This window comes from Eucalyptus grandis, chromosome 5 (genome assembly GCF_016545825.1).
Source record: "Eucalyptus grandis isolate ANBG69807.140 chromosome 5, ASM1654582v1, whole genome shotgun sequence".
Taxonomy (NCBI): Eukaryota; Viridiplantae; Streptophyta; class Magnoliopsida; order Myrtales; family Myrtaceae; genus Eucalyptus; species Eucalyptus grandis.
Genome location: NC_052616.1, coordinates 5,266,629 through 5,336,188, shown reverse-complemented (window position 1 = coordinate 5,336,188; position 69,560 = coordinate 5,266,629). Strand labels below are relative to the sequence as shown.

Genomic DNA, 69,560 nt, shown 5'->3' with positions numbered 1-69,560 from the left:
AATCGCATCTTCAATTCAAACGGAAAAATGCCTTCTTGGACTTTGAAAGGTTATATGTCGTCAACCAGCTCACGACATCTCAAATGTCATATTAAGCTAGAATTATACCTAGATGTTTCTACCTCATAATTGGTCATATTCCCATATGATAATCTATGTGCTATTTTCCGCAAGCAAATGTGAATACATTATTAAGACAAAAATGCTACAGATTTATTGGAACTCAAAATATTTTTTTGATAATGTTTATTTCTATGTTATCAGTAATCTCGAGTTATTTAGGAAAAGTTTTAAAAAGGTCTAATTGAGTTACACCTATTTGATTCTATCAAGGAGATTTTTGTTTTGATTCAGATTCCAATAGACACAAAATACACTAAAGTCATGATCAGGCGTATTATTACAAGATCAACCACATGACCAATAATTGAATTTATTCCGTTTTCTTAATCTGGACCTACATGAGTAATATATGTTTAATTCTAACTAAATTTGTGATTAGTAATCGATAATAAATTACCAATTACTCAATCAGATGATACAGAACATGAAATCAGTTTGGTTTGGTTAGGTTAGATCTGGATTGGATTTGAATTGATCATGCCAACTCTAATCAATCTAAAGTTATTTTATTTTCCTTTTTAAATCGAAATAATTCGATTAAAATTCCAAGCGCACGCGGAATCGAATTGACCCGAACTCGCGAAAGCGACCGGTCGAGCCGGTCGACCCCGGAGGACGGTCAAAGAAAAGCAGCGCCCAAAGCTTCGTCCCTCGTTCATTCTCGCCTCCCGTCGGCCATCCGCTCGCGCCGTCGCAGCCGGAGCGAAGGAGAAGCCCGAGCAGAATCTCCGGCCCGGCGGCGATCGCCGGCGCGTTCCGGTCGAGGAAGGAGGATCATGCGGCGGTCGTCGAGCGCTCCGCGAGTCTCCGACGAGGCTCCTTCGCCGCCGCCGACGCTGCCGACGACGACTTCGCAGTCGCGATGCTCGAGGACCGGGGAGCCAGACGACGACCGGCGGGAGCAGCAGCTGCCGACGTGCGATCCGCTATCGCACGCGGCGAGGAAGGAGCGGTCGCGCCTCAGGTCGGCGGAGAACGCCGTCCACGGGATCCCTGTGTTGCTGGTCCTCTGCGCGTTCGTCCTCTGGTTCTTCTCCAGTCCAGGTATTTCCTCATCTCTCTCTCTCTGTGGCTCTGTGACCTTACGTGCATCCTGCTGAAGTCGTGATTTGATGCTTTTGTCGATTGTGTCCATCTTAAATTCTCGATTGGCCTTACGTTGATTGATTAGTTGCTCTTGTACTCTCTGTCTTTTTCAATCAATCCGATAGTAAGTTGAATCTCGATCGATTGACCAAGTATTGGAGGATGAACATCCGAGGCTTGTTCACTTAGAATCTGGATTGAGCTCGGCAAAACGGAAAAGCAAATCGGTATCATCGGATGCAGATTTTTCCAATTTGAACACTTCTAGAACCAAATGAAGTGGTTGTGCTTGTGCATTCGACCGACGTATTAAAAAAAACTGCATCTCTTCAATTGTAAGCGCGTCTTAGGAAATCCGCTCGATTGCGAATTCGTCTCTAATAGCTTCTCTCGACTAACGCAGGATCCGAGTTCTGAGAATCACCGGATCTTCGCCGGAGTTCTTCTGAATTCGTCTTAGTTTCTTGCTGAGGATGGAAATCTGGCTTTCGAATTCTTTTGGCCCATGTCGATACGTGACATTCAATTACTTGTTCTGGATTGACAATGTAATGCCATCTCTGATCAACAGAGGTAAAGAGCTGTTCTTCGTTTCTTAGCGCGCCAGCGTGTTCTCGGTGCATCTTCCTTGTGACCCTCGTGTTGTAAGTTCCCGATTTTCGATCTCGCTCGCTGCAAATGGCAAATCAGCCGAAATCAGGTGAACATCGATTCGAATGATGATGAGGCAAAGACCGCACAATAAAACAGAGCACCACACAGAAAAAAGTACAGATTCCGATCAGATAAACAGTGACCGAAACGAATGGAGAGGGTGAGGAAAACATCTACCTCTGCTATCATTACCTAACCTACTTGGTCGTGCATGGCGAGTTCAGCTAAGATGAGCAGGTCTATAGTTAGTTCGAGTTGCAAAAATTATGCCCAAGTATTAGAGACCCAAAAACCTTTCGGGAAGGTTAACCAAGATGCCAATGACATTGCTCAAAGCCGATTCGAGATCTCGAGGTGCTATATATCTGGCTTTGCACCTCTGCCGGCCGAGCTATGGACGGGGCAATACATGGTGGATGACCTATTTCTTCAGGACCGAAGACTCGATACTTGCATTGAACTGACGGCATTCCATGAGAACCGGTACCGAGCAAATGGTATGGACTAAGCATGATCACTAAATAGATATAGAGTCTATCAGATGACAGGAAGTAAAGCATTGACGTATGAGTGGGAATCGTTCACATTTCATTTCCCTTTATACTAGCCAAAAAATCTATCTATGGCACATCATCTTACACTTATTACAGACAGAATTGCTATGAAGCTGGCTAGTGCGAGCCACATCCAAAGTTAACCAGACCTCTAGACGCACAATGCATCGTACTTGTAGTGACCGATCAGCATTTTCTCAGCTTCGCGTCGAGCTTGCCTATAGATTTCCCTGGTCTCGTGTACTGTCATGTGCAGCCATGTTGGCATTCATTTTTTGTTGATGAGGAGAGGCTGAGTTGCTGGGTCTGATAAAGACAACATTAGGAGATGAGTACATAGCCATGAACTATAAATCGAGATCTTGAATGAGGAGAGAAAAAGAGAAGTACACATTACCTCCACGACCTTGCTGTGCGTCGGACAATGGGATTCGTTTCGCCGCCTTCTCTGAAATCTCATCGACGACCAACCTTGACAAGAGCAATCCGGCGATAAGAGCACCAGCCATTAGCATCAAGAAAACCATGTCCCACCCCTTTGTCGAAATGAACCCAGTAAGAAGAGGGCCAAGAGCTGCACCAGCAGATCCGGTTCCATCAATAATGGCAGTTACAGTGGCAAGTGCCCTTGAATCCCCTTTGAGAGAACTGTGCGTGCCAAGGTCTGCCGAAACCGCTGTGGTGATCAGCGCATATGGCCCGTTTACGAACAATCCCGCTAACATCATGAGTACAATGTTGACGGTGCGTGACATGCCCCCATATGAGCGGTATGCCAGCATGGATGGTATTGCAGCATACATGAAACTGGCTGCTGTGATAGCCCGAGCATTGAGCTTGTCCGATATATAACCAGCGAGAATTCCCCCAACAATTCCGCCCACGTCAAAAAGGGTTGACAGGTTTCCAGCTGATTTCACAGAGACATACTCACCTCCGATTTCTGCCACATTTGAGAAACGAAGTGAGTCAGAAACCACAAATGTTGGATCTTCAAAACTGGTTGAATTCAGAGTAAAAGGAAAATTTCCCTACCATGCTTTTGGACAGGCCAGGGGAAAACCATGTCCTATTCCAGACAACAATAAGCATCTTATGGCAAGTATGTCATTAACTAGTCTCTGTCCTAGAAATTAGAACAGTTTCTTTGCCAGCGAAAACATGTAATGCTAACACTGAAACAACACCATAAAGAAGACATTGCTCATTAGCCATTTCTCAGTGCTTTGTCCCACAGACGTTCCAAAGTTTCGAGGAACTTCAGAAAAGCGAAGAAAGATCTGATTCGAAGATAAGATGACAACCACTCAACACAGAACCTGAAGAAAGATTCGATATGGAGACACATTTTTCCCGACACACTCTCTTTCAGGACAAGTAATTGAATGGAGCAGGAGCTAAGAAGATACCTGTTTGACTTAAATAAAATGGTAACCAATAGAGGAAGGTATAAGCCACCAGCTTTGAGAAGAATAAGCACAATGCGAATGGAATCACTCCTGGGATCAAACAGGCTTGAACAAGCCCAACACTCCTCTTAGTCCCCGAACCAACTGAGGAACTTCGTGATTGGGATTCTACGTCACTGGGAGGAACCGTCTCTATGGCCCTCGATGGATCATCCGGAAAAGGAAATCCAACATCCTCTGGATATGCAGGCAAGAACAGGAAAACCAGTACCCCTCCAAGAAAGATCAAGCCGCCAGGAACGATGAACGACCAGCCCCACCCATAATCCAAGACACTAGCCGCGAGAAGGGAACCGCTAATATTCCCCACCGAAGTATGGGCATTCCACACGCCCATTATCAAGCCCCTCTTCCTCTTCCCGAACCAATTGCCAATAACAGCCACCACCGACGGCCACCCGGTCGCTTGGAACAACCCGGCAACCATTTGCATGGCCAAATAGAATCCGAAAACGTGCACATTCCAGAAATATCCCATCCCAAAGAGCCCCACAAAAATGCCACTGCCGATCATTCCAGTCGTCAAGAACAACCGCAAGTCCAATGTATCTCCCAGATGCCCCGCGACGTACATCCCCATTGAATAACAGGCCAAAAATGCGACGTCGATTTCGCCCAATTTCGACGTCCCATCGGGTCCATTGAAGGGAGCCCAACCCCCGTACTTGAATCTACCAGTCACATTACCTCCATTCCCTAGCTCTTCCCTCACAAAGACTTCGTCCAACGGCCACGACCGCTGCGCATGGACGGTCGCGGTCTCGGGATAAAGGACACTCTTTACAATGCTACTGGGCTTCCGCGAAGCATGATAACAAGCGTACGCAATGAAGGTAATGAGCAAGACGACGTATCTGTAAGTCTTGAAGCTCCAATTCCTGCCCCTAATTCTCCTCACGAGCAAAATCCCAGGTGGGGTTCCTCTCGTAGCATCAAGACCGCGAGACATTTCCTTTCGAACCGACCAAAAAGTTCGAAACTTACGACCCCCTTTGGAAAGAAAAAAACTGCCCACGAAAAAAAGCCTGGTCGAGGTTCCCTCTAATCGCTCCTGCAGATAAATTCAAGCGAAACGATCGTCAAGAATATTCGCACCCGACATTCCATATTCCCCGGACCCAAGAACACCCAAGAATCAACAAGAGTGATGTCGTTACCGATTACGAGACGTCGAGCAGATTTAGAAACGGATCGAGGTAGAGACCCATGATTGGATTCGTGCGACGAACACTCCGTCGAGAGGAGGAAGAAGAGAGAGAAAGTATGGAAGGGAGTCCGAGGTTGGCGGAGAGAGAGAGAAGGGGGGGGAGGTGTTTGCGCGGAGGCGAAGCTCGCAAGCGGAGGGCGGACACGTGGCAACCTCCGCGGAAGAGAGGAATTGCTCGAGTGCCACGCAGGACCCGACGACGATCCTCGTGTGCGCGCTCCTGGTCGGCCGCTGGGAAGCTTCGGAGGCGGGCCGGGCCGGGCCGGGACTGAGTTGGGCTTGGTATTGGGCCTGCTGATCCGGGCCGGGCCCACTGAGTGCGAGGGCCCGGACCACTGGTGGATTGACACTGGGAAGAGAGCCCGGGTCCAAGCGCGTCCAGCGGGATTTAAAAAAAATGCATTACATTAGTCTTGCTAAATGCTTGCTTAAGAGAGGTAAACGCTTCTGTTTTGTCGTGATTAGAACGGAACGACTCTACCGATGGATGCGCAGTATTGGTAGCGTACGGGCAACCATAGTGATGATTAGAATTTAATTAATGATTTAGTGCTGGATTAGCGATAATTTCCTAGGTTGCTAATGTGTCGGTTGTACTACTAAGCAAGACACTGAATGCAACTAGACGTATGGAAATACCCATTTTCATGAGATCGCGAGGGGCTGTTTTCATGATAATGTTACCGTCCTTGTAAGCTAACCATGTATAAATTGATTTAGGAGGACAGGTATAGAAGTGTTTCGAAAGTAAAGATTGACTTCTTCTTCTTTTTTTGTGTTTTTGATGTAGGACAACAAGTACATAAGTGTTTGGAAAGTAAAGATTCATTCTTTTTTTTTTTGTAAGAATGCCATTTTATAATATTTAACTATCAAATTACGCTTTTATCTAAAAGTTTTGAGATTAAGAAGACGGATAATGACTTGAAAGATTCGAATTCAAAACCCTCTAATTCTAATATCATATGCGATTGTGTGAGATTATCACTAACTATTTTAAAAATTAAAATTATTAAATGAAAGAGTAGCTTGATATTTAAATAGTCTAACAGCTCAATACAATTTTTCAGCTAATTTAGAAAAATTAGCTTGCAATTTAATCTGAATCACGCAATAAAGCTATCATTATCACATACATATTCATGCACACGACATCCACAAGAAGTCATCCACCTCTCGAGGGGATTCCGTTTTGCGTCTAAGCAACCTCGTAAGATTATAGTCAACTTCGGCAATCATTCCACACCTCCTCTCGAATTTCTCTACCCACCATTAGAACTTGGCTTCCACGAGAACCAAGAAGGGGCCGATCCGATACGCTCGTGCCTCGTTTGATCTTAACTTACCAACCCCTTTTGGGGGGTTTTCCGTTGCCGCTTTTCCAACCGCCGATGCTGTCTGGTCGGAGTCGATTCTTGGTCCGCTGACGTCGATCACCCCGCGACGTTTGCAGATCACGCTTGCTGCATGACGCCTTGCGCAAGCTCTTGCCGTGTTTGACTAAAACTTAAGTCGAGTTCTGCTGTGCGGAATTGGCGGTGCTTTATCTTATTTGGGCCTATAAAGATTCAAGATTACGGCTAGCGGACAACGAGGTAACAGTCTCTCTGTCTCTCTCTGTGACGGAGGTTTTGGAGTTCGTGGGTTCTTTTGTCTATGGCGGTGAATGAATGAGGTGTGGCTGATCAATCACTAAAAAGGGGTTCGCGGGGTCGCTGGAGGAAAAGGGTTGATCTCTCCGGCGTCAGTGGGGGGACCGAAATGGCCGGCGCCGGTCGTCCTCTGATCTCTGTTCATCCCGACGAGCTCAAATTCACTTGTACCTCTCTCTCTCTCTCTCTCTCTCTGTGGGTTATCAGTTTCATCTCTAATTAGCAGATTTCTGGGTAGATGACATGCGAGTGAATTCATCTTCTCCTGGGTTTTTGCTCGGTTTAGAGAATAGAGTGGCACTGAAGTTGCGAAAGGAATCGTTGGTAAAGATGAAAAGGGTCATCGCGTTTTCTGCCGATAATTAGTTCTCTGCTATTGGAATTCTCTGTAGACCAGCTAAAGTTTGGATTTTGTCCGGAGAAAGCCCTTCGCGGCCATTCTGGATCCTGTCGCCTTACTCCTGGGACAATCTTGGACGGATGGAGAAAAGGTCTCATTAGGTCGGTTGTCTTCTTTCAGGCTAGATATGTATGCAAAATCGGCTTTAATATGCTAAAGCTGGTGGGTTTTGACAGGGTTGAATCAGTGAGAAGATCTTCTCGAGTGCTTTTTTTAGGCCTGACCTCCTTTGAGGAGATTAGAAGATGACAATGTGTAGAAACTTGAGAAAAGGCTGCGTGGATGATTATAATATGCGAAAATCATTCCCATGAGATTGTAATGTTGTTCTGGCTACTGCAGCAAGGGGGGCTGTGAAAGAATGTAGACATTAATAAAGAAGTCAGGGCAATGTGTGAAAAAGGATATGGGAGAGGGGGGAGTATTTATCTGAAGCTAGCTGGTGCTTATTTTTAATTTATTTCAACCATTGGCATACAGTTTTGAAAATCTCAGGAGAGAGTTGGCTTATTAATTTGGAAAAAAAAAAAAAATGTATCATAAGGTAAAATGTTTCTTGTGAAGGAATAAAATGAATGCACAATGGAGCAGTTGCCAGGTGAATTGTGCTACCAGTATTTGCTATTCAGTAGAATTGTAGGCTTCTCCAAACTGTAAGTTTCAAATCTTTAAAATCATGGGAGGGTGGTGATCTCAAACAGTTAATGATCATTTTATCAGCAACAAATGAGAGTAAGTCCTCTTCGGTTGCAGTTAGCTCAATGGGTTTTTGGGTGCTCTTTGAAATGTTCTTAACTCAACCCTGACTACTGGAAACAGAGTTTAGCATTCTTGTGATGAATGGCACGCTCAATTTCTAATTGAGCAAGATCTTCCAGCCTTAATATCACTTCAGGGTAGTAAGGGTATCTCTTGTTCCGAATGGACATGATTCTGGGCCTGTTGTTAAGGAGGCCAAGGACTGTGAGGTTTTTATTTGATTGAGAGGCAAATACTTGTTTAACATTCCTTTTGCTAGTTGAAAGTGAACTTGGACTCTTTATTTGCAGGGGAAGGCATGCTGTCATGTCATTTCTGCATTTAGTAATGCTCATGTACTTGTGTTGCACCCTTGTCTTCCTTTCATAATTTGTTTATTCGTGCTTATGGACATAAACTGCATAATGGTGTCTCTTTCGTTCTTAATAATGGAATAAATTGTTCATTCTTCTCCGTGATAAGGGGAAGATTCAAATTTGATCCTGTTTGCATTTTGACTCGTAAAATCAGGTTAGACATCCAGAAGCATGATTTTTTAATGTCTGCTTGCAAACAATTGTGTCAAAGAATTGCTATTTTTATAGAGGAAGAGACTGGAAAGCGGGATATACTGCATTGCATGATTATACAGAGACTTTGATATATGAAAAATGTCTGTTTATGTCAGCTTTTTCTTACTTTGTGACCTAGGAGAGCCTTCCTTTCTAGCTCTCTCACGTTAATGGATGGACTTCTGATGTTCAAATTTATGTAAACAGTTGAGCTGGAAAAGCATAGTCATTGCGATCTCGAAGTTGTGAACAACACAGAAGGCCATGTCGCATTTAAGGTACACTTTGGTCGATGTGTAGGCTTGTGCACATCTGTGCATAAATATATCCCTTTTTTGAGTTCTACATCTACCTTCCTAAATTAAACTTCTAAAGCCTCATTTAGATTTAAATTCTTCCTATTATGCTTTTCTTGGTACACTGCAGTCTTAATCTGTTCTCAAGTCTTTCCTTCTGCTAGGTTAAAACAACTTCACCTAAAAAGTACTTTGTACGACCAAACTCTTGTACGATACCACCTCAAGGTTCCTGTCAAGTAAGAGGTACTGCTTATTATGTCAACCTGACTATCTTCTCAAGATGGCTTCTGTTCACTCAGATAGATGTGTTTTTTTCACAAATGCTTCTTTCAGCACTTTGCCTATTGATATTTCTCTGGGACTTCCTCGCTGTTTTTATTTTTGATGTGCCTTTTTTATGTTGATGTGAAGTTACTCTCCAAGCCCAACAAGAATACCCGCCTGATATGCAATGCAAGGACAAATTTCTTCTTCAAAGCACCATTTTGCCCTCTAATACTGATGGCAAAGAACTTCCGCCTGATACTGTGAGGATCAATTCTCTGACAATTGACCATGGTTATTAACTCTGGAAACTGGATAATGGCATTCTTTCTCTGTGTTGACTTGATATTTATGTCATATCCAGTTCAGTAAGGGTGGTGGAAGATTAGTAGAGGAATGCAGACTTGGAGTTGTCTATATTTTTCCCAGCTCACCTCAAGAAAAGTCCGGAGAGGAAGCCTTTAGGAGCTCGATACAAAGTTCTGATGATGATACAGTGAGCTCATTTTGCTTATTGTGTAGTTAGATTTTTAAGGTTCTAAAGGTTTAAAAAATTTTGGTCAATTTGCTGGTCACGTCCTGAAAGATTGCTACCTCCAAACTGAGAACAGCCTTGATCTAATAGAACATTGAAGTATGCGCTCTCATGGTTAATTTGCATAGACATATGTCTGAAGTGTAATTAGATGGTGAAATTAGCTGCTGATAGATGTGTAGTGGCATGGTACAATGAAAAAGTTATAGAAAATGTTTTCTCTCCAGGTGGATAGTTCATCCCAGGAGAGTTTTTCTTTCCTAACTAAGAATTCAAGAGGTATCGAACTGATCCAGTGAGAATGAGATATTTTGATAATTATCTAAAAGAAGAACGAGTGTTCTAATTTTCAAGAAGAGAACATGGGATGATCTTTGTATGCTGTCCTACTGCCGGCAGGCATGCATATCTGGCAACCGGCATTGCCTGTCCTAGTTTTTTGTCCCTCTGTATCTGCCATGGCTGTTGTGAAACTTGTTCTGAGTAGACTTCTTTCGTTGTTCATTTTCTCCTCTCTGTCAGTGTTTCGTTAAGTCTTTTGCCAAAAAATCTGAGGCAGTCATGTACCTACATCTTCAGGAATACTTTTGAATGGAAGTGGTTTTTTTTCATCCGAATTGCAATGATAAGTGCTCTTTATGGTGATTAACAATACACTTATTATTTCCCACCCTTTTCAGAGTCTGGCTTTGCAGCGGATGAAGGATGAGCGAGACGCAGCTGTTCGGCGAGCACAGTTGTTTCAGAAAGATATTGTGAGTCCCATCTGTTATTTTGTAAGCTTTAGTCCACTAGCATATCAATTAACAATGGGTGACTCCAACATCATCTTTCTTGATTAATTACAGTTTCCCTTCCCCGATCTTTGCAGGACATGATGAAAACACAAATACAACGGAGAAGCGGCCGAGGGTTCTCCTTCATGTGGGCACTCGCCGTGGCTTTCGTTGGTGTAATGATCGGATTCATGTTAGCCTTCTTGTACCCGTCCCCATCTGCAGAATGAGTAGCTACTGGTCAGAGCTGCAAGAGGCAGGTGGTTGATTTAGTTCCTCGTAAGAAAAAGTTTAAGCTTGGTCGGAATGTTCGCTCGTTTGCTTTATTCTTTCTGTAGATCTTCTCCCTCGCATGTCTGCAGAGTCTATTGCATGGTAGATAGTCTCTTCTTCAAAATTTGCAAAAATTGTGAAGCTGCTAGGGAAGTCTCTCCTATTCTAAGCTCCAAACTGAACATGGGAGTCGGGATAATAATCACAATGTATCCATAGAACATGAATCTAGCCAGAACTGTCTTGTTTCATTCCTTAGCTAGGATGTGCACTTTTTGATGTGGTTTTACATTCGCAGAATTATTCAGAAAATCCCGCATTTAAAAATTCGAAGCGCCGAGGATTGGATTCAAAATTGTGAAAGATGTTTGGAAAGGAGCCGAGTGCATGGCGTGATTGCTGCAAGATCTGGTCTATTTTATAGCACCGCGATGCTTGTTATTGTCCAGCTGCAAAGGTTCTCTTATCGTTCCATAAACATCATTAGATTCACTTGAAAAAAAGTTGGGATTAATACCATGAAAAATCCAAAATTAATATATGCATAATAGACTTATTCAAAATTAATTTTTTGACCACAAAAAACCCTAAATTGGTACATGTTTTGTGACAAAGTTATTCTTCGTTAATTTTCATATAAATGTGATTAATATTAAGATAAATAACAAATTGGTACATATGTGATAAATCAATGATAAAATCCAAAATTGGTATGCCAACTAACTATCATCTGTCATTTAATTTAACATTTAATGAAAATTAATGAATACTAAAATTGTTGAGTTTGGGGTATTTCATGCTATCAATCCTATTTTTCACGGTAACCACTCTTGGTGAGAAAGTTGCTATCCTTTAAGAATTCAAATTTATTTTGCTTCATTGGTGATTCATCAGGATCCGATTATGTTTGAAATTTGATCTTTAGTTGACTAAAAGCCCTTGATCTACCGGTTCTCGGTTTCCGATTAAAGTAGGAACTCATCTTATTCGATCAAATTTCTGTTTTTTCTCTGGACAAGTCCTACTCGAATTAGTAAGAACTCACTTATTTATAAACCCAATCCCCATGATTTTTTACAATAAACTTCAAAGCCCTCAAATTGCTTCACCTTCTCAAGGAGATGGGGGTGGGGATGCGTAAGTTTCAGGTGTGGGCTTCGACGCCCACGCCCTGCAAGAAGCAGGGCAAAAATCTGAGAGTGAGTGTAGAGTAAGAATAGAGTAGGACTGACCAAAAAAAAAAAAAAAACCGGCGCTGTCGATTTCTGCGTTACCGGTTCTTTGGATCCATGGCCACTTACACCTACAACTACTATGAATTTGGGGCCGTAAGCGCGCATAGGGTGCGCGTCGCAAGCGACTCAATTACCGGCGACAATCATCGGATCTTGTTCAAGTTGGATATCCTCGTTAAATACATCCTCCGATGCGGGTATGGGGGTAGGAGTGCAGCACGCGATCCCGTCCCCATGGACCACTCTGGTTTGGTCCGACAAGCTCCTCCAGAACAATGGCCAGGTTAGAATCTTTTGACAACGTTGCAAATTCACGAAATCTTTGATAAGGAAAACCAGATTCTATGATGTTCTAATGAATGGAACGAGTAGAGTAGCGTTGACTTTTCGAAGTCTTATTCAAACTGCTGTTTGACTTTGGAGCTTATAGTAGGAGAATCTTAAAAATCAGATTCGAATGTAAACACGAAGCATGATCCATCATGCACTAACCCGATGCCTTGCACCAGTTTTTATCCGGATTTCTATCCAAAATTGGAGTTCCTAGGGGATATCAGCTGCCGATCATCCAACGGATGTGCGACAAGGCTGCTCGGATGGTGGCGGCCTCCGCCGGCGACTGCGCTAATCTCGTCCATATGGAAGTAATCATCTCCGCCGTGACTCATGTAATCTCGGAAGATGATGATTCGTTGGCGCCGCTCAGGATACAGCAGGAGACAACCTTCGAGTTTTGAGCCGGCGACAAGATTGTCTATCGAGAATTTGGAGAGATTTAGGGTGACCGACGGCAATCCGAGGAGCTCGCGGGCGGGATGGACTCATCGAGACTGCCCTGCTCGCATGTTTTTCACGCAGATTGCATCAGGCACTGATTAGAGAAGAGCCATGCATCAGGCACTGGTTAGAGAAGAGCCATTGTTGCCCCCTTGTGTTAGCACGCGATGCCGACGCAGATCCAGACGGTTGGACAATGACGTTGATCAAGCAAATTTCTTTATTATAATTATGGTATATTACTGTTACTTGTAAATCCTAGATTTCTTTAAGAAATAATGCATGCATCGCCATGCAAGGTTTAGCAATTCAGGCTCTTTCTCGACTAAGTATATAAGCAGCGTTCAGAGACATGGTGATGAGAATCCTCATCTCCCTATTCCTCTCATCCAGAGGGTTCGGAACTCCGCCCGTGAACGCCCCGCACTTGCTTCCGTGCGCCTGCGGTGCGCCTCTCAAGCCCGCGACGAGGGCCGAGTAGTTCTTCTCGCTGAGCGCTCTGAGCCCGTCCTGGAACGGTCCCAAGATCTCCAAGTACCCGTATACGCAGTTCTCGATGTAGTCCAGAAGATCCTCGTCGGTCACTTGCCTCGCGAGCCGCCTCGCGAAGACCAGGGTGTCGGTGTCGTTCTCCAGGCCTTGCTCTAGGGCTATCTGCGCGAGGCCTCGCATGTCCGTCTCTTGGCCCGGGATGTGCGGTTTGAAGGTCTTGTCGCAGAACCCGTAGTCCTCCGTCTGGCGGCAGATCCGGTCGATCAGCTGCTGCGTCTGCGGGCTGACGGCGAGGGCGTTCGAGAAGAGGAGGAAGGTGAAGAAGAGAGCGGCGGAGGCGGAGGCGGAGGCGGCGACGGAACGTTCCATATTTCTTTTGATTTATCTACGTAGTGTGCCCTGCGGATACTAGGAAGAAATTAGTTATTTTATAGTAAGGTTTTCGTTGCCCTTCAAGTCTTCCGTGCTCAACTTTTTTTCTAAGGCAATTTCCCATTTATATAGTAAGAAATTTATAATAGCGGATAAATCTTAAAAAGAATGTACTCATTGATTTTCTTTCCACTGCACCTTGTTTAGTATCCAAAAAAACTCATCCATCGTATCTCACCAAAAGTCTCCCCAAAAACGATAACTTTAATAAAATTAAAAGAAATCAAGTCTTCAGAATAAAATCCTTATAATAGTAATATTAACTTGGATTTTACTAGCATAATAGTCTTTATATCACTACGGCAAAATCAAAACTTAAAAATCTCCCCAAAAACGACAACTTTAATAAAGTTAAAAGAAATCATGTCTTCAGATTAAAATCCTTATAATAGTAATATTGACTTGGGTTTTACTAGTATAATAGTCTTTGTACCACTTCGACAAAATCAAAACTTAAGATAGATCCTCTATACTTCATTAATTGATCGGTAAAAATGTAGAAAATAAATAAAAAGTTGAAGTACTTTTACACGAGGATAATACATCATGTGGACGACGTGTTTTAGCCCAAAAGACCGGGTATTTTTCTGTAAGGTTTTCGTTCCCCTTCAAATCTTCCATGCTCAACTTTTTTCTAGGGGAATTTCCTATTTATAGCAAAAAATTTATAATTGTAGATAATTTTTTAAAAAGAATATACTCAGTGATTTTCTTTCCTAAACTGGGAAGAGGGACTAATGAGCCACTGCACCTTGTTCAGTATCCATAAAAACTCACCCATTGTATCTCATAAAAAATCTCCCAAATAACGACAATTTTAATAAAGTTAAAAGAAATCACGTCTTCAGAGTAAAATCCTTATAATAATATTAACTTGGAATTTACTAGTATAATAGCCTTTGTACCACTGCCATAAAATCGAAACTTAACATAATTGATCGGTAAAATGTAGAAAATAAATAAAAAGTTGAAGTACTTTTATACGAGGATAATACATCATGTGTACGACGTGTTTTAGACCAAAAGGCCAGATATTCTTCTGTAAGTCGATACATACGTATGTGTATTTTAGTAGTGAGGGTAAGATTTCAACTCTCAAAATATTTTTCTCTCTTTTTTTTTTGGTAACCGAGGACTCCGCTACATGCCTCCTGTGCCTGAACGGTTCCTAAGGACCGGGCCCCTATACCTCACTAGCACAACAACCCACCGCCATTGCCCCCCACTTAAATCGCTAGCAACGCAATGTTTTAGGGCCCACTTAAATCGCTAGCAACGCAAGGTTTCGAACTCTTGACCTCAACGATGAGGGAGGGGACTCTCAACCAACTGCGCTACCCACAGATGGGTAAATATCTTTCTCTATCCTTGCATATTTATTTTAATGTTAGTATAGTGCATTTTAGTCGATAATTTCTTGTGGTTATTTAATAATTCAAGTATTTCATAATAAAGTCTTAATGCTCGATCTTTCAAACGTCAATGTCTTTTTGTGAGTACACATTTACTAGCAAATGCATTTTGCCTCTAATAATGATATGTTGTTGCTATATCTTGTGCAATAAAAGTCACAGGATAATTATCCAAAAAGTCCTAAACTTATTATATGATGGCCTATTCAATTATAAACATTTCAATTTTGTCAATTTAATTTTAAATCTTTTGACAACATACCGATATAATCCTTATAACTAATTTTAACCATAAATCGCTTGACGTAGATCTAAGACAGCTAACACTAACTTGGAAGAATTTTGCAAAAAATTCTAAATTTTATAATTTTTTTTCTTTTTTCCTATTTCCCTCCACTAGCCATCCTTGAGGCCTAGCTACTGTTTGGAGGGAAATAGGAAAAGAAAAAAAGAAAAAAAAAGGAAAACTTAAAAAGAAAAATTGCAAAAATCATTCATATCGGTGCCGGTTGTGCCATGTAAAATAGCCAATGCCGACTAGATTGTCACGCCAACCATTTCTAGCCAAAAATTGCAAGAATATCTAAATTGGCAAATAGTCTCAAATTGGCCAAATGAAATGGGATGTTTAGGAAAAAAAAAAGAATTGGTCAAATTAAAAAATTTATAATTAAATTGACTACTGTACAATATGTTTAGGACTTTTTAGACAAGATCATTATAAAAATCACACTCTAAATATGTTCATTATCTAGCATGTGCATTGATTTTACACCATGACTATATAATTAAAGTCGTTCATATCAAGTCAAACTTGTATAGAGTGAATTTGTCATAGTGTCGATTCTCAGCTAGAATAGCCAATCTCTCTCTCTCTCTCTTCTTTTCACGAAGTGTAATACATTAACTACGAAAGGGAAAAGTGCCAAAAACATTCTAAACATTTTTGTTTTTGTGCCAATTTAGTCATAAACATTTTTTTGGTGCCGATTTAGTCCTAAACCTTTTTAAGTTGTGCCAATTCAGTTCTTTCCGGCCAATTTTGGCTAGATTTTTCTGACTGGACGCCAGCCGGTTGACGTGGCATGATCGGTGCTGACATGGACAACTTTTAATAATATTTTAATATTTTTATTTTTAAATATTTTTATATTTTTATTTTTGTCTTTTTTCTCCAACTGGTCACCAAGGTCCGACGACCGCCGGAGGCGACCGCGACAAGGGTGAGGCCAAGGCCGACCTCGTCGGATCCGGCGAGGTCGAGCCTCGCCGGCCCTCGCCCGACCTCGCCAAATCAGGCCATGGGCGAGGGCTGGCAAGGCTCAACCTCGCCAAATCCGGCGAGGGCTTGCGAAGCTCGACCTCACCGAGATCCGGCGAGGGCGAGCCTTGCCCATGGCTGCCTCTCCGAGATTAGGCCATGGGCAAGGGCCGGCGAGGGCAATGGTCGCCTCGCTAGATCAGGCCATGGGCGAGGCTCGCCCTTGCCGACGGTCGCTTCGGCTAGTCGCTGGACCTCGCCGACCGGCCGGAGGAAAAAAAAATTTAAATATTTAAATATTAAAAATTGTCTACGTTAGCGTCGATTATGCCACGTCGCCGCCCGGTGTCCAGTTAGCAAAATCCAATTAAAATTGGCCGGAAATGACTAAATTGGCACAACTTAAAAATGTTTAGGACTAAATTGGCACCAAAAAAATGTTTAGGACTAAATCAGCACAAAAGCAAAAGGTTTAAGACTTTTTTGGCACTTTTCCCATTGCGAAAGGGAGCCCTCTTAGACGAACTTCGCCACTTTATTTGCATGCGTGGTTTCCTTATTTGAACAACACCGGACTTTAATAAAAAGGAGAAAAACAACAACAGAAAATCACTTTGATACACTGAAACTAAAGCAGATGTCGCGCTCTTCTTCCACGGAGAAGACTGTCTGCAGTCGCAACACCCATGGTGACGAGAATCCTCTCCTCCCTGTTACACTCGTAGAGAGGATTCTGGATACCATGTTTGTTGCTATACTGCCCGCACTGAGTCGCTTGCACCTTCGCCGAATTCAGGAAGTTAATCAACACGGTCCTGTAGTTCTTGCTCCCGAAGACCCTGTCCGCGTTCTCTATCAAATCCAGCGTTTGCAGGTACCCGTCGATACAGGTCTTGAGATAACCCACCAGTTCTTGGTCGGTCGCGTCACGCCACGCTTTTTTGGCGAGAATCAGCGTGTTGGACGCATTGGCCAGGCTCTGCTCGATGGCTATTTGGGCCAGGGCAGTCATGTCGGCCTCCGGGGTGAAGATATGCTCGGAGAAGCACTTGTTGCAGAACCCGTAGTCCTCCATCTGGCGGCAGATGGTGTCGATCTGCTCCTGCGTCCGGGGTCCATACGCCAAGGTGCAAGCGATCGACGAGACGACGACGGACAGGAGAAAAATGGGGTGCTTGTGAGGAGCTCGACCCATCTTTTGTTGGCTACGTAGGTTGGAGGATACGTGCATGAGCGGCGGAGAACAGGGGTATTTATGGTGGGACCGTGTAGTTGATGACCAGTAAGGCGTAGTACAGAATTTAGCTCAGGATTTGGCAAGGTTAATGCCATTATAAGTACTTAATTAAACACAAATCAAATGTGGAAAAAAAAATTATCTGTCGAGTTCTTAATTAAACACGAATCATGTATGGAAAAATTGTATGTTCTTGTCCATCTTCTAGTCATGCAAAGTTTGAAATTAGTGGATTTTCTTCACGTCTCTTTGGTTAAAAAGCTATTGCGGAATATTTACTGTCGCTCTTGTACATTTATGGTAAAATGCAACATTACTTGGGTTTTCTTCCCTATACAAGTCGATATGACAGTACTAGGTGGCTGCAAACTGACTGCCTTCACAGCTGCGATCGATGTATTTTTCTCTTTTTGTAACTTTCCCAATATAATTACTAAGGAAAAGAGTTAAAAAATCTCACTAGCAAATAACCTATCATTTTGACTAAAAAGGAAACGTATTAACCCATAATTAAATAGCTATTTAGTGAGGAGTTCAACTAATTTTATATTGTTCTTTAATAACTTAAATTTTTAATGTTTTTTACAGCATCAATATCAAAAATTTATGAAGGAGGAAAATGTTTTTGGGAGGAGTTCTCACGACGTCCAAAAAAGCATAAACAGTTCCTTATGATATGCTTTTATAGTCTTTAATTTGCAAAAATTGAAAGAAATAGCTTCTCCGCTCGCCACTCGATACTTGTCTCGCTTGCTTTGGGTCTCTTGTGTCACTCGCCGCTTGATACTCGCTTGACTTGTTACTCTTTGCTCGACACTCAATGCTCACTCTCCCCGCTCGACACTCGATGCTCACTTTGTTTGACACTCACTCCACTCGACCCTTACCGCTTTCCTTTATTGGCTAACCTCGCTCGTCATCGAATTCATTGAGTCGATCCAATCCTTGGTTGCCCTTTCAAGGAGTACAAAAAATGAAATAAAAAATTATTGGTTAGTCTCGGATTGACCCTGAAACCAGACCAAACTCATTGAGTTAGTTCGGTCCTCAATTGCTTTTTCAATGAGTACAAAAGTTGAAATAAAAAATTATCGGTTGGTCTCGGGTTGACTATGGAATCAAATCGAACCCATTGGGTCGGTCCGGTCCTTGGTCCCAAGCTCAATAGGGTCGGTCATCAATCTCAAAAATTAAGAACCAGCATTGTGCGAGTTGGTCCTAGGATTAGGGGGTGGACTGGCCCAACCCGGACCATACTCATCCCTAGTCATAATGGGCTTTAAAATAAAAAGGCCAAAACAAATGGGTTTCCATAAATTTGTTATGAACCTATTTACAACTCACTTAACTCATTTCCAATGAAAACCCCAACTAGGGAACCCAAATATGAATTTCCATAATTGTCGTCGCTCACGAATGAAGTAGAGACCACGAATCAATTGATTGAATGCTGCAGTTCGCATCAAAATAAAAAGGCCAAAACAAATGAGTTTCGATTGATTTGTTATGAATCTATTTACAACTCATTTAACTCATTTCTAATGAAAAAACCTAACTAGGGAAGCCGAATATGAATTTCCATGATTGTTGTTGCTCACGAATGAAGTAGAGACCACGAATCAATTGATTGAATGCCGTAGTTTGCATCGCTAAAGGAGCATGGTGACACATCACCTCGTGATGTAGAACCTTATTCTCTGCTTGCTTACCTCCTTTGCGATAACGATGAAGCCACCCTCCTCAGCATCTTTCCATTGTGATCGAAATAGATTTTTCATCGGGGCACATGATTGCTAGTCATGTGAAGATTTTGCTTTTTCCAACCACCTTACAGCCATGTGAACCCGCTTCAAGATTTATAAGTGGTCAGGTCTGGATTTCACCACCACCTTTTCACTTTCCTCCATCACTCGTCCCCAAGCTCCCTGACTAACTCAACGAATTGATCTATGAAGTGGCTTCTTCTTCAAAGATAACAATTTAAGAAGAAACATTAGAAAAAATAGATCTCAGATTGGGTTTGGTACATGTCAGGTCGATTATGTTGCTAAATCTATATTGCATAAAAAAATTAGTTGAAATAGGTCACATGGGCTAATTTGGGTTTAACCCGATCCGATCCACTTATTCGATGGGGTTTTCAGTAATTTAGTTGCTTCAAACATATAAAGCAAAAAAGAATGATGTGGCCCAATATTCCTCTTTTCCTTTGGAAAAAGAATAATTCGGGGGAAAAAAAAAAACAAAGTAGCCGGCAAAAAAGGATGTGGTTCAACGGATTCTTTTCCTTTTTTGCACGGAAGTAATAAGAGATAACATATACAAAGCGAATATATAAAAAATATTATATTGGGTTATAACTTGCTTTAACAATCGATCTATGAGTTAAAAAAAAAAAAGTTGTCAAATATTTTTATTTATGGCCCAAGAATCTAACACATCTGGTTCTAGGATACCGCCATGATATTATGCTATGAAGGAACTTTTGCCCCCTCGAGATTGTGCATTTTTACAAGGGAAAATTTCAAATAAAGACCCGAGATGAATCTATTTTCTCAAATAAGAACCCAAAGTGAACTTTATGTCATATAAGGACCCGAAGTGGACCCATTGTTTCAAATAAAAACCCAAAGTGATTTTTGTGTCAAATAAGGACTCGAAGTGATCAAGTTAATATCTATTGAGAACCTTAGTTCACCAATTGACATTTTTTGGCGATTAAAATAGAGGCAATTTTGTTAGAAATTTGTGATTGGAAAAAAAAAAGAAAAAATTCTAAATTAATTAAGTTTAGGTTATTAATTTAGATGTTACGTTTTCTTCTTTCTTCAACTTTGTTGCTCCTCAACCAAATCACTGCCCAATGATCGTCACAACTCGATTCTTGTCGCTCCTTGCCTTGCTTGACTGGCGGAGAATTTGGGTCTCTGCAAACAAAGAAAGAAGCATCTAGTTTTCTTCTTGTTTTTGAATTCGTGCCTCAACTGGCAGAGAATTTGGGTTGTTGACTTTGCGGAGGATGGGTACAAGGAACAAGGAGAACTTCAGTCTTTGACTTTGCAGAGGATGGGTACAAGGAACAGGAGTCCGTAGAAAACCTAGGGTTTTTTTGTTTTTGTTTTAGGATTTGTTAATTTTCCTTATATTGTTTTTGGACAAAATTGCCCAAATTCTGGTGGTCGGAAATGTCACATGCTTGATAGCCAACGAATATTTGGCTAACCAAAAGCGCAAGTTCTTATTTGGAATTGATTTAACCATTTCGGGTCTTTATTTGGGACAATTGGTCCACTTTAGGTCTTAATTTGATACAAAGTTCATTTCGGGTCATTATTTGAGAAAATTGGTCAATCTCGGGTCCTTATTTGGAATTTTCCATTTTTACAATGTGCATTTTTACAACCCTTTTCAACAAGTTCCACAGCATCACTCGTTAAGGATATTAGATTAGAAATAATTTAATTTCCAGATATGATATTTAAAAAATCTGATTGCAGATATATTCCACCCGAACTTCACAGATTACGAGTAAAATTTATCCCTTGGTAGCTACATTATATATCGTGTTATGGTAGGTTTCCGAGTTGACGAATGCTATTCCAATCCAACTAATAATTTATCGACTTAGTCTTAGGTAACTTTCTCATCGAATTTTCGGATTCCTACCCAGAAGCCAACGGGTATAAAACTGAAAAGGTTTCGATCATGAAGTTCAATCAAAATGAGAATCAAGTCAAACGTGCCAAACCTAGAAAATGAGTTGATAAATGATCACCTCTCCTGATAAGCAGCTTCGCAGCAAAGTTTTCGAAAATTAAGAGGGTTTTTGGCCGTTCCATCCGACGAAACAGAGAGGAAATGAGGTGGCGACTTTTTACTGGAGACCTTGACGTGGCAATTTCCACGTAACCGGGCCCCACAGCTTCTTGATATTTCCTCGTATTATATGAGATTACTTAGCGAGAAAGCGATTGGATGCGGTGGGATGGTGACGCGATGTTTCGTTTCATGTGATGTTCTTTCCTGTCGCCATCAAAGAAAGTCGTCGGCGATTTTTGCGAGCTACTCTCTCATTACCACGAAATTTCTAGGTACCTCCCCCGACTTCCTTGTTCCCTTTATGCCCCTGAATTTCGGAGATTTTACGTTGGGTCATGCTTGACCCGGGTTGTGCAAATCGGGTTCCACCAATTCGAACTAAAAGAATAATAATAAATAAATAAATCCACCAAAGAAAGATTGAATATATAAGAAAGCTTGAAATTGCCATCCCAAAATAATCAGTGTACTTAAATTGGAACATATTTACTTCAAGTGAGAAATTATCCTATACTAGAACTTATCACTATTTTCGTTGTATCATAATTTTGTTTGATTAGTGTACATAATAAAGAGTACATCCTGGATATCGATCGTTCTTCTCTTCCTCAAATATCCCTATTTCACTTGTTTATTTATAGATCTAGACATAAATTTATAATTTTATGTTATCTATTGTGTATTTCAACTTTTGACTTTTCAAACTTCTTCTATATCACAACAACCTTCTAGAAAAAGTTCAAATCATAAAACGATTTGAATATATATACTTTTTCTACTTTTCATTATCTATTTCAATTAATTTCTTTGATTGGAAATACTTATTAGTGAGATGATTTTACTTGAAACTTTGAAATGCCACTTTCTTGTACGTTCGTAACGCGGTGAGCACCTTGGCTAGTGTTTATATAAGATAAATTGAGTGTGTTTGAATGGACTTTCACTTTTTATGTAATTTAAATTTTGCAATAGATTAATTTTGATTTAAAAAAATTCGAATTATTAATTACATTTGAATTTTCAGAATAAGCCCTTCTTTTATCAACTGAAACTCAATGACCAACCGAAACCATACAAAACGCCAAATTAATACCTCCATCCGGCTCCCCCACCATTTTACTTTACGCGGCCAATCGGATCCGGGTCAAACCTCGGACGCTCCGAAGGGCACGGCGTATTTGACCCGAAGGTTCCCGAACGCTCTAGCGGGCTCCACAAAAGCAAATGAAATCCCCAGTATAAAATAACAAAACCGTGAGCCCCAAAAAGTCCAACGATTCTCTCCGATTTCGAAGAACGAGTTTGGTCGACGATTTCGCGATCCGCCCGCCTGCAAAAAAGTTCATCTTCCTCCCAATCGATCGTTTCTCGCCGAGCATCGAATCGACATGGACGCGTTCGCTTCCCTGTTCCAGTCGAGCGGCAAGGGGTGGAGCCACGATTCCCTCAAGAACTTCCGCCAGATATCTCCCGCCGTCCAATCTCACCTCAAGAATGTGAGAAATTTCCTGCCTTAAAATCTCCGTCCAAGTTCCCGTTCTGGGACGAGTTTTTCCAGTCTTAATCGCTTGTCTGCGGTGGGTTTTGCTCCGAGGGACGCGGCGTCCGTCGTCGTCGGCCTCCGGAGAAATCTAGGGTTTCGGTCGGTGTTTTGAGTCCCCCCTGTGCTTCGGCTTGCTATTGATCAGATTGTCAGAGATAATTAGTTGTTTTAGATGATCAATTGTTGGTTTCTGATCATTTTACTTCGAGGGATTCTGCTGTACCCTTTTGACCTGTCGAATTCTCGAGCGAAAACCCATCTATGACGGCATGCTTCCTTCGGTTGGTTTTATCTGGTGACGTGACGATGACGTTTGCTTCATATGCGTTGCTAAATCTCAGGTTTATCTGTCCTTATGCTGTGCCTTGATGGCTTCGGCCGGTGGTGCTTACCTGCATCTGATGCTGAACATCGGCGGGCTCCTCACGACAATTGCTTGCATCGGAAGCATCGTGTGGCTGCTTTCGATTCCTCCACATGAAGAGGTACGCTCTAAAGTGATATGTAATGTCTAATTACTTCTTTGGACCACTTGTCACGACGGGAATGGTGATTTGTGAAAATTTGAGAATTGAATTGTCTTCTGTGTCGTCTGGTATGCAGCAAAAGAGGTTTGGTCTGCTCATGGCGGCGGCTCTCTTTGAAGGAGCGTGTATTGGTCCTCTCATCGACGCGGCCATTAAGGTCGACCCGAGGTATATATCTCATCTCTTTTCTTCCTTGTAATTGCTGACTCTTCTTCGTGCTGATGTGTCGAATTTTATGTGCTTCTGTGCGCCGCCGCCTGTATAAAGTACTTTTGTATGTGCCCTGACTGGAATTCCGTGTCTTGGTGCAGCATTGTGATAAGCGCATTTGTGGGATCTGCGCTGGCCTTCGCTTGTTTCTCGGGCGCAGCCATGTTGGCTAGGCGGAGGGAGTACCTATATCTTGGTGGCTTGCTTTCTTCTGGGCTCTCCATGCTCATGTGGCTGCACTTCGCCTCGGCTGTCTTTGGTGGATCCGCAGCCATCTTTAAGTTTGAGGTGAGCAAGGGCGTGGTCCTGTTCTCCATTTTCTGAACCGTGCATGAACGACTAATTGATCTGTTTGATTTTGCAGATATACTTTGGGCTTTTAGTGTTCATCGGCTATGTGGTCGTGGACACTCAAGAGATAATCGAGCTAGCACACCATGGTGATATGGACTATGTGAAGCATTCGTTGAACCTCTTCACTGATTTCGTGGCTATTTTTGTCCGAATCCTCATCATCATGGTAAGTGTACTGAAAATGAATGCTTGCTTAGGATTACTCGATCGATCGCATAATGTGCCGTTCCTCCGAGTCCTTTCCAGTTTTAACTCTCGACTCTTGGCTCATGGAAATTTGGTTTGTGCAGCTAAAAAACTCTGCCGAGAAGGAGAAGAACGAGAAGAAGAAGAAAAGAAGAGATTGAAGTGGGTCGTGGGTCAATCATGGCGAGGAGTCATCTCGTACTTGAGTACTTTCTTCTATGCAAAGTTTGATGGAACGCTGTCCTCCATAATTTCCGTGTCGGTGTGGTGTTTTCCCGCTTTTGTGTATAGAATTACTATCTGACCTTTTTCTTTAGCGTAGTTTCCCTCTTAAGTGCTTTCTTAATCTGTTTTGGCATGTCGTCGCACATTATCTACGGCTTATTGATATAAGTCTTAAGGTGAATGAATAAACGTGCGCGTATAACTTCTAATGAAGGAGGTGGGCGACCTCCCTGCACTGAGACTCTGCCTACCCAAGTGCACTTTTCTTGGCCTATCCTTTGCATATGAAATTAGTTCTACTGGCTCTTACCCTTTATTGCAGGAGTACTTCTAATCTTCTACTCGCCGCAGGTTTGTGTTTTCGGGTTTTATCTAAGTAAATTTCATAATTCTGGTTGTGTCCAGGCAACTTTCAATTGATAATTGTCGTATTTTTTACGAGCCATCTATCTATAGTAATCCTATATCGTCGATTATTCATTTGGCCAGAAAAGCGTGCGACTGGTTCTATTCGATTGTATACGTTAGAATGGGCTGAGCGTATCTCTTATGTCTATTTCATTATGGGGATAATCGGCGCAAGCAGGCAGACGACAAGACAAGAATTCTTGAACACAAGATTAAAGCAGAACTGCCAAAAAAAACAGGGACCTCTATCTCGAGAAATGTCGATGGGGAGGTTTAAGTGAAATTCAAATGTATATGTTTAATTGTGCATGCAGCGCGACGTCGGCACTTATGTAATACCCAGACGTTGGCACTTACGAAATACCGGACATGCGACATGACATGTTGATCTGACATATTATATGTTAAATATATATTTTTATATACAGTAAAAAATATATAAATGATAGTAAAAATAGTATAGAATTAATTTATATTAAAAATATTATTTTAATATTTGTTAATATTATCATTAATTTAATTTGATAGAGATTGAACGAGAATTTGAAAAATTGCAAACACAAAAGAGTAAATTTGAAGCAATATATATATATTTTTTATCCTTGTCGGCCATTAGTGAGATTTTTATAGTGTTAAACAGAATTTAGAGTTCTTGATAAAAACTAGCTTGAAGCTTCTTGACAAAATAAGGATTGAGAAAAATGAAAACTCAAGACAAGAACTCTCAAAGTACGACTAAAAGAAAAGGAGATCATTATATTTATCATGAAAAATGTGAGACAACTCACAAGCCAATGATATAAACCAAAAGAGATCTCAAAGTACGACTAAAAGAAAAGGAGATCATTATATTTATCATGAAAAATGTGAGACAACTCATAAGCCAATGATATAGACCAAAAGAGATAACTCGCAGGCAACGCTTGCAAAAGGTAAAAAGAGGCAAAAAAAAATAATCATAATTTTAAGTTTGCTTTCATGAATCTATGAATCATATAAATACTGGGTTTCTTTTGCTTCATCCTTATCAATCTTTTTGACCATGAGTCAACTATCCACAATTGGATTACCAAATCATTGAATCCAAACCTGTAAAAAGATGAAATTTCTTAACTGAATCTCATTCTGAAAGTAACCAAACTACTCAAATTCCAAGTTCCAATTGAATTTGACTCCTTATAGCAAACGTCGACCCTATTTGACATTTTTCCCGGATGCAACCACACAACGACATGGGATCTCCCAAAAATGATCGTCAGACAACATAGTTAGATAAGTTTGCACACGACAAGCGACCCTTTGAGGAAACACCAGACCCCAATTGGTCGAATTAAGCTGCGAAAAGGGTACGGAAACACACTTGGTGTAGGTGAGGTCGGGGTTAGTTGGTGTGGGGGCGGAGGCGATTGGTGGCGGGCTACGGGAGTGATGCTGATGAGAGGCGCGATGCTGGCAATAACAGGGGCATTTGATCATCACTCATGGGAAAGTTAGAACTCAAAAATGAGAAATTTGAGAGTGAGAATTTTTTTCATTCCCTTTTATTTTTGTTATTTTCATTATTTTTTTTTATGTATTTACATTTTGACCTTCTAAGTATTGAATTTTTTTTAAAATTAATCTTATGCATATTGGAATTGTGTGTCGGAATTTCAAACTTGCGTATCGGGAAGAGTTGACATGTGTTGGATTTTCCGACATTCATTGACTGTGTGTCCGAATGTATCAAAGCGTGTCGAATACGTGTCGAAGTGCTGGACATAAAACAAAAGTTCTCGAAGAGTATCGGTACTTTTTAGATCGGCACGATAGGCAAGTGTGACTCTAGTCTAGCCACTCTCTTATGCATCCATTATGATAGATGTGTGAGGAAGGCATCCTGTTGGCTTCTGTCACTTGCGGAATCTCCTCCAACTAGATAGTAGATTGGCACGTAGATCCTCCTAAATCTATCGTGACCCTCTCTAGTGCTTCTATCGATGATTTCGCCGACGACATGTGAAGTGGTTCATCTCCGAAAGATTTCGTCGCTGCTGTGTTGATCCATTCAATTTCAATGTCTAGGAGTGGGGTAGTTAGGACTGATAGGTTCCTGGTCCGGTCTAGTTCCAAGGCGGAATTGGGAATTGGACTGGGAGGACCGGCTCCCAGATGCTAGGATTGGGAACCGGACTGACCAATCTTGGAACCGGGAATTGGACCAACTAACCGGTGCGGTCTGATCCAGTGGACTCGGCAATTTGCTGTTTCAGGCCAAAAATAAATTGAAAAATGTTGCAGCTTGCTGCTTATGGTACATAAAATGTTGCACAAGCATTTGGAGAACCATTCGAGTTTGAGAGGGGCGTGAGCTCTTCAGGCGACGGCAGCTCGTGTTCCCATTTGGAGAACCAATTCGAGTCCTCTTCCCTCATTCTTGGGTCGCTTCTCTGAGGTGAACATAAGAATTATCAACTTGCTCACTGTTATTCACCTCCCTTGGCATAACTGCGCTTGGAGAGAATTCTGGAAGCATAAAGTTGCGAGACTTTCTGTAGCATAGCCACAAGCCCAGGCTTGTCTCCATCTTCTTTTGCCTGCACACAGTATAGATAAAAAAAACCCAGTAACATGCACAAAAACTTATAGAAGAGAAATTGGCATTATAGTTTTGCTTGCAAAGGAAACAGACAAAGATGGTATTAAATAAGCAATCTTCATTGTGATGAAAATTTATTAGCATGAAATTGAAATGTCAATCCTAGAACACTCTACCTCACATTTGAGTTGAGTTGCCATCATAAAATGAAGAATTATGGTTTGTTCTTAAGAAATTTAAATATATATAAAATCAATTATTCTAATTTGGTCAGTTTGATTGCCACCTTGGAATTGGGAACCAGATTGGCCGGCCACCGGTTCCAAGAATGGGAATCGGGAACAGGACCGCACTCTCTGGGAATAGTCCAGAATTAGCTGGTTCATTCTACTTCGAGCGATTTCCTGTTCAGGCAGTTCCCGTTGTAAACCCTTAAGAGTAGTTCTCTTGAAAAAGGGAGTTTGTACAGATCACTTCCTTGTGTAGGAGTTAATGCACGGCATTGATAGGATCGTTGGACATGAGATTAGCCTTCTCGTATGTCCTGTTGACGATAGGCTCTTGGCGGTCGATACGATGAAGCAAAGCCATATTACCTGCGCGTGCGTGGTACCAGAACTCATGCGGGTCCAAGAGTCGCTGTTACAAACGTTTGAACTCATGCGAAAAATACGATGGTCGTTTGCGTTCAGACTGTCTTGGTGATTGCACGGGTGGTTTCCAATCTCGGGAGTTTTAACAATCGAAACATGAGTTACTAAAGAAGATGGAATCTCAAACTGGCGAATATGTTCTGTATGGTCGAATCTTAACTAGATTGAATTAACGCACTCCTACCTCAGAATACCCATCTAGAAGCTCGGAGCCGAGGAGTCGGTTGTCTAGAGGGTATGGCAATCGTACTCATCGCAAAAATTTGTTGAAGACTGAAGTGCAGCAAGAACCAGACGCGATCGCCAGGACCATTGGAGCTGCTGCGACTGTCTTGTGCCGTTCTCCGTTGACACACTGCGTAGTCATAGATCCTGTTCCTGTCCCTGTCCCTGTCCCTACTGTCCCTCTCGCAGCACGAGAGAGCCCTTTTTTTTTTTGATTTGGAGAAGGATGATCTCAAGGGAAGTGCCGGCGGTTTTAAGAAGTTAGAGAACGATTAACTTGATGAGTATTTGCAAATATACTTTTCTTGTTAGCTGGGTTCACTCGTGGAGGAGGCCAATGAGTTACATATCAAAAAAGGGCTTGAGCCCATAAAATAAGTTATAGGGTTTCTCACTATCTATATATAAAGAGGTAGCCGCAGAAAAGGAAACAAAAACAAGAGAAAAAGAGAAAGCATAAATTCTGGGGTTTAGGGTAATATCTGATTTACATTAAGTTAGCGTTGGAGGTCGATTCATGATCCAATTGAGCTGAAATTTTGTCAGCATGTTCGTGGCGCAATTTTATCGAATCTGAACGGTTTGATTTTCGTTTGAAGTTCCATACATTAGGTTTTTCGTGAATTGATCAAAACCTGCGTTTTTTGTCAGATTTATCCTTAATCTCTTGTGAAGTTCATGTGTATTGCCAAGAATTATGTTCTTGAGGTGTTTGCTGCTATGTACTTCTAGTATTTGCTAGAGAAGAACAATTTTATTGATAGTGAAGATTTTTAGGTGGACTCCGGTCCTGTAGTTTTTTATCTCCTCACATTGAGGAGGTTTTTCCACGTAAAAAATCGTCTTGTGTTCACGTGCTTGTATTTATTTTACTCTACTATATCGATTCCTATTAGGTTTATACAAGAGGGGAGATTATTTTATTTCATTGCGTTGATTCGATATTGTTCGAATTATTACCGTTCTCCCATCATTTCTCATATCTATCTAAATGTAGGTATGTATTCCGTGAGACTATCTTAACAGGAGTGCTAGTTTCAATTATCATCAACAAATCGGTTGTGGATTATTTAAAAATTATCTGTTTGAGATTCAAGAAACTTGTTAGCATATAAATGGAAACAAAACACCAAGATTTCTTTTGGTCATATAAATTTCTAGTATTAAATAGAATAGGTTCTATCTATTGTTTTACATAAAACCGAATATTTTCATATCCTATCATATCCATTATTTTTCCTTTCTTTTTTATTCCCTTCCATCATTACCTGTTAATAATTTTTTTATTAAATAATGAATTATACTAATATGCCTAAAACATGTAATAAACATAGGTACTAACAATACACATGCACACACACAAAAGATATATAATCAAACAACAATAAATTCAAATATATATAAAGAAAATTGTCCATCATCTTTTTTTTTTTTTGAATTTTCTTTTTTGTATTAGAATCCAAATATTATTTTGTATTAATTATTATTTTAAATTTTTAAAGTTAAAAAGTTTGTTATTCAAGAAAAATAACTTTTATACCATGGAAATAAGAAATCATATCTATATTCCACCTCTCAAAGATATTAAATTAATAAATCATTAAAATGTTTATAACTAAAATTGCACAATTGAAAGATTTAACATTGGATTGGTCACTGTTAAACATGTCAAAATAGGTCATTGAACACATATTTGGTGGACCAAGTCATTATATCAGTTAGCTATATTTAATAAATGGTTTATAAATGATTTTAAAATGGCAAAACCTAAAAATATATGGGTGATAATGGGTTTATGATTTACTCAAATCTAACCCACTTTTGTGACTCTCTATTCACTTTTGATGAGAAAATAATAAATTGTTTGAATTGTTTCAAGTTCGAATAAGTCTTGGTGGGCTCATAAGATGGGCTTCACTTCACCCTTATTAAAAAAAATATGATATAAGTGCACCATAAGTCTTGAAACTCATGATGAAAGTACCATTAAATCTTAAAATTTGTTAACATTTTCCGTTTGTCAAGTTGGATAGAGTTTATGGAGGATTTGATTGCATCAACTTGATTGCACTTTTTGAATATTTTAGGGCTTAATTGCATATTTGTGACAAGTTTTAGGACTTTTAATATACTTATCTCAAAAAATATCAAGATGGCTTATTCTTTCCCCATTAATTTTTATTTTTATTAATCGTGTAAGTTTTGTTTGTAAGTTATTGGAGTATATCTTTTCTTGATTGCATTTGAAATTGTTATTTTTATGTAAGATTCTAATCTTAGTATTTGTCATTACATTTTGTGGTGTGCATAACTTATCTTCTTTAATATCTTACAATCCATTTAATTAAAATTCAATTCCTCCACGTTATTTGTTGTTGCAATTTTATAAATTCACTACCAAGTATTAATTTATCTTATTCTTTGTTATAAATCAATGCAAAAAAAAGAAATTATATTTATTGTTGAAAGCCAATTCCTTAGCATCTTATAGTTGAAATAATGATGTTATTCACATAACATACACACATGAAGAGCTTAAAGTGAATTAACTAGATAGATATAGATTTTCATTGGTCAGACTAAATATGAAAGTATTTTAGTGAACGGGTTGGTTCAGTTACGGATTAGGTCAAGTATAGGTCATTAAATTTGTATTACATTAGTGATTCAATTTGGGTTGAGTAATTTGGGTCAAACTACTTTTGACTCAACCCAAATTGACTTAATCACTCATTTGATGGCTCTAATCATATTAAATATGTTTAGGACCTTTTAGATAATTTTCCATTCTTCAACTGGACTTGAAAAGAATGGAGATTGACGCACTTAGATCGGTTTAGACAGGAACAATAAGAGAACTCGAACATGGGCTAGGTTGGAATTCGAAGTGACTAGATAAGTTGTTAAGAGAATAGAATATATAATAAACCAAAAGTGCAAAGAGAGGTCATAATGGTATGGTCAGTGCGTTGCTCATGATTCCATATTTAAACGTCTATAAACTGGATCTCGGATCTACTTAAGTTCTCCCAATTATTAAATATATAACTATATGATATATATACATATACACATATGGGAATACGGTATTTTCGCAATATTTCTAATTGCTTTGTTCACTGTTTCTATTTGAAATAATTTTTTAGGGAAATCATATCGTTTACACCGAGTTGAAATATATGATATGTCAATGTCTCTAGTAAAATAAACTATAAGCAATCCCCTTTATATGAAAAAAAGAATGTTCTAGAGAGGTACTCCGAAAATAAAAATTAAAAGGCAGAAGTACCTCTTTTCCCGGCCTAACTTGGCAGATCAGTAGCTAATCGGACCAATTTTTTGTTTCAAATCATAAATTACAAGATCTTTTTGGTGATGCATTTTCATTATTCACGAATTACTTTGAGTATATGTTTGTAAAAGAATCGACTTGACTTATACACTCTATTTTATTTTAACCAAATAGGACAATTGCAAAGTTCAACTTTGCTTGCAATTCTCTCATTTGAACATTATTTTGACCTCCCACCACCAAGAACTTTCATGAGTTAACGCCATAACAAGTTTCGGTCATTACGCAGTTGATATTTATGTTATTTTAATAAGCTTTAATCTAATTGACACATTCAGAGAAATAGAATGATCGGGATGCATTTTCTTCCTCCACAAAAATATTTAAATGTTTTATGTATTAATTATTTTAAGTGATATAATCGATTATTATTAAAAAAAAAGTATTTTTGGTTACGGAGTTTAGGCGGCGGCTTATTAATCTTTATAGTATATTGTATTTTATTTTTTAGTGACCGGGACTTCAAGGGGTGTGAACTTCTCATGTCGTGGCGTGCCTCAGATCTTGACATTGATGTGGTTAGTGCCGTACATGAAGATGCGGGAGAATGACGCAACGAGGGAGAGATCTCGACCAGGCCTGGCCCCCGACTCAGTTTGGTCAAACGTGCCAACCCCTTTGTGCACGGCATTGGACCTTAAGAAAGCAAATTTCATCCTCATCCTCACCCTCTAAAATACTTCCTTTATTCATTTCATTGAGATGTGTGTTGAGGGACAAACGATAGGTTCCTACATAACTTGGAGACAACCATCTTCTCATTACGAGAAAATGATATAAATGACTATTAAATTTCGACTCAACGTGTAATATGATTTTTGAATTTTTAATTTATTTGGTGTGGTCAACATGTAATGTTATCTCCAAATTGAATTTAGTTCCTAGACTTGATAATTCATGAACCAAATTGAACTAGAGGTTTAATAATTTAGGAATTAGATTAAACATTTCCTAAAAGTTTTGAGACCATATTACATAAATTAAAGATTCTGGAGCCACATTACACATTAGATTAAAATTCAATGACACATTGCATACCAAATTAAAGTTCATAAACTGTTCGTGTAATTATGCCGTCCATCTTCTTGACAAATCGAAAAGCTGGGAATGGCCCTAGCATGGCTATCCTTTTTAAACTTTATTATCATGGTGGTGACCAAAACGTCGTCTTTTTAAGATTGTGAAAAGAATCGCAATCAACCGGTCTTTATCGAGGTGTAAGAAACTCACAATTCATTTATCGAAACAACATCTTGAATTGTCATCTTAAGCCAATTAGAATTCGTGAATTCCCCATTGGATTACATTTTGCCCCTTTCTTTAAGTTATTTGACATATCTTGTGAAACCTAAGGAAGCCTTCAACGTGCCACGTGGCGTGTATTGGTCAAACCAATGAGATAACCCACTTTATGTATAACTGGTCTTGCTTGCTTGTCCTTTCTTCCCCCTTTCGTGCCCTTTCAATGTTCTTCGGTATGCCATTGTTGAGAAAGTCATACATAGGAGGTCTAAGACACCTAGAAGATAGTTGGTCGCCTTTGTCCTTCGCAAGATCATGGGTTCAATTTACATTTCGCACCACGGCATACCTTACTGGAAGAGATTTTGCAACTTGCCGACATCTTAATTACGATGATGGGCTCAACTATCTCAATCTTTCGAATTGCAAGGTGGTTTGGAGCAAGTATGGCTTAGACTGAATATTCGACAATGGTCATTGAGAAATGTTAACATGTAGAGAAGTTGCTAGCATCGGTTGCTCGTTCCTGTATTGCATCGATAGAAGGAATATTATATATAAAGTATAGAAAAATCCATGAAGACGAAATCAACCCAAGTTGCCTTATTCAATGTTCTTTCATCGTGTTTGTATCTTTTATCATTTGTTATCTTTCTCTGAAAGCAAATTCTTGAGAAATAGCTATCGGGTGGTGATTTTTTCAAGATAAAGAAAACACAAAATAAGAATTGTTCTTGCTGTAAATATTTCTTTAGATTAAACAATTTTTTTATTTTGTAAAATGCGTTCAGATTAATCCTTAGCAAAAGAAGAAAAGTACATAACAAATAATAGTCCAAACCTGCGTTCTTTTCTTTAGTATATTTTGCTTTTACCGAATCACCCTTTGACCCGTTACCATACTTAGGCGTTAAGGTTCTTAAGCTTTGATGCGAGAGCATGGCCCATAAAAGACACTAAAAAAAGGGCTAAAACAAAACCCACGACCCAATTGTTTTTTTTTTTTTTTTCACTTAGTCGATTTTATCAAGCGATTTGATTTAATATATATCAAGATCGCGTCGCATCATACAAATTAAAAAAGTCACCCGCTTTTCCCTTAAAGAGAAATTTAAGACACGAAAGAGCCAATTAATTTATGCCCTTCCCTTTGTTTTTTTAACTTTCCCATCGTCATCTAACAATGACCTGTCCCTTGCTTCACCATCGAAATTCACCCGCATCTATTATTTGTGATTACTCGGAATTACATTTATATGATAGGCACGAAAATTATAATCCATACCTAATAAAAGTCAATCGAATTATCTCGGGATTAGATTTCAATGGATTAAGTGGGCAATTTAATCAATCCTTATCTTGACTCGTATTAGAAATCAAGGATCTAAAAAGGCAAAAGAACAAGCTGATTAACCAAAAAAAAGAAAAAGAAAAAAGAGTTCATCTTCATCATGTGTCATATTTTTAAAATAGTGAAAAGGGAAGGAGGAGAAGAAGAGAAGGTGGTCATTGGTCATGTACACATAGAAACGCCCACTCTCTCTCTCTCTCTACCTTCACCTATTTCACCTCCCTTTTTCCACACCCATTAATTAGATTCCTTCACCCATTGAACTTATACGGGGGGATTCCCAGCTCTCTCTCCATACCCAATACCCATCTCAAATCTCCTCACTCGCCCTTGACTTTCCTCCATTCTTTTTTTCTTTTCTTTATTTTTTTTTTCTGTGTGGAGGGTTGCTTTTGGGTTTGATTTATAATCTTGGCACCCACCCAATACATAAAAAGAACTTTCAGGACTCTTTCTCCATCTCTCTCGGGTTCTTCAGTCCTCTGCAAATTTTTCTTGCTTTTGTGTATGTTCTTGGTTTGTCCCCCCTTGAATTGCTCGAGTTGTATATGCGTTACAGGGCCTGGGGGAGGATTGATCAGTTTTTTTCTTTTTTTGGTTTTTAATTTGGCTTTGTGGGTCGTTTCAGATTTTTCTGTCAATAAATTTGGGCTTGCTACTGTTTTTCTCTGGGTTTTCTTTGGAATTTCTGATTTTCTTCTCGATTAAGATAGAGAGAGAAAGAGAGAGATGGTTAAGCAGGGGCCTTGCTGTCACTGTGGAGTTACAAGTGAGTTCTTGTTCCTCCCATTTTTGGCGTTTTTGAATTATAGTCTTGGGGGAAAAAGAAAGTGAGGTGCTCTTGTCTTGATCCTGCATATGCAGAAAGTATGATTATATAGATGTATCAGCTGAACAGTTGAGAAGAAAAAGAGCATACCCATGTTCAGACATTATAAGATTGATATTTGGTGTTGTTTGTGTGGTTCTGTTTGAATATAATTTGGGAAAATGAGGGGAAAAAACACCGGTGTTATTGTTAAAGTTTGATGATTACATTAATTTGAGTTTGACTATCCCAATTCATTGATCTAAATCTGTGTATCTGTTGAAACTTCCGTGATTTTATTCGGGTCTCTTGGATGGTATGAGTAGTTGTCAATTGTGTAATCAATTAATTAGTGATGCAATACCCACCCCAAAGCTGTTGAGGATCTGCAGAAGTCTCAGTACACTAATATATAACTGAAATAAATTGATTCCTAATGAGTTTACCTGCAAACAAAATTTTCTGCTAAAATCACATTAGACTTTCTAGTGATGTTTGATCTGGGCCTTCCAGATTAAACTCATTCTCTCCATGACTTATCCAAGATGTCTTGCCCAAGGGCCAGTTGCTCTGTACCGTTCTGCTCGTGCAAGTTGTCACTAACTTCACTCTTAGCCCCATCAAGATGTAATTATAGTGTCCTGATTTAATTGGTTAGAATTTGTGACAAGTAATGAGGTGATCTCCATATTATTGGAAGTTATCTGACAATGTAATACTGATTCCTCATTAATCTCTACTTGGGAAACCATCACGAACTTATCCATTGTGGATCATACTAATAGGTGCCTCTGAAACAGCCTATTCCTGGAGTTTGTACAGATCTTCTCTCTTAATACCCTGTTGGGTTCAGTTGTCATAGCTCCATTTAAAAACAAGCTTGAAGTGTCAATGCAGATTCACCCTTTTCAGCATACTGGGAACATGTTTGTTTCATTCAGCTAATTTATGGTTTTCTTGAGCTGTGACAATTTGCTGGGACAAGTCCTTGGAGTTCAAGTTGGGGGCATCTTGAGTTGCTCTTTTGTTGTATCCAATATTAATCTCTATAATGGTCTACGAGGGTGATTTCTGCGTGCTCTTCTGCTTGCCTGTGTGTTTAATCACACTTTAAGAGTATTTTACTGGGGCATTCATCATGTTTTAGGGTACTGCATGCCACATTGAATTACATCTCTTGCTTTGCCTAGCAAATGTTAAATGTTGCTGTGCTTTTAAAGTGATCTGGAGTGGACATTAGAGTAATGATAGTAGAATAGACAAATACTTTTGCCCTTTCGACTTTCCACTTTTACACTTTCCCTATGGTTATTGATATGATAAGTCTCATTCGGTTCAATTTGAATAGTTGGGCACTTCTTGACATCTTGTATGCACAGAAGCATTTCTAGTCCTCAAACAACAATCCTCCAAGTACACTGGCACTATTTGCTTGTTCTTTGCGGGGACATATACTTCTTTGGAGTTCTCATGATATCTAAATGTTGCTATAGGCACACCTCTTTGGCGAAATGGACCTCCGGAGAAGCCAGTACTGTGTAATGCATGTGGTTCTCGATGGAGGACAAAAGGGACGCTGGCCAATTATACCCCTCTCCATTCTCGAGCGGATCCTGAAAACTATGAAGACCACAGAGTTGCCAGAACAAAAAGCATGTCTGTGAACAAAAAGAAGGAAGTGAAGGTGCTTAAGCGAAAGTATGATAGTGAAAATACTACTGTAAGAGGAAATTCACATGAATATAGTCAGAGTTTCCATAAGTTTGCAGATGATGATACTAGTAACTGGTCTAGTTCTGGATCGGCTCTTTCCAACTCTGAAAGCTGCGCACAGTTTGGTAGTGCAGATGCCAGTGATTTGACAGGTTGAACTTTCAAACAAAAGCTAGTCTTCTCCTTTTCTTGTGCTCAATTCGTTACCATTCAAACTCAATCCGACCAAGTTCCCTTTTATTCTCAGTGAAGGGATTGACAAAGCGAATAGATGTCTTTATTCTGCATAATGCAAATAATTGGCAGTAACGAGAATGAACATTGACCCCTCTCTTCAGTTAGCTGAGTAATGCTAATCATATGTGCCACTCAATTTGTTAGGTCCAGCTCAATCGGTTGTATGGGATTCATTGGTGCCTTCCAGGAAGAGGACATGTGTGAATCGTCCAAAGCCATCTGCAGTTGAGAAGCTTGCCAGAGATCTGCACACTATATTACATGAACAACAGTCTTCTTGTTTATCTGGATCCTCTGAAGAGGATTTGCTTTTAGAGAGTGAAACTCCGATGGTTTCTGTTGAGATTGGACATGGATCGGTCCTCATCAGACATCCGAGTTCAATAGCTCGAGAAGAAGAATCTGAAGCTAGCTCTCTTTCAGTTGATAACAAGCAGTTGAAAATAAATGATGTACATTCTCATCCTCTGACCATTCCTGTACATAACAACAAATGTGTAAATCTTCCAAGTTCAAAAGCACAGACTTTAGAGAGTCCTTTTGGGCAAGGGAAGGAACAAGGGCAGCTTAAGAGGTAACTTAACTCATTTTTAATCATAAAATTGGAAGAACTAATGATGATTTCATGGCATCCTTTATTAAACTCACATTTAGAAGTTTTAAAGTCTTCAAGTGCAAGGAGCAGTTTCTCTCTCTGGAATTAATAAAAGAGTGTAGGGGTCTTTAAATTTTGCATTCTGCTTCTTTCATACAAGTAATGTAATAATACATGCTCCGTACTGGAAAATTGTCTTTTAGGTGAAAGATGGTCTAGAAGAGGGACAAAATAAGTAACGATCCATTCTTAACATTTAATTTATTGTTGCATTGCAGGGACAAGTCCCAGCATGAAAAGCTGCGCATGTTAGGAACTCAAAGTTTACTAGTTTCTATTGAGCTTAGAGTAAGTGACATGATACTGCTTTCTCATAGTAACACTATGGAAATTTTTGCACACTTTTGTAGCTCTTTCTTATATCCATCAGATTATTTTATCCAACCCATTAGTAAGTTTAGGTTGCTACATGTCCATTGTGGCTTGGTGGTGAACTGATGATGAACCTAATCTTGGTCCATTGTGCAGATTGGTTGACTCTATTTGAAGAAACTTCACATTCATTGAATGCTCATCCTGTCTTCTTATGATTGGTGTAGGATGTCTTAAACTTTGATCAGTTTGTCAAATATTTGACCTATGAAGAGCAACAACAGCTATTGAAGTATCTGCCTCAGGTTGATAGAGCAAACTTTCCAGATAGGTTAGCATTCTTTTTACAGTTTCCGGTTAATTTTTTGTGTGCTAAGGTATCACGATGATCTCTGGCCAAAAACATAAGAGAAAGAAACACAAACAATGTACTGTGTCGAATTGTGATTGCTAAAGGGCAGTCAAGGACTTCTGGCTTTCATTCTTTCATGCTGGTGCTCTTATTAACATGTCTTTGCTTGCACGTGCAGTCTCAGAAGCATGTTTGATGGTGCTGCATTCCTTGAGAACTTATCTTCTTTTCAGCATCTGCTTGCTGAAGGGTTGTTTGATGCCTCATTGTCTGTGGCAAAAGAGGAAGACTACAAGACTCTAAGGAGGCTTGTGCTGTCCGACTCGATCAAGTGCAAATGGGTCGAACATTTCCACCAAGTCAAGGTACAATGAAACTTATGTTTTGTCATCCATAAATGTGGAGATTGTGCATGATAATGGCATTCTAACAATGATCTTGCTGCAGAAATGTAAGGGTGGTTCTGTAAAGCCCAGCTCTCAAGGAGGTCGTGAAACTGTATCTAGTAATTTAATCAAAGGAAATGGATTACATGACATTCAGAAACAGAAGTATACAGGTTGTCCTCATCTTCTGGCACTTGTGTGATTTAATTAGATAGAGGGAATTTCGTAGTTCTTCCAAATTCCATCACAGAATGGAAAGCTTTGGTTTGCCGAAGTATTGTTGTGCTGCAAGAAGAAAGACTCAACTGAAGCTAATGGAAAAATTACTATCGTATGGCAATAGAATGATAAGCTAACAGAAGCTCAAGGACATAAAGTTTATCCAGAAGTAGCTTTGGCAGTGGCATCTGAATCATATCCCATTAGTTAGTCCTTGTGCAGCAATTTCTATAATTATTTGCCCAATGATATACACGTGTCAACCATGAAAACTTATAATCTTATGTAGGTGACTATCCTGTTATACCTCAGAGAAAACTGATCAGCTTTGCTTCTTGAATTACTTAATTGATATATGATGTTTGGCATTCTCATGAGATTTTCTGTATTTCAGATGTAAATGCAAAAATGAAGAGCCCCAGAAGAATAATCATGGGTGGAAGCTCCAAAAACAAGGAAATCGCAGAGAGTGATGGATCTTGCTTCAGTCCAAGAAGCCTATTTGCAGTGCCTCCTGATGGTGGTGCTCTTTTGCTAGATTCTTTACATGTCACTGATGATAACTCTGAGCAGGATCTGCTGCTTGATGTGCCATCAAACAGCTCATTCCCACAAGCAGAGCTCCTCCGTCCGGCTATGAGCTTTGTCTCCCAGCAGGCAAGCACCAGCAGTAGCTCACTGTACCCACAGCTTGTTTATCCCTGATAATGTGGCATCACCGAAGCATTCGAGCCTTATATATATATACACCCTTTTGGGTAGAGTGGCTTCTTCGGTCGTGCTTGTTGAACAGGAGGTTAAATCTTTCATGAGGTTTTGTGGTTGTTTTTCATCACCGTCTCCTTTCAACTTGGTATATTAAAGGGATGAACAGAGGTGCTCTTTCGTATAGGACAGATGATAGGTGGCAGCGTATACCTCAGGATGCAAATGGTGATGACTTATAATTCCTGGATATCTTTTATCAACCTCAGTCACTTATTGCACAATCTTTCAGTTATTAGCCTTACGTATCATGCTAATTGAAGAAAACCGAGCAGCAGAATGATCATTGGCTTTAGTCGAGGGTATCTTTACAGAAGTTGGGAGTTTGCAGGTTCTTGGATAGCTGATTGCAAAATCAACATGAGTATCTTCATCTCTATCTTGTTGGAGTTTTCTCATTACTGTTCTTTTAGCATGCGAGAAATTTGCTGCCAGGACGATTCGCGGTATTAGATAGCAAAACATCTATGGAAACTAGAGGAATTTAGCGAGTCTGATGGCTAAGCGAGGTTCGCGCTTTTATAAAATTTGTATCCACGATTAATCAAAAGTACCAAGCCAAGGTCTCAACCCGTTATGATGGAACAAATACCGGCTGCAGACTTGTCATGATCTTGAACAAGACTATCAAGTTCTCTGTGACAAGCATGCATGTCAAGGTCGTGGACATGAAATGTCAGCAATTTATCTTAGATACTAATTGTGTTGCTTGAAGCCCCCTAAAGGAGGCAGCGATTGTCACATTATGGTCAAGCTCAAAGCACGATAATCTCAATAATCTAAACTTTCTGTATTCATAAAGCCGTTGTACATTCTGCATTCATTTACGAGAACAGAACAAGATAAACATACAAAAGCTGTCTATACATAGTCTTGCAGTCCTCTTGTAGAGAAGTTCCTCTGAGCAGCATCTAGTTCACCGGATTTAATTGTATTAGATTTCCAGGTCTAGCAATCTGTATCTTCATCTTTTCCAGGTTAAAACGGTTCATTTCTGTTCCCGAAAGAGTACCTCCAACGTCAAATCAATTATTTGCCAGAAGAAAGTCAAAGTCATTGGATTGAATCTACCGCATTGGACCAATGTCCACTAAACGGTCAAATCACCATGGAACAGCAGTGCAAAAATCCCAAAAGCCCCATCCGAACTATTCATCCTCCACCTTTTTCTTCTGCTCTGTACTCCCTGTCCCGTGACCATACCGGCATGGGAAAAGTCAGGCCACGACTCTTCACAATATGCATAATATTGGTATTTTCAAGGGTACGATCTCCATGAGTTCCCACGATCATATTCAAAACATCCAAAAGGTTCACATCCTTCTCTATCAAAGGGAAACAAGCAGGCGGCCGTAGCTGCGATTCCGCATCCTTTTCTTTGCCTTGCCCCTGAATTGACGATGGCAATTTCCTCACTCCTCGAGAATCCTGAGGAGAACCGGCGACATTATTATTTACACCAACACCCTGAAATCTTTCGACATCCACACTTGCGTTTCTATTTATCTGCCCTTCACAATTATTGCATCCTTCAGTTTCATGCCTTTCCACATTCCTCATTCTATTCCTTTCAATTTCTGCAATTTTCCTGCCCTTGTTATGCAAATTAGAAGTCTTACCTGTGTATCTGAAACTTTCAATGTCCTCTATGCTCTTCCAACCCGATTCTTTGCAAGCAACTCTTTGTCCATTATCAGTAGCAGGAACTTCTCTACCGATCACTGTGCCCTTGCAACCTCTATCAACTTCATTAACCGTAGAATTATCCTGGACCGAGTACTCTCTGGACAGTGAAGCACCGTCTCTTTCTTTGCTCTTCAGACCCGTTTCTTCGGAAGCATATCTTTGGCCATTAACGATTGCAGGAACTTCTCTACCAATCACTGAGCCCTCAGTACCTCTATCGACTTTATCAACTGCTAAATTATCCTTGACTGAGGCTACTCCGGACAATAAACTTTCCATGCTCTTCTGCCCCAATTCCTCGCAAGCAACTCTTTGTCCATTATCAGTCGGGGGAACTTCGCTCCCAAGCACTGTACCCTCAGTAACTCTATTGACTTCATTTACTGCTGAACCATCCTTCGTTGTGTGCTCTCTGGCCAATAAACCGCCGTCTTCTTCTGTTCTCTTCTGTCCCGATTCTTTACAAGCAATTCTTTGTCCGTTATCCATTGGAGGAACTTCTTTATCGGTCACTGTGCCCTCAGGATCTCTATCAATTTCATTAACTGCAGAATCATCGTTCACCGTGTGCTCTCTGGACAGTAACCCGCCGTCTCTTTCTTCAACCTCCAAATCCATGATCCTTATGTCATTAGTACACTCGACCCTCAAATTCAACTTCCTTTTCCGTGAACTCCCTTCGCAAACTTCAGCATCTCGCTGCAAATCAGACCCGTAATTCTTCAAATTTTCCACAGATTTCACCAGGCTCTCCCTGATTTTCTCCTTCACTACCCCTAAAGGCGCATTTGGAGCCTCCAAACGCAACTTTATCTCTAAAATTCTCAAACTTTCAGCAGGATTAGCAGTCGAGCGATCTTTCGAAGCTGATGATACCCCCAAAGTTTCTCTACTCCTAACTTTCACCACCGCAGGACTCCCCGAACATCTCATCCTCTTCGCTGGAGACTCCCGCAAACTCTCACCGGAAGCAGGCGTCCTCACCTTCTCTACTTCTCCGCTCGAAAGGCCGAGGTGGGACTCGGAATCCACTCTCTGCGTCATTTCCAGCTCCACCGAGAAACCCAAATCCGTGTCCCTGCCCAGATCGACGGCCCTACCGCTGTCCAAGCCACCCCAATCGACGGCCGCCGCGTCGCCTTCGTTCGCGGAATGCTCGGGCGGCGTGTGGTAGACGTCCTCCTGAGGGGCGGTGCTCCCGTCGTTCCGCGCGCTCTCCGGCAGCGAGACCATGAAAACCCCCGTCGGATCGACGGACGGCTCGCCGGCCTCCTGGGTCCCCACATCCCCGTCGCCTCCGCCGGCGGCGCCCGCCGGTTCCGGCTCGCCGGCGAAGCGGCAGCTCCGGAGGAGCCGTTCTTGCGAGGGCGGGACGAGGCAGTGCTCGACGATCGAAGCGAACGGATCGATTTGCATGGCTGGAGGGAACCGATTCGATTCGATTTCGCTGCGAATCGAAGTATGGCCGGCGATTTCAGGGAGGATGCATGGAGGATTTGGATTTCTAGGGTTTCTGCGTCGTCGACGGAAGTTGCAGTTCCCCGGGGCAGAAGAAAGTTCCCGCTCTTTCTTTTCCTGTTTTGAGGTCGGATATAATTGTTTTTCGCGTTTTTAGTTTTTGGGACAAAATGCAGAAATAGAATTTTTTTTTTTATAATTTAAAGACATTGCCTGTACAGAAAATAAAGAGTGCTGGCATGGACTTATCTTTTTGAAACATACCAAATATCAGAATTTTGAGGGGGAAAAAAAACCTTTTGACCGTAATAAACAGAGCCCAAAATTTATATTTTCGAAAGGATTCACGTAGTGAGCTTTTTTATTCATCTAAATTATTGGTGCTAGAATGGTACTTAACTTTATTTTGGACTGTTTTTATAAATTGGACGAGAGTTTAGTTAAATAATGACAATTTATTAATGCACAATGCTCAATTACCAGCAAGTGGCTTTCTAAGGCGTATTGGCTACAGTTTTTAGGTGTAGTGCTTTTGATTTCACATTTAGTTTTCATATGTATTAAACGCGAAAGCTTTATAAGAAAACGACTTAAGAAAATAACTTTTTTTTATATCATTTCGTACATCCAGTGATAGCATTGCGTGATAAATGACACAGTAAAAATAAATATAATTAATTAGGAGCTAGCAATTTTTTTGAAATTCAAATAAAAAATCAATTGAGATGCGTATATATATAATTATAATACCTGACGCATGATTACTTTGGCTCCCTGAAACTAACTTCCAACTGATTTCATTTTGCCGCGAAACCCAACCCGCTAAAGCTCTCTGCCTCTGTCTCTGCCTCTGCCTCTGCCTCTGTCTCTCTCTCGCATGCATGAACTTTCGAGTCTTCACTCTCCGTCTCCGATCACCATCGACATCCCTCGCGTTCGACTCCATGATTCCTCTTAACAAGGCGGCAATTGCTTCCTTTCGTCCACTCTCAGGCGTGCACATTCGTTCTCCTACTCTGTCCATACTTCTCTCCCCTGCTCCGATGTTTTCTTTGATCGATTCGATGACGTGCCAGTACCTTCCGATTGAATTTTCGTTTTGAAAGTTTTTGTGGGTTTATGTACGTCGGGGTACGCCCAAGGCGCATGGATCGATTGGAGATTTTTTAGGGATGAATGGAAACTCGACATATGTCGGGTAGGGCTCAAGAAGTCAGGAGGAGCGGGTCTTTGCAAATGGCTTTGTTCCGGGTCTGATTCGCGCTGCGAATGCTGATGCGATCCCCATTCGTTTGGGGGATCATGACGTATTTTTTTGGCAATCTGCATCTTGTTATGTGCTATATGTGTGCCAATGGAGTCTGGCTTTGTACTGTGAATTTTGCTCCAGTCAAGAAAGTTCGACTTCAGACTTCATATTGGGTTTCATCAATTGAAAAGCGGGAAAGCTAGCCATAAAGGGCAGCATGCTATCGCCTTTATGATTTTCTTTTAGCTATCTTCAGAGATCAAGGATAGGATGATGGCAAGTTATCTTTCAATCTTGCAATCTGAAATGTAATTTGTTAGGAGGGAATAATTGCTAAATATGTCATCTCCTGTTTTCAATCTTTTTATCAGTCACATGGTTGTTCTGTGCTTTTCCTGTTAATGTACTCTTTCTTTTTCCTCTGTTGCATAGTTTTGAATGCGGCACTGAATTTTACGTTGAAGGCAAAAGCCGGAACTAGTCAACCAAGAACTGTTGCATCGGTTGATGGGGATATCCCAAAAGGGAAAACAGTATCATTAGCTATGACAATGGTGAAGGGATGCTGGTACAACAGAGTTTGAGTGGCGGAAAGTTTCCACTGTTCGTGATTGTCCACCAGGATGTAGACCTTTTGCTCTGCAAATTTCTTTTTGGAACCAGCAGCTGATGCAAGTGACGTCAACAGCATTCGGGAAGGAGGACGATACGGCCGAGACTGTTCATATGTTCATGGGAGGTTCTGAAGTTGGAACTGAGCCTCAACCTCTCAAGGCGTCTAATGTCTCTCCTTGCACGAGTAAATGCTTTAGAATCTCAGTCGGGAAAAGTGGGAGATGGGCTAATGCAGTCGACGGTTTAAACTTGGTCAGTGAGGACGAAGCGGCAATTACATCTCTGCGGGCCTGGGATAGTAATGGGACGAGTTGAATTTGCAGAAGCTACAAAGTTTGAGTGCTCTGCTATTGATGCTAGAAGGAGGAGAACCAAAGTGGAGATATTATGCACGCTCCATACTTGGTACAGGAAGCTCTCGTATGAAAGAGAAGCCAAGTCCATAGAACAGAGAGGACTTGACCTTCAAGCACAGAAAAATTCTTAAGGCATGTTTATCCACCCTGCACAGCAAACACTGGGTCCTGTGGAGCACACAATGATGATCTAGATGGCTGGATGCACAGGGAGGCAGAAGGCCAGAAACTCAAGCAAAAGTAACCTTGCTCTGAAGAACAGCATATCTGCAAAGAATCTGTGAGGGTGTTCTGGGAGATGAGAGAGAGAACAGAATCTGACCCTGCCGGTGCAAGAACATAGATGGGGGTTATAGATATATGACTATATCTGGCGGAAAAGTTTGGCAGGAAAAGAGCCCACACGGCGTCCTCATACTCAAGTTCGTTTGGATCGGATTCCTGGCCAACTAGACCTTGTTAGCAAAGTAGTGGAACAAGTGTGGCGTGCAGGTGCATCTCTGTTCAGAAGATATTTCACAAGGGAAAGATTTAATTCCTAATCGGCTGTAGACACCATCAACGATGAGAAGCCCGTCGTTTAACTACATAACACGGGCGGTATCTATCCTGAATGGTTCCGACCCACCCTGGTGATGATTGTGATTGCTCTGGAGGTTGCTCAGATTCAGGAAGTCAAGAAAGGGGGGACATCCCAAATAACCACAATGGAGCTTGCGTAGAAGTCGGAGTAATTTAACCTCTGTTATACGAATGGAGGATTTTGATTTCGACATCTACGGGACTGTGACAAGATTCTTCACCCACAGCTGCTCTCCCGACCTTCGCCACGAACCCTTCCATTACGATCACGGGAACAAGAGACTGCCACAGTTGGTGTTCTTTAGCTGCTGAAAACATTCCACCTCAGCAGGAGTGGACAATCTCGTACCATAACATCAAGACAACCCGATCAGGTTCGTGGTTCCCATGGAAACGCTGAGAACGAAAGTTGCTGCTAGTTTGGTTCCCCAGAGCGTCACGGGTAAATGCGAGAAAAACTGATGGAAGAAGAAACTTTTCACGTCATGGAGAACTAACTTGGTGTTGGCCTAGGATGGTTCCCGTCCAAGCTCTGGAAAGCTTCCCAGGGGCGTGCGCACGCGATTCACATTTCGCGCATGATCCTCGCATGTTGCTTTAGAAAGTCAGTATGATTTCCCCAGCTGTTTTACCGTTGTCGTGTTGGATGCACGCGAAAAGGGGACAAGGCACGCATGATTGCCTTGTGATCACTCTCAAATGACAAATCAGTTTGATATCATTTTACTGCGGCACGAATTTGTTATTATCATTTTCCCATCTGATGGAGCCTTGAGTTATGATTTAATTTTCTCTAGACTTCTTTTTTTCTCAATTGATGATTGACCCCTCATCTGCATATAACCAAGTCAACGAATCTTACTGGTGACTGAACCGAATCATAACATCATAATCACATGATAATTGATAATAACAATCAGTGAACAAATTACACAATATAAACAAGAATCACGGGGATAAAATATCAATATTTAGAATCATGAATTTAACCGTAAGAAATTTGAATAACTACTCTAGCATTGTATAGAAAAAAGAAAATGGGTGGGCGCATAAAAGGATGAAATAGCAAGTTCGTAAGAGAAGTGTGAATTAATAATTTCTGCTTTGAAAACTTTGTTCTCTTATGGCACGTTTGGTAACGATTTTATTCTCGGGAGTAGATTTTAATCAGAAATGATTATTTTTAATTTTGTTCTCGGGAACTGATTTTAACTATTTTAAGATGTTTGGTAACTGTCCAAAAAATTTTATTCTAGAATAAAATTACGTTTGGTACCGTGCTAATTAATTCGATCCAAATCAATTTTTTTAATTTTTAAATATTTTTTTTTACTTTTTCCTTTTTCTCCTATTCTTCTTCTTCTTCTGGCCGGGAACCTCACTGGAGCGTCGCTGGCCCTCGACGAGGCCAGCCTCGCTGAGGCTGGTGAGGCCTGCCTAGCCATCGGCGGGGCTGGGTGAGCCTCGCCTGGCCATCAACAGGGTTGGGTGTCGCGAGGCTTGCCCAACCTCGCGTTGGCTAGCTTGCCTTTCATGAGCTCGCCAAACCTCGCCCTAGCTTGGCGAGCCCGTCGGACCGGCGAACGGCGGCGGCGGCGGCGGCTGGCGACCGGTGGCGGGCGGTGGTGGACAGCGCGGACGGCGGTTGCAAGATGGCCGAAGGGAAAAGATGGCCGAAGGGAAGAAAAAGAGTTGTTGGTTTTGATTTTCATATTTGTTCTCGGAACAAGAATCAACTTTTTTTTTTGTTCTTGATTCTACTCCAATCTGTTATCGAGAACAAATTTGTTCCCGGAAACAAAATTTTTACCAAACACGATTTTGGGCTCAAATTGATTCTGGGAACAAAGAATTAGAATTTGGCCATGTTTGGATGGTTACCAAATAGGGCCTTATACTTTAATAATGTAGGGTAACTTTTTTTTTTTTGGTAAAAAAATTTCATAGGTAATTGAAAAAGGCTTTAAAAGGAATATAAATCTCACCATTCTATTTGTAGCGTTAAATAAATTAAGGAAAAATTCCAAATAAGGACCTAAAGTTGATCAATTTTCTCAAATAAGAATCTGAAATGAACTTTGTGTCAAATAAAAACCTAAAGTGAACCAATTGTCTCAAATAAGGACTCGGATTGGTTGAATCGATTCCAAATAAGAACCAAATATTCATTGGCTATTAAGGATGTGACATTTCGATGACCAGAGTTTAGGCAATTTTGTCCAAAAAAAATATAGGGAAAATTAATAAATCCTAAAATAGAAAAAAAAAACCCTAGGTTTTGTACGGTCTCCCCATTTCTTGTACCCATCATTCGCAAAGTCAAAGACGGAAGTTCTCCCCATTCTTTGTATCCATCCTTCGTAAAGTCAAAGACCCAAATTCTCTGCCGGTTGAGGCACGAATTCAAAAACAAGAAGAAAATCAGATGCTTCTTTCTTTGTTTGCAGACACCCAAATTCTTCGCATGTTGAGCAAGGCGAGAAGCAGCAAAGAAGAAAAAAACAAGAAAACGTAAACATCTAAATGAATAATCTAAACTTAATTAATATATAATTTTACCTTTTTTTTCCAATCATAAATTTCTAACAAAATTGCTCCTATTTTATTTGTTCCGGCGAGTTAAGGTCCTCAATAGAGATTAACTTGATCACTTCGGGTCCTTATTTGATACAAAATTCACTTCAAGACCTTATTTGAAACAATGGATTAACTTCGGTCATTATACGATACAAAGTTCATTTTAGTCATTATTTGAGAAAATAGATTCACTTTGGTCTTTATTTGAAATTTTCTCATTTATTAATTAGCAGCACTATTTTTACGAAAGATACAAGGATCTAATTTCTCAAGCTTAGCAAAGAGAGGAAAAATAAATAAATCACGGCATAACAAAAGCACTGTGCAATCCTCGTCACTTTACTGATTTTTTTCCATGTTTTCCACAAAAAAACATAAATTTATAAAAACCATCGCCCTGCTATATATTAACTTTCCTCTGTAATATAATTTTTAATTTCTCTCTCTCCATGCTCGTGAGTCCCCAGGCAAAGAAAGCCTCCGCTTCCGTGTCCGCTCGGCTTCGCCATCGCCGTCGCCGTCGCCGTCGCGCCCGCGAACCTGCCTGTCTTCGCCGCCGCCGCCGCCGCCGTCGAATCCTCTCTCGCCGGGACGCGGTCCGGCGTTTCTCCTCCACCCTCCCCGCGCCCCTCGGGCTCCATCCCTGGGTTCCGTCTCGTCATCTCTCTTCGCGGCTCCTCGGTCTGGATGGCCCTCGTCCTCCGATGTACGTGCTCGCATCTTCGGTTGATTTCGGTTCCCTTCTTTGATTCGTTGTTTAGTTGTCTTGACCGGAGTTTTGTTTTCCCTCTCGTTTCGATTGTGGGGGGCGCAGAGGGTTTGAACCGGTGCGGCTCGGTTCGAATCTCTGCTGTTCTGAACGCGTCGGAACGGAATTGGAGACGGATCGGTAGCTGTTGGAGCATCGGCAGATTGGGCCTGCGTGGTGCGGGAAAATTGGGATTTTGATTCGGTTCGACTGGCTCTGTAAGTTTTGTGGTGAGTGGGGGAAAACGAGGTCGGTCCGTATTAATGCTCTGTGGGTAGCCATGCGATTATCGTTCGTTTGGAATATAGTTTCGGCTCGTGTTTGTCTATTCGTAGCGGTTCGCATGGGTTGAGGTTCTGAGCAGTGTCTATTAGGCACAAGCAATGTGCGCTTGAGTGCGGAGAGGGTTTTTCGAGGTGCTCCCGGAGCATGACCGACCTTCTCGTACGCCCCATGCCTGTCGACCTGTGTGTTGTCATTCTTGGATGAAAATAAAGAAATTCATAATGTTCTGCTTAGGCGGATGTGGAACACGTGTTCCTGGAGTACTTGGAGATTTTTCGTAAGTGGGGCAATGATTTTTATGAATTGGTGGATGGTCATCTTCCGTTTGTGTTGTGCTTGTGTGGCCCATAGAGGTTTTACTGTATTGGTGTATGGTTAATTTCCTAAACACGTTGATGATTGTGGTTGATGATCTCAGATTATTTTTTGGTCTTCCTGTGTAGTGTGATTTGTCTAACGTGGATAATATAGATCTGTTCTAGCTTTGTCTCATTCTGTCTTGGCCAAAATAGATGGTTCACTAATACTCTTGTTGATGGTTGTTTAATCTTTTACGCAATTTTGAGTGTCTTACTGCCTTTTTATTCAGAATTCAATGGCTGTCCTAAATAATACGCTTCGTCATGAGCCGTCAAGAGCTGTAACTTCTGTTTATGGCTGTAGTTCTGTGTGGAGATCTGGATTACCTGTGATGGCTAATGGCAATTGCTACTCTCATAATGGCGCACCTAAGTACAGGCGAAGGATGGTTTCTGCTATTCGTGATTTTCCTTCAGGATGTGGACGATTTGCACCAAGTATCAATGTGGAACCAACAAAGAGTTCAGTTTACATTGCCAGCTCTCAGAATAAGGGGACTGCAGCTGAGGCTGGTGATGCATCGTGGGGAGGTCATGTTGATTCTAGAGTTGGAGATTCTACAGCTATCCTCACACAAACAGGTGTTGTAGAATCTAATTTGAAAAAGTTGGGGCAGGTGGCTGATGTAGTTGATGGTCTAAGCTCAGTGAGTGAGAAGCAACCGACAGGAATGTCTCTGGGGACTTTAGAGTGCACAGGAATTGTAGAACCTAGAAAAGTTTTGGAATCTGAATTGTTTGAGAGAGATGGTGGGGTTGCTGCTACTCCTCAAAATAAAGATACAACTGAATCATTAATTACTGGTTCCACCGGCAAGTCTCTTGAGAAACCTAAAGCTAGAAGCTATCCACCTAGGAGAAGGGTTTCGGCAATTAGACAATTCCCACCTCGTTTTGGAAGGAATGCTCCTCTACTTGATAAGGAAGCACACTTGGATGTGGCCGCTCATTTGAAGGAAATAAAGGTCAGTGAGGAAAGCCACTCGAAGAATGAAAAAACTCTAAGGGGGACAGAAGTGGCTGGCACAAATTTGATTAAAGAAAGTTTACAAGATTTGGATTCTCAGGAGTTCAAATCTTTAAATGAGGTAACTGAAGCAACTAAAGCTGAAGTTCAGGCTGAACATGAGGAGAATGGTGTTGAAGGCAAGAGAGAGCCAGATAAGCTGGGAACATTTTCGGAAACGAACATAGAACTAGAGGTTGCCAATGATGGTTGGGGTGGATCTCCGTGTGGAAGTAATCCAGATCTTTCCGTCTGTCAGTCTGAGGCATATATTGATAAAAGCATCAGGCACAACAGAAAACGGGCAAAGAAAATGGTTGCGTACAACAAGGAGGAAAGTCTCAAGAGAAAGCATGCAGACATACTAGGAATTCAGACATCAGAAGACAATGCTGGTCCATCACAAGTTTCATCTGGAAGGGTCCTTGTGCAAGGTCTGATGGCTGCATCGTTTTGTCCTTGGCAGCAGAGCAGAGAGGGAAGCAAAATGTCTTCTCCTAATAATATGACTGCAAGGATAGGGAAGAAAGAAGATCCTGTAGGCCCTGAGAAATCAAAATTAACGCAGAAGAAAAAAGACCCTGTGGTCCCTGAGAAATTAAAATTAACTCAAAGGGTAAAGCTTATAGAGGCAAAAACCTCTGTGGGAAAGACTCCGCAGAAGAGCCAAGCTTTTAAAGAAGAGTCTGCTCATGCAAGCACTAGCGAACTGGTGGTCTGGGGAAATCAGGATGTTGTGGACATTAACGAGCACCATGAAGATCTTCAGGTGTTTTTGCATCCTAGAGCATTTACTGTGAACCCACCTCCTTTTGGTGATGGTCTTTTACAAAGAAAACACAGTGATGATGTTACTCGACACAAAGTCAGGGAGACACTGCGTCTGTTCCAAGCTGTCTGCAGGAAGCTCTTGCAGGAAGAAGAAGCCAAGACCAAAGGTGAAAACAAGCATAAAAGGGTTGATCAACAAGCAGCAAAAATCTTGAAGGACAAGGGAAGATATGTTAACACTGGAAAACAAATCATAGGTCCTGTACCTGGAGTTGAAGTTGGGGATGAGTTTCAGTATAGAGTAGAGCTGAACATTATTGGCCTTCATCGCCAGACTCAGAGAGGTATTGATTATTTCAAGAAAGGTGGAAATGTCCTGGCGACGAGTATCGTGTCATCGGGTTCATATTGTGATGATCTGGATAACTCAGATTTTGTGATATACACTGGCTCGGGAGGGAATGTGATTGGCAAGGACAAGGAGCCCGAAGATCAGAAACTTGAAAAAGGTAACCTTGCTCTGAGTAACAGCATATCTGAAAGGAATCCTGTGAGGGTGATTCGGGGATTGAAAGAAACAAGGCCATCTGATTCCGCCGAAGCAAAACCTAGACTGGTTACTACCTATACTTATGATGGGCTGTATGTGGTGGAAAAACGTTGGCAGGAACTGGGTCCACATGGCAAACAGGTCTTTAAGTTCCGTTTGAACCGAATTCCTGGTCAGCCTGAGCTCGCTTGGAAAGTGGTAAAGAAGTCGAAAAAGTTTGAAGCACGGGAGGGTCTCTGTGTGCATGATATTTCACAAGGGAAAGAGTCCATTCCAATATGTGTTGTCAACACCATTGATAATGAAAAGCCCCTGCCATTTGAGTACATTACTCGCACGATATATCCTGACGGGCTCTGCCTGCCCTGTCGGGGTTGTGATTGTTCTAGGGGTTGCTCAGATACGGAGAGGTGCATCTGTACTGTCAAGAATGGAGGAGAAATTCCGTACAATTATAATGGAGCTATTGTTGAGGTAAAGCCCCTGGTTTATGAGTGTGGACCTCGTTGCAAGTGCCCTTCCTCTTGCCACAATAGGGTCACCCAGCGTGGTCTCAAGTTTCAGCTAGAAATTTTCAAGACTGAATCAAGAGGTTGGGGTGTGAGATCCCTTAATTCTATACCCTCTGGAAGTTTTATATGCGAGTATATAGGAGAGCTCCTTTCAGACGAGGAAGCAGAAGAACGGACCAATGATGAGTACTTATTTGACATTGGCACTAACTACAACGACAGTAATCTTTGGGACGAGCTCTCAACCCTTATGCCTGATGTGCACATGGATTCTTGCGAAATTGTGGAGGATGGTGGTTTTACCATTGATGCAGCCAAGTGTGGGAATGTTGGGAGGTTCATTAACCACAGCTGTTCTCCCAATCTGTATGCCCAAAATGTCCTCTATGATCATGAGGACAAGCGAGTTCCTCACATAATGTTCTTTGCCGCTGAAAATATTCCTCCTTTGCAGGAATTAACTTACCATTACAATTATACGATAGGTCAGGTTCATGACTCTAGTGGCAATATTAAGAAAAAAGATTGCTACTGTGGTTCTGTGGAGTGCACGGGAAGGATGTATTAAGGAGAAATGACTGAAGTATGTTTTTGGGTTTTTGAGAAGGAAGGTGTGCTGTTGGCCAGAAAGAAGAGAAGGAACTTGTGCTTTCTCAGGTAAGCTCCCTACCGAATGCAGGCTCTCATAGCATGTTACTGGTGATATGCATGTACCTGACATGACATTAGAAATTACCCAAGCTTCTTGCTTCACTGCTCTTATTTGTTTGTTAATTAAGCACAGAGGATAGTTGGTGTCGTCGCACTTGCACACGACAAGAAAATGTGCAGAATCAGAGCCGTTGTTAGTTTGAATTTAGCTTTTTTGTAAATACCGTACTGCGTTGTATTTCGGGTGAAATTTTATATGACGGGAGCTGAATTCTGAATTTTTCAGCATACTCTGTTTTCGGTCTGAGTTGATATAAAGTTTTCTTAAGCTCCATTAATTTCATGAAAAATAAAAGATTTGGAAATATTTTCTAAATAATACTCACTTATATTGCTTACAAAAAACAGATATCGGAAAAATATTTTCATTGTTTGCGGAAATGTTTGCATATAAATCGTTATTGATAATGAAAATATTTATTGACTAATAATATCAAGCGATACAAATAATTATTTTTTGGAAAATGTTTTTGAATCTTACACTTTCTGCAAAACATACGGAGCTTTAATATACCTATTAAATTTTTAACAAAGTCTTCGAATAAAATAATCAAGCTAGTTTTCAATTGCAATGTGCAAATTTGGATGGCTACAAAAGATTCCAGCGCTGGCAAAAACAAGAGAAATAAGGCAATATTTAGAAGTCTTGAGTGTTTTTTCCATTATAAGCTTGTAACACCGATTGGAGTACTTTTAGCAAGAGAAGTTAGAGAGAAGACATTTGTTTAGGTAAAGATAAAGTGCATGATTGGCCCTTTGAAAACACTATACAGATGTGGTTTATTAGTGTGGAAGTGTGTTCTATTATGTTGTGTGCATGTGGTGTGAGAATAGCTATTGGAGGGTTTCAATGTTGACTAGATCTATTGGGGATTGTCATAGGAGCCTGGCGTTATGTGGCAGAAGGTGTTACAGAGCGCACAACAGAAGCTCTTTTTCTTCACCTGGGAAGATTATCAAGAGAGGGCCCATGTTTGACTCCATCAAAATATTTAATTGGACCATCTTCACATAAAAGTATAAGCCGAGTTAGTGCTACCTTCGCTTGAGGTTGTTGGGGTTAGTGCGACCTTGGGCGACGGTCACAGTAGGCTAGATTGCCGAAGCTCGATCTTGCCTCACTGGCGACGTCGCACAAGGTGAGAGCATTTCCGAAATTATGAACGTTTAGTGATCTCCTTTTATACTCCTTATCATTGAATCCTCCCGTTGGATAATTTTCAGAAGGATCAATCTCCATAATTGTTGAAGTAGATCAACTGGAATTCTCGTAAATTTTGTCTTCCATGCAATCAAATCTTTGATTTCTAAAATTAGGGTAGCTCCAATTATGGAAAATACATTGCTTTCGGAATGATTGTTAATCAATCAAGATATCTTGCATGATATATCTTGCGTGATTGAATATATATATATATATTTTTGTTGGTAAAAGTACGAATTATATTGATTTTGCCAAAAGAATACAAGGAAGGATAACCGGCACGAAACAAACACTCAGAAATATAGTTGTCAAAGAGAGTGTAAGGGTGCCATGGGATCCCAAGGAAAGAAAGAACTACCAAAAGAACAAGACAAAAAAGAAAAGACTAACAAATAAACACTAAAAAGAACATTTAAAAATTGATAGTTAATCAAAATCTTCTAAGTTAGGAATCCATATCAAATTGCAAGTTGTTAAGGGGTGAGAAATCTTGAAGTCTGTGATAAGGTTGACTACAAGTGCCACATTTTTCGTATCTTCTTTCCTTCAGATATTTAGACTTCATTCGTAAAATGTGGCATTAATGTAAAATGTTTTCCAAAAAATTATTTTTTAAGAAAATGACAATATATTCTTAATATTTGGTTGAAATCTAAAAATAAATTAGAAAATATTTTTGTCATTTGAGAAGAAGAATCTTTTCCTCCGTACATGCCTTTCGATAAATTATTTTATTTTATTTTTTTAAATCGATTTAAAAAAATTTTCCTCTTCTTTTTCATGAGCCAGTCGGTAGCTACAAAACTTGAACCTTACTAGATCCAACAATTTGGGTGGGGCTCAAGCCTCCCCCAAAGTCACTAGAGCCTTAACAATGTCTGGCGAGCCTTGCCCAACTTGTCGTATTAGGTGAGGTGGAGCCTTGCCCTAGGCCGATGAGACTCAAGCTTACTTGTGGTTGCTGACTGGTCGAGAGAAAGGAAAAGAAAGAAAATAAAAACAAAAGGATTCACAACTTGATTTTTAAAAAATAAAAATTAGAATAAAAATATAAATATAAAGGAAAAAGTGTTTGGTGAAAAAAAAAAGGAGGTGAAAAATGTTATCCCTACTTGAAAAGTAGAAAATTTCTATTTTAAATTTTTTCTATTAATGGAGAATGTGCTCTCAGATCGGTTTAATTTCTGTAAATCAAATTTCATAGAAGTTATTTTTTGCGAAATGAAGACAATAGACTTTGTTCCTTTTGCGGATAATGACTTTTAGAAAAATGTTTTCCATATTTTTTTTGTATTCGTTTCATGGGAAATGAAATGATTAGGGAAAACATTTTTCATCAGTGGAAAAAAGTTTTTTAAAAGAAGGAAAATATTTTTACTTTTCAAGATGAGGAAAACATTTTCCTCTCTTTTTCTTATCTTTTTCTTACCTTACACCCATGTTAATCTTTCCATCTTTCTTTTTCTTTTCTTTTTTCATTTAAAAAACGAATTTTTAATTATTTTTATTTTTATATTTTCTCTTTTTTTCTTATACTTCTATCTTGGACGGTCATTGGTAACAACAATGGTCGGCGATCGGATATAAACAAGCCTCAAGCTCGTCGACCTCTAGCAATCTCACCATCACTAGATAGGCAAAGCTCGAGGCTTGCTCAATCAATGGCTAGTTTGAGCCTTGTCAGACATGTTGGGAGTTTGTAAAAACAGATTAAGTGCATGTTTCCTTATCCCACATAAGAAAAGTGAGAGAAAGTAGGCCAATTAATAAATGTGGAGTTTCTTTAGTATACATAAAGAAATGATTAGCTGTGGGCTAGATCCTACCATACCTGCATGCGGATGCGTGATTATTAGGCGCACTTAGCATGCGTGCACGCCTGCGGTTTAATTAACACTAACCCATTTGTTATTTTTATTTTTTCTTAATTTTTTTAAGTATTCCGAATTTTTGTTTGTCTTTTCAAGACAACTTTTGGAAATGATATTCGTTCAGTTTGCAACCTTTCCCAAAGGGTTGCATTTGTTCATTTTTTCAACTTCTTCCAGACGCTTTGGGCAATTTTCGAAAGGATACGTTTGTTATTTTTATTTTTTCTTAAATTTTTTAATTATTTCGAATTTTTGTTTGTGTCTTTTCAAGACAACTTTTGGAAAAGATAGTCGTTGAGTTTGCAACCTTTCCCAAAGGGTTACATTTGTTCATTTTTTCAACTTCTTCCGAATGGACGCTCTGGGCAATTTTCGAAAGGATACGTTTGTTCATTTTTGCAATTTTTCACGAAGAGTTGCCTATCTTTTTTAAGACTGTTTTATATATTACATGTCAGTTTTCAGAAGAACAGTGTATGTGATCATTTTATCATTTCGAGCATTATTTTTTCTGAAAAAATTACAGTCATCCTTTCAATTGGTTCATAGAGATACCCTAGAGAAAGACTAAAATTATTGTCTAGTATTCTCATTTTGAGATTTTGTTGTATTTTGGAGAAAATTTGCTGGTGACCATTAGCAACGTTGTGGGGTAAATAAACTTAAAAAAACTGATATACCTTTTCAAAGTCCGACTTGATTATTTGAAAGAATTAACTTCATTGTTTTACCCAATTTGAAGTTATATTTTCCCAACAAGATTAATGAGAGCGGCGTTTCAATTGGTTACTATGGTCGGCAACTGGCCAAAGAAGAATAAGATAAAAAGAAAGAAAAGTAAAAGGAAAACATAAAAGAAAAAAAGCAAAAATAATTTTAAAATAGATTTTAAAAAATAAAAGTAATTAAAAATTGATTTTAAAAATAAAATAAGAAAAGTTATTGAAAAAGATCGCATGAAGGAAAAGATTTTCTTTACCCGACAGTGGAAAATATTTTCCGTTTCATTTTCTAATTTTAGCGAAAACACTATAAAATAATTATATTTTTATAAAAAATGATTTCTTGAAAAATATTTTAGCGAAATGGTTCGTTTCACGAAAATAATTTTTAGGAAAACATATTCTAAATTTTCTAGCATTCATTTAACAGAAAATGAATATGTCAAGGAAAACATTTTCCGTTAATGGGAAAATGCTTTCTAAAATAGGGAATATAATTTTTATTGAAAAAGAGGAAAACATTTTTTTCTTCTTTCACATCACTTATTTATTTATTTATCAAATACCATTTCCTTTATTTTATTTTCTTTCTTTGTATAAAAAATGATTTTTAAATTATTTTTTATTTTCATTTTCTATTCTTTTTTTTTTTTTTTTTCTTCTTAGCCACGGCGACGGTTGGTGATTGGAGTCAAGCGAGCTCGAGCCTCGCCAACTCGCCATATTCTAGCGAGGTTCAACCTTACCAACCCGTGGCGAGGCTCCGCCTCATCTCACCTCACCTCACCTCACTCGAGCTCGCTTAAGGCCTAGAAGTGTTAAAATGGGTTTTAGACCCATATATAATCCATTTAAATCATAAATGTGTCATATATGGGTCACTTGTTTTTGACAAAAAGTAGTTAAATGTGTTTAACAATTGAAGACTTTGATAGATGGGTTGAATTTAGAACCCATTTTCAACCAAAACCTCACAATCTCTCTCTTCCCTCTTTAACTTTACAAAAATACTTTTTTTAATAAAAATCAAAATTATAATTATTTTTATTTTAATTTTCTCTTCTTTTTCTTTCTTCTTCTTTCGGTGGTCGGCATGGCGATGGTCGGCGACCGGCCAAGTGAGTCACAAGCTTGCCGGATTTGGCAAGGTGGAAGCCTTGCGACGCTTGGCGAGGCTCGAGCCTTGCCGGTCTGGCGAGACTTGAACTCGCCACGGCGAGTCTTGAGCTTGCGGATTTGGCGAGGCGGAGGCCTCACCGAAGTGAGGCGAGCTCGAGCTCATCCGATGCGGGCAAGCCTCGAGGCCGGGCCGGATTTGGTGAGACTCGAGCTTGCCGGTGTCGGGTGAGCCTTGAGCTCCTAGCGTCGAGCGAGCTTGAGGCTCGCCCGTGGCTAGTCGCCGGCCCGCCGTCGTCGCGGGCTGCATCAAATGCCATTTTAAAAAAAAATTATAAAAATTGTCCATTAATTTTGTGTTGTTTAAAATTATTTTAGCAATACCATTTTTTTTAAAATTATATATATATATATATATATATATATATATATATATATATATATATATATATATATATGAGATAAGCTTGGAAGTATTTTAGTAATATAATCTTAAAAAAAATCATAGGAATGGGTTTTTCTAAATTTGGTTAAATATGAAAGTATTTTATTAATGGGTTGGATATGGGTCGAAAAATTTACATTAGACATAAAATGGATGGATTAATAGGTCAATTTGAATCAGATCATTAATGACCCAACCAAAACTCATCTCGACCTATCCGTTTAACAGCTCTATAGCTCTATTAAGGCCATCAGATGAGCTTAGGCCTTACTAGATCTAATGAGTTGGGGGCTCAAGTCTCACCTAGCTTGTGGACCTTGCCACAGGCAAGAGAGGCTTGACCTCGTCGGTATTTATTAAAAAGTAAAAAATAATTAAAAAATCGATCTAAAAAATAAAATAATAAAAATGCTTATTTAAAAAGAGTGTACAGGGAAGAAGATTTCTTCACCGAACAGCAAAAATGTTTTCCATTTATTTTTAGAGAAAAATAATTACAATTTCCTAAAATATGATCTCGTGGAAACACGGCATTTCGGGTCGAACTCCAATGCGTCTTTCGTCTCCATCCATCATCGGGGAGCGTCGATCTCTCGAGCCGATCGCCGATCGCCGATCGCCGGTCGCGGTCCTCGTCGGTGCGCATGGAAACCTAGGGTTTCTTTCTGTTAGGGCATCGATCGCGCATCGCCAAGCGTCGGAGATGCCTGCCGGCTCGACATTTTTGGGTTAGTTTTTCGTGAATGAATCATGGATAGGTTTCAGGTCGTTCTGCTGATCGACGAATTTAGTAACCCGCGTATGGAGATTTTTACTTTCTTCGGCGATTACTTGACGTAGACGGAATGGTGGCTGGCCATGTGGTCTTGCCTTTGTGCTCGCTAGTCCTTGTTTCTGTGCGTGTTGTTCTGTCACGAAGTCAGTTTGGTCCCATTACGAAGCGACCGTGAGGAACCTGAGGCGTTTGAGTAACTCGCGTGCGTATGGATTTGTTCTCGGTAATCGAGGAACCGACTGAAATGCATTGAGCAGCTGGTGATTGGTTCTTATTAGAACACATTGAGGAAGTAGGCACTGCTTGTCCACTGAAGATGTAGTCTTTCCACTTTGGTTTTATTAGATTTTTAATTTTGATGTTGTTGAACTTTGGCAGACCTAGAGCAGATGCTGCAAGAATTAGGGCATAGTCGGCCTCATCGAACAGAAACTTGTGAAATACTTTGGAAGACCCGAACATTTAATGACACCAGAGCCACACCTTTCAGGCCTCTAGGTTGCTGTAACTTCTGATTTAATTTTGGTAATCGTTTAATTAGCTTTGATGAGGGGCTCATTATAGTAGCTCTATTGTAGTTCCGCTTGGGTGAACGAAAAAGCAATAAATGTTTCTTCTCTCTTGTTGCTTTTTGTTCCCTTTGTGCAACTTCATGTATTCCATAGGTGAAAGACATGCATAAACAATTGTATTGGCTTGGTCCTTTTCTGTAGTCTTGTGTAGTTTATGGTGACATATCATGTGAAATCTCTGTTCTGGGTTCACTTCCATCAAATCGAATTGAAGTCCCACGGTGCTTTTATCACCTTCCTTCCGTGTTTTTCGGCTGAGTGTGATTGTCGTATAGGTTGTCTTGGCTTGAATCAAGTAGAACCCAATAGGATCTATCAGAATGGTCCGGATAGAATACTGGTTGTAAGTTAGTATCACAATTGACAATGTTGATGCATGAGATTTAGCTTGTGATGAATTATATACTTCTAGCAGTTTCTATTATCTGATTTTTGCTTGCACTGCTTTGTCAGGGTCCTATTCTTAAATAATACTGTAACCTTTGAATCTTGGATTGTTTAACTGTGTGCCCATCTTAGTAGTGGATGTATTAGTTAAGTCATATACACGCTGGCTGTTTCCATAAATGACTCGTATTGGCATATCAGTTTTTTCATATGCTAATTTAAGCTAACTCATGAATTTTAATCTTTTTTTTTTGAATTATTCATACTCTTCTTTTATGCCTTTATTATATGCATTGCAATTTTAGGTATAATTTATGGTCTGCAGTTTAAGGATTGACAGAGGCTTGATTGCAGAATAATCTTGATGGTTATGATCTGTCTGGATTGAATTGCCAGGCACCGAGAGAATTGATTCCTTAGGCCGGCTTTCTATCATAATAGTTGGATCACTCTGGATCATGCTGATTTTAACTTGTTGACTTATCTCTAGCTTATGTAGTAACTCTACATGTCAACCTTTTTGTTTAGCTTAATTTGTCCTATTCTATCAGTCTTTGAGCTTCCCTGCGATTTACTCTGAGACTTTAATTGATCTTGCAGACAGTAGCGTGGATGTTTGGCACTGCTACTATGTCTATGGGCAGGACAATGAGAACTCTCAATGTAGAAGCCACTGGATGTTCGATGGGTGAGGTACTGTTCTTCCTCTGAATGAATATGTTCTATGTATCGTAACTTGAAGGAGTTTTGGAAATACTCATAGTTTGCAGTCATTATTTTTCACTGGGAAAGATTATTCAATAGCCTAGTAAAGTGTTCCATGCAGATTTTTCTATATGATGTGTCAAACTGCTTTATTTCTTCAAACTTACAATAATCACCTTGCATTCGAACATATTTACCCTCCATTCATGTTGGAAAGGTTATTTTGTCTATCTGTCAGTCTTGCTGGTCCCACTGTTTTGTGATTTTAATGACTAGAAGCTATCATGTTGGGACAATGCTTTGGTTAAATTTATTTTGTCCTTCTCATAAAATCATCTTTATGCTTCACTCAATAGCTATTTGTGATGTGTCCGCCAAAAATGGTTCATTGATTAGATATCCACAAAAAACTGTGATGCGTGTATGTGGTATTGTGTTGCCATGGATTTAAATAATGTGTGCATTCATCATCTTGGTGCAAAGCTTTTGTTAAATTGGTTCTTCTCATCAGAATCATTTTTTGCTTAACTATGGAGCTAGTCGTGGCATGTCATTGCAAAAAAGTGCAGCTGAAAAGATTTGATGCATATATATTGTGTTCCATTTAAAGTGTGTGTAGATTAAGCTTCCTTCTTGGCATCCTTACTTTTATATTCTTGAAGTTTATAGAAAGGCGAATTCAAAACATAAAACACTATAGTTTTAGAAGTGAATCCACGTAGATGGTATTGTTATGATTATGATTAGCTTGTATGATGATCTTCTCAGTCAGTTTAACCTCACCTGTCTCAAAAAAGGTGAAAAGCAGCAAAGGTCTGGAATTCTTCACATCTGACATGAGAAGTCTGTTGCCTTTCAAGATTTTAGCTCCGCATTATGGGAATATGAGTTATTATTGAGTATACACTACACTACGCGACTTGCTTTTTTCCTTATCTTCAGACAGCTTGAGCACATTGGTATTGTTCACTATAGAGAACTGAATGAGGTAGTGTATGGAACCTGGCTTTACAGTTAACTGCATATATCCATTTTTTGGTTTTCTTTGTTTTTTCACATGGAGATGATCTTTTTCCAATGGGTAGTAAGAAATTTTTTGCTGAACCAAACGTGGTTGCATGTTTAGTGAAATTGAGGTTTCTGCTGAAACTTTAACTAATACATCAATGCAATGTGCAACTCCTGCTCACACTCCTGCAAATGTTACATTTTCGTTGCTTGCAGCAATAGATTAGCATGCAGTGAGGCCAGAGAATGTGAGTGTTGTAAAATGCTATCTATGGCTTCTAATATTGGACCAGAATATGAAGCGGGGTCTTTAATCACATCTGCCAAAATTGCTATATATAGATCCAGTTAGATTCCTTGTTGGTGGATGTGATAAGTGCAAGTTGAAGAATGTCACAGGTTCAAACGAATACAACAGTTGACTTTGATATTGGAAGACTGAAAGAGGCTTCTAAATTCACAATGTTTGATTACCTATATGGTGCAGCACTTCAATGCTTCCTAAAGGACAAGGTCTCATGGTGGCTGGTTTGAAACTTCATGAAGCAGGCAGAGGGCCAGATAATTTGGATACACAAGGTCAAGGAGTTATTCATTTGGCTGCAGGCTTCAGTTGTGAATGGGCGAGTGGCCCTATAATCGCTGCTGGTATTAATCCCCAACTTTTTGTGATGCCTGCAGAAGAACAGCTCTGCATTGGGCATCAAATTTTGGAAGATAGGACCGTCAAGATCTTGGAAATTATTTATATACACCAGCACATATTAATCCTTGTTATATTTTTGCCCTGAAGCTGGCCAGATCATGCGGCTTGTTCTGGTCAGGACTCACTGAACGGCGACAGTTATTGGTGTTCGGCAAATCACGTGATCTCTTTTATGTGATACCCACTCCAGAACCAGTTTGCACTTTCCAGTCTCTGCTTTTCACAACTCTCAGTCCTGTTCAACAACACTGCTGATAATCTGTTTGTTCGTCAGTTTGAATATGCATAGCTGACTGAGGAAAATGCTTTGTCGAAATTGCCTTAAGCTTATAAAATACTAGAAATACAAGCTTTTTTAGTAGTCTTGACTATTCAAATTGAAAATAGGATATTAGCTTGACGAATTGATGGTGATGCCTTCAGTTTTCTCTCCAGATTGAAAACTCCTTCTCGAATAATTTTTCCTTTTACAGGGAGAGGAGACTGATTGAATTCGTTGGAATTGGAGCAGCGCCAGGAGCTGTTGATGATTCAAGGCCTCAGTAAGTCTCGGAGGTCAAACGGTGCTCATTCGGCTTCAAGCATGGGGCATAAGGGAATTGTCGCATATGTGGTTGAAGCAACTTTTTATTGGATTTCTTTATATTGGACTCTTTTTTGGACCATACTCGTAATTTGACTTTATTGACTCAGAGATGTTTCTGGCCCATGATTTACTTTTTCATTGGGTTTTCGATATTCTGGGAGTTGACTCGGGTGAGGCTCAAGGGGCCCTGGCCGATGGCCGTGCTCAAAAAAGGGTCTATGGCGAGGCTCGGTCTATTGGGCCTATAGGACTAACAGCTGGGGCCTGCAGTTGGGTCCCATACCACTGGCTAAATATTGGGCCTATAAAACTCCAAGAGGTCAGTAGTCGGTCCCAAATTAGGTCCAACATACCGGGCCTTATGGCCCAAAAAATGGCCATTATTTTAAAGAGCATTTTGCCCACAGTAGCCTTCGTCCTTGCCGCCGGAAAACGTAGGGTTCCCACTATCGTTGATTTTTTGGGATCTGTTTCGCTTAACGAAGAAGAGCCACGATCGGTGTGCTCACTTTCAAGCTTGTTCAATATAGGAGAAATTGTTTTCATCGAGATCAGCATTTCAAAGAGATCGTATATTGATTTGAGAGAGACACCACTGGAGTGGTGGCAATGACCGGAGGCTGAGTGGCTGGAGTGGCTAAAGGGTCAGTTGGATTTAGCGTTTTGTCGATATTGAATTGAAATTTTCAAGGTGAATTATGAAATTGGATAACTATACTTAAAAGAGATCATGCGCATCTACTCAAGAGGGCAAATTTTATCCACTCAATTCATTCTCTAATTATAAAGGATGTCAATCGCTGATACAAACTATAAATTTTACTTTGAAACCATTCTTTTTTTTGGATTATTTTCTTTAGAATCGCTCTGCTTTTGTCCCAATGATTCAAAGTGAATTATTTCAAACCAATCAACTTTAACGCTAGAGAAATTCAACACCGGCATTGTACCAAACTCGTATGTCACATTAACTTGTCGCATGCGATGGATGATACTACTCATCAAGAATAGAAGTGTTTAAAAAAAAAAGTCTCCATAAATCCGTCTCCTAAATCTGTAAATCTCAAAAGTTCATAATATTATGGTTTCTTTTTGACCAGAAATTTGCACTTGCATGCATGCAATGTGCTTGGCTAGTTCCCGACGCTCACAACCTCCATAGCGAAGCATCCTTTCTGAATGTCCACTTGAATAGAATGATATCTCCCACCTTGGTTTGTCTCGCCAGGAACACATCCCTCATATTCAGAAAATAATGGCCGGTCCTATGACACTTGGCGAAGTATACATTCCAAGCCGCGGAAATACAGAGGCTGATTCGCACAATTGTCACTGTCGCGCCGCCGCCGCCATGATTGCAATCTGTGTCGTCACGTATCGTCACATAATGCCTGTGGCCTGCCTGTATGTTTTTGCACGACGGACATAGGCCAGTGACGGAACATGCTATCCAAGGCTACATGGTCCCTGACTGGTACCTTTCTCCGCCGCAAGATCAAACTCATCTATGACCTTATAGAGGGTCGGGTCGTCGTGAGTCAGACCGGGGGAGCGGATCTTCCCGGATCTCTACTTGCGGTTGACCTCGTGGGGAAGGTTTTGGGCCCCCTCCGCGTCTTCAGCGGCTTTGCTAGGAGGAAGTCACGGTAGTAATAGGATTTCGTCGCCGGAGCTTGGTTGTTTGGTCCGATGATTGTGGCGGGGAGGATGATCCAGCGCCGCTGGACTGTGGAACATCGTTTGCTGGGGAAGAGCTGTGCATTCTCTTGTTTTCTTGCTGTGGTTATTCGTCAGCGGGAGGGTTTCGACGAGGAAGTGGAATTGCTGATCCTGGTGGAAACAATTTCTCGGCAATATGGAACGAGCATGAGAAGGTGAGCAACACCATCTTATGAAACAAATCCCAAAAAAATCGACAAGAGTGCCAATCTTGAGTCTCGTCAAACTGACCGGATTCACCAAATCAATGCGGAATCACCATCTGTTCAGAACCTGGGCCAAGAAAGTCCGGCTTCAGGCATCTCCGGGCGTGAAGACGTCATCCAGCGGCTCCTGGCTTAAAGAACGAAGTCCACCGTGCGGCAAGATGAATCTTTTTTTATGAACATAAAGAAAGGAACTCAAACCTACGCTTTTATATTTGTTTTATGCGGTCAAATTCTTATATAGATAGAGACCACCGTAATAGATAAGACCAATCAGCGGAATGCCTATCCTTCCTTCTTTTATTTTCGTGCGATTTCTAGTGTTGCTTAAGTGCCCTGTTGATGTAGCCGACCTTGATATTTATCTGCAGCGAAATAAACACTCGAGGAATTCCATGCCTAATTATTCCAACAATTCAAATCGATATACATCCTCCGATCAGATTGAGTTTCGTATATGACTTCAAATTCAGCACAATATACACTTAATTTCATAATATGATTGCCACATGGCATAATTGTGCCATGGGACCCATATTCGCCCAATCAGTATTAGACATGTAATTTGTCCATCTACTAACAGAAATTTTGAGTCACCTCGAATCGATTTCGATGAGTTTTACTCTTTAATCCTTTTTAATTGTCTTCAATAAAATTACTAATTCCATTTCCAATCCCTAATCGTTCACTTTACAGGATTCTACGGATGCCACTAGAGTTAATGAAATCATTTCTCTAGTGATTCACATTTTGTTGAATCTATCAGTTTTCGTTTTTACTTTGATTACATAAAAAAAAAAATCATTTAATGCATTTTATTATAGAAATAGCATTTACTAGTTATGTAAGGTTTACCGTTCTTCGATTTAATTAGTTTTCCTATATTTGCTAGTTTATTAATTTCATTAATTTAATTTTTAGACTATTTAAGAGGAATTTTTTTTTATGTATAAACAGAAAATATGGAACTTACGGAATTAGATCATGAAATGTTTGATGAATGTAAACGGAATTTATTTATAACACAAACGGTTTCACGTCATTCGGTCATCCAAAAATGATACATATAATTTTTCCATGATTTCTTCTTCGATTATTTAAATTCCATCTTATTTTCACTTCTATTGCTCGTAACATGTTAAATTTCCGTGTTAATAGGAAGGATAAGAGGTAGAAAAGGAGTTTTAGTTAATGTAATTTGCAAACAAATTTTTGACATATGTAACCCATGACAAGCATGGACAAGAACTATGAAGATGCTTATATAAATTATATTACAAAAATCTCACATCAACAATTGGTATAATTTGAGTAGTTAAAATATCATAATTTTTTTTTTTGGGTGATTCGGGAGCCCCCGTACAGCTGACAGCCTACTAGTGCAAGACCCACCACCATGACACCGCCTTAAGACCACTAGCGACAACGCCGAGATTCAAATACCTTTCCGGCCTACTAGTGCAAGACCCACCACCATGACACCGCTGAGATTCAAATACCTTCCCTTGCGTTAGGGAAGGAGCCCGGTCAACGCCCGCCTACCCATGGGGTGGTAAAATATCATAATTTTTTTTTTTTTTTTTGTGCTGGAGGAACAGGCTTGCACTGGTCACCTGCGGCAAGTAAACTCCTGGTGACACTTAGCAGAAGACCCACCACCCCTAAGTCACACTTAATACACCTAGCGCCTCCCCTGGGTTTTGAACCCTTCACCTCTAGGCTAAGGGGTCTTATCCAGTGGAGCCACCGCGGCCGGTGATGTTAAAATATCATAATTGGTCCTCATTAACTTAAACTTTTTAGTCAAGGTCCAATTAATACCGAACTTCTATTACACGTCTCCAACAAATTGATATTAGAGTTGGTGATTGGTTGGTGGAACGAATTATTAAGTTGATATAGGCTGTTTTAATCTCCTTCAAAAAGGTTTATGAGTTGTTATGTTGGTATAAACCATTTTAATTTCATTCAAAAGGCATTTCGTGACGGGATTAGCTAATCGTTTATTCTTGTAACTCTTAAGGTGTGTTTTGTTTGAGTGAAAGTGTTTTCCAAAAATTAATTTTTCGATCTTTCACGTGTTCGATTTGCCCAAAATAACTAGTTAACCGAAAATATTTTCCGGTCAATAATCATATACATGCTTAAAATTAGCAAGCACACTAGTACACCAACAATGTATACTGAATCCAATTTATTACATCCTGCTACACGTAAGAAAAGACTTTTAATTCTCCAAAGCAAAGCAACCCATCAAATGTTCACGCCACGTGTAAGGCGAATTCATTGAGTACATATACCTGAAGTACAGGAAAAGCATCGATCATGAAACTTTAGCCTTAAAGCAGCGAGCAGACGATGACACGCAGACGCCCATCCGACGCAACCAAGAAATCATACAAGAAAACCACAGCGTTATCATTCCAGTTCCTAAGTAAAAGAATAAACAATCCAAAGTGCCAGGATCAGTGTGCCAAGCACGACGATACAGGAGTCGACAGCAATGAAAAGCCAAGACGTTCAACCCTAACTAATGCGAAGAACGCGAGAGCATCGTAATGATCGAGAGAGCCAAAGCCGACAACCGGAACGCGTCCTTGTTCCTCCTGGCCAACGGCGACCCGTGCCTTTCTCCGTGAACCCGTCCTCACACGTCGTCGATGCGTCCATGACCGAGCTCAGGTCGATGTTTGCATCCCCGTACCTCTCGTCCTTGTAGGCTCTGATCGCCTCTGCAAGCGTCGCGACCGCATCGGAGTACAGCTCCAAGCAATCTTGCAAGCATGCTCTGACGGATGGATCCATCTCCTTGCTCTTCAGAAGCTTCTCTGTGTAAGACCTCGTGCGTGTCACGTTGTGCCGCAACAGCTTGATGGAGACGAGGCCGAGCCCCCGGAGGTTGTCGCAGTGGCAGTACGGGTTCGACTCGAGCGACGCGACGCAGAACTTGTAGCTGACGTTGGGGTCTTCTTGCGCGCATTTCTTGCACGTTTCGTGGATTATGATGGTGCTGCCGCCATCTGCAGATGCAGCGTGGACGGAGGTGAGGAGAAGATGAGGAGTAGAGAGACCGAAGGACAAGGACTCATTTTTCGTTTTCTTGTTGAATGAGTTTTATCACGTCTCAGGGAGGAGCAATGATTTATTAGAGGATAATCTTTGCATCTATTCATGCGACGATGCCAAATTGGAGCGCTAATTTATTTTATCTCTCCAATGCGTGGGTAAGACGCATGATATAAGCATCCATATGTCGGCCACTCACGATGAGGCCAGTTTAATACGTATGACTCTGGAACTTATCTATACAATAGACTTTCTCGTAACAAAAACAAAAAAAAAAAAAAACAAAAACAACAAGAAAAAAAAAAAACAAAAACAAAAAACAAGAAAGCTTATGTATACGAATAGAGGAATTTTTCAAGATATGTGCATTACCCATCCTCCAAATAAAATATGCCAGACTTTTTGTTCAAGTCTAGGCTGGGACCTTGTCAGTCACAATTGAGGGTTGTCTAGGCGAGGCGAGGACCGTTGCCCAAATCCAGGTAAGGGTGTCGGGTCCTAGCCTGAGGCTGGCAAGGATCATGCCTCGCTCCTCGCCAACCTCAAGTGAGGCCTGTGGCCTGACTGATGCCCTCGCCAGCCCACAGTTGGGGAAAAAAGAAAGGAAATAACAATTTCATTTGGATGAAGGATAGTACATATATCTTGAAAAATTCCCACGATTGTATATGTGACCTTTTTTTCTTACAAGAAAATTCTACTGTATAGATAAATTATAGATTCATAGGTATTCTACTGGCCTCATTAAGAGCAGCCTACACATATATTGTGTGACTAATTCACAAGAAAATATTAAGTATATCGTCTTATCACGTAGGCAATAAACACACCCCATTCAACGCCGCACACGTGTCTAGGTGGCTCCACTGGTCAATCCTTTCGTCTTCTTCACTGTTTCTTTCTTTTTTTCTTCTCTTTTCTTATTGGCCTGTGGTCGGCATTTTGCCATGACCGATGATAGGCCAACCAAGGGTCTAGGTCTAGCCCTCGCGGTGAGGGCTAGGTGAGGGTGAGGCTGAGAGGGAGGCAGAAAGCAATGAGGCTAACGACCGAGGAGGAGCCATCGGTGAAGAAGCGATCGGACATCCAAGTGGTGTTGAAGGCTTTGTTGGAGCCGGTGGCAGAGCCACATTCGATGTGGAAGGAGACATTGCCGACACAGAGAAGAAGAGGAAGTTGAAGCGGACAGGAGGAGTAGGAGAGATTAAGAGAAATTTTGACACGTGAGTCCCACTTGACACTTGACAATTAATGAGTAGAGGGTTTTACTGTCTACGTGACAAGACCAACCTGTCTTAAATAATATGCTAATTAGAGATTTTGAGCCATGTTTTGCTTGTAGTGGTTCTTCCTTCCTTTAAGGAAATGAATTATGAATAATAATTTATGATCGATCGGCCCGTAGCTCCATTTACACTCTTTTCCCGTTCTAAAACGGA

The 69,560-nt window shown here is 40.3% G+C and overlaps 7 protein-coding genes and 1 pseudogene across 49 annotated transcripts; 5 read left to right on the top strand and 3 right to left on the bottom strand.

The window, feature by feature from the left end:
- The first annotated feature begins 724 nt into the window (after nt 1–724).
- LOC104443635 lies at nt 725–1,808 on the top strand. The gene is made up of 2 exons (XM_010057129.3): nt 725–1,167; nt 1,613–1,808. The coding sequence occupies exons 1-2, from the start codon at nt 900–902 to the stop codon at nt 1,624–1,626; spliced, it is 282 nt and encodes a 93-aa protein (XP_010055431.1). The 5' UTR covers nt 725–899; the 3' UTR covers nt 1,627–1,808.
- Nucleotides 1,809–2,363: 555 nt separating this feature from the next.
- On the bottom strand, nt 2,364–5,236 carry LOC104443634 (putative glycerol-3-phosphate transporter 4). The gene is made up of 4 exons (XM_010057128.3): nt 5,044–5,236; nt 3,827–4,937; nt 2,815–3,360; nt 2,364–2,723 (listed from the first exon to the last, which is right to left on the bottom strand). Exons 2-4 carry the CDS (start codon nt 4,833–4,835, stop codon nt 2,686–2,688), a joined length of 1,593 nt encoding a protein of 530 aa, XP_010055430.2. The 5' UTR covers nt 4,836–4,937; nt 5,044–5,236; the 3' UTR covers nt 2,364–2,685.
- Nucleotides 5,237–6,296: 1,060 nt separating this feature from the next.
- On the top strand, nt 6,297–10,860 carry LOC104443633 (vesicle-associated protein 2-1). Of its 3 annotated transcripts, none has more exons than XM_039314047.1 (8): nt 6,297–6,688; nt 6,815–6,912; nt 8,663–8,733; nt 8,916–8,997; nt 9,166–9,281; nt 9,383–9,514; nt 10,234–10,308; nt 10,425–10,860. In XM_039314047.1, the coding sequence occupies exons 2-8, from the start codon at nt 6,855–6,857 to the stop codon at nt 10,557–10,559; spliced, it is 669 nt and encodes a 222-aa protein (XP_039169981.1). In that variant the 5' UTR covers nt 6,297–6,688; nt 6,815–6,854; the 3' UTR covers nt 10,560–10,860. The 3 variants fall into 3 exon arrangements, with proteins under 3 accessions (XP_039169981.1, XP_010055429.2, XP_010055428.2); XM_010057127.3 differs by having other exon boundaries at nt 6,298–6,688; nt 6,794–6,912; XM_010057126.3 differs by having other exon boundaries at nt 6,298–6,912.
- An 11,660-nt stretch (nt 10,861–22,520) lies between these two features.
- Nucleotides 22,521–24,584, top strand: LOC104443632 (bax inhibitor 1). Its single transcript, XM_010057124.3, has 6 exons — nt 22,521–22,763; nt 23,152–23,295; nt 23,414–23,505; nt 23,649–23,835; nt 23,912–24,067; nt 24,192–24,584. Exons 1-6 carry the CDS (start codon nt 22,656–22,658, stop codon nt 24,246–24,248), a joined length of 744 nt encoding a protein of 247 aa, XP_010055426.1. The 5' UTR covers nt 22,521–22,655; the 3' UTR covers nt 24,249–24,584.
- A 9,721-nt stretch (nt 24,585–34,305) lies between these two features.
- Nucleotides 34,306–39,863, top strand: LOC104443631 (GATA transcription factor 26). The gene is made up of 8 exons (XM_010057123.3): nt 34,306–34,890; nt 36,423–36,794; nt 37,024–37,453; nt 37,753–37,822; nt 38,074–38,177; nt 38,377–38,563; nt 38,646–38,757; nt 39,198–39,863. The coding sequence occupies exons 1-8, from the start codon at nt 34,851–34,853 to the stop codon at nt 39,506–39,508; spliced, it is 1,626 nt and encodes a 541-aa protein (XP_010055425.1). The 5' UTR covers nt 34,306–34,850; the 3' UTR covers nt 39,509–39,863.
- A 456-nt stretch (nt 39,864–40,319) lies between these two features.
- LOC120293299 lies at nt 40,320–42,838 on the bottom strand. Its single transcript, XM_039312382.1, has 2 exons — nt 41,188–42,838; nt 40,320–40,996 (listed from the first exon to the last, which is right to left on the bottom strand). The coding sequence occupies exons 1-2, from the start codon at nt 42,668–42,670 to the stop codon at nt 40,827–40,829; spliced, it is 1,653 nt and encodes a 550-aa protein (XP_039168316.1). The 5' UTR covers nt 42,671–42,838; the 3' UTR covers nt 40,320–40,826.
- A 5,689-nt stretch (nt 42,839–48,527) lies between these two features.
- Nucleotides 48,528–63,253, top strand: LOC104443628. 41 transcript variants are annotated; one of them, XR_005551528.1, is made up of 9 exons: nt 48,528–48,797; nt 48,906–49,057; nt 49,788–52,979; nt 53,916–54,172; nt 59,545–59,664; nt 60,726–60,818; nt 61,773–62,417; nt 62,520–62,704; nt 63,018–63,253. XR_005551528.1 is itself a non-coding variant. In XM_018874210.2 (2 exons), exon 2 carries the CDS (start codon nt 49,720–49,722, stop codon nt 52,888–52,890), a length of 3,171 nt encoding a protein of 1,056 aa, XP_018729755.2. In that variant the 5' UTR covers nt 48,528–48,797; nt 48,906–49,719; the 3' UTR covers nt 52,891–53,840. The 41 variants fall into 41 exon arrangements, 1 of the variants encoding a protein (XP_018729755.2); XR_005551503.1 differs by having other exon boundaries at nt 49,714–52,979; XR_005551527.1 differs by having other exon boundaries at nt 48,906–49,069.
- A 4,016-nt stretch (nt 63,254–67,269) lies between these two features.
- On the bottom strand, nt 67,270–68,163 carry LOC120293554 (annotated as a pseudogene).
- Nucleotides 68,164–69,560: the final 1,397 nt, after the last annotated feature.

Excerpts from the sequence above, each read along its gene's own strand:
- LOC104443635 (XM_010057129.3), top strand. The coding sequence starts at position 900 with ATGCGGCGGTCGTCGAGCGCTCCGCGAGTCTCCGACGAGGCTCCTTCG.
- LOC104443634 (XM_010057128.3), bottom strand. The coding sequence starts at position 4,835 with ATGTCTCGCGGTCTTGATGCTACGAGAGGAACCCCACCTGGGATTTTG. Across the intron at positions 3,361-3,826 it reads ATTTTATTTAAGTCAAACAG|AAATCGGAGGTGAGTATGTC; the intron begins GTATCTTCTTAG and ends CAAATGTGGCAG. Across the intron at positions 2,724-2,814 it reads CGCACAGCAAGGTCGTGGAG|ACCCAGCAACTCAGCCTCTC; the intron begins GTAATGTGTACT and ends TGTCTTTATCAG.
- LOC104443633 (XM_039314047.1), top strand. The coding sequence starts at position 6,855 with ATGGCCGGCGCCGGTCGTCCTCTGATCTCTGTTCATCCCGACGAGCTC. Across the intron at positions 8,734-8,915 it reads AAGGCCATGTCGCATTTAAG|GTTAAAACAACTTCACCTAA; the intron begins GTACACTTTGGT and ends TCCTTCTGCTAG. Across the intron at positions 10,309-10,424 it reads AGTTGTTTCAGAAAGATATT|GACATGATGAAAACACAAAT; the intron begins GTGAGTCCCATC and ends CGATCTTTGCAG.
- LOC104443632 (XM_010057124.3), top strand. The coding sequence starts at position 22,656 with ATGGACGCGTTCGCTTCCCTGTTCCAGTCGAGCGGCAAGGGGTGGAGC. Across the intron at positions 22,764-23,151 it reads TCCAATCTCACCTCAAGAAT|GTTTATCTGTCCTTATGCTG; the intron begins GTGAGAAATTTC and ends GCTAAATCTCAG. Across the intron at positions 23,506-23,648 it reads GCCATTAAGGTCGACCCGAG|CATTGTGATAAGCGCATTTG; the intron begins GTATATATCTCA and ends GTCTTGGTGCAG.
- LOC104443631 (XM_010057123.3), top strand. The coding sequence starts at position 34,851 with ATGGTTAAGCAGGGGCCTTGCTGTCACTGTGGAGTTACAA. Across the intron at positions 36,795-37,023 it reads AGATGCCAGTGATTTGACAG|GTCCAGCTCAATCGGTTGTA; the intron begins GTTGAACTTTCA and ends TCAATTTGTTAG. Across the intron at positions 38,758-39,197 it reads TCAGAAACAGAAGTATACAG|ATGTAAATGCAAAAATGAAG; the intron begins GTTGTCCTCATC and ends TCTGTATTTCAG.
- LOC120293299 (XM_039312382.1), bottom strand. The coding sequence starts at position 42,670 with ATGCAAATCGATCCGTTCGCTTCGATCGTCGAGCACTGCCTCGTCCCG. Across the intron at positions 40,997-41,187 it reads TGAAAGTTTCAGATACACAG|GATTCTCGAGGAGTGAGGAA; the intron begins GTAAGACTTCTA and ends GGTTCTCCTCAG.
- LOC104443628 (XM_018874210.2), top strand. The coding sequence starts at position 49,720 with ATGGCTGTCCTAAATAATACGCTTCGTCATGAGCCGTCAAGAGCTGTA.